Here is a 72,089-nt window from a genome sequence, read left to right on the forward strand (position 1 = left end):
CAACTTCCATAGCATCATTTAAAGGGGAACTGAGAAAATAAAAAAACTTAAATCTGCTTATGGTACTAAATAAATCCATTTTAAAAATATACTTTATTGATATCTTTTGCTTTATGTCACCTAATTTCCCCAATATATCCTTCCCTTTTCCCCTTCCCAGAGAGGACTCTGCTTGAGTACTTCCATTAATGGGAATTCACCTACCTCACACAGAAGCCCCTCTTTTTAAAAAGAGCTTCTGCTTACCCTTAGAGTAGAGATTTTAACATTTAGAATGGGGTTTTATATAAAATAGGAAATGAGATTCTTGGGAAGGTAGCCTTAATTTCACATATTTGTACATTTTGAACTTATTTTAAATTTTAATGGACCAGGGCAGATAGGGGGTGGGTGGCACAGTGGATAAAGCACTGGCCCTGGATTCAAATCCAGCCTCAGATACTTGACACTTACTAGCTGTGTGACCCTGGGGAAGTCACTTAACCTTCATTGCCCTGCAAAAAAAAAAAAGAAATTTAATGGACCAGATTTATGTTGTCAGTATAGGGAAACTCGAGGTGGGGAACTTGACCACTCCTGAGCAGCATATCACTTGGGGACCTGAGAGGCTGAGTGACTTGCCCAGGGTCACATGACCAACGTGTCAGTGGCAGGGCTTAAATTCAGCACCAGCTCCCTGTCCATTGCCCAGTGCTGCCTCTCCACTCTATATCTGCTGTCTTTTTTTTAAAGAAATATTACAGCTTTTATGAAGTTATTATAAAACATTGGGACCCTATACATAAAGTAATCAATGTATATATAAATTGAACATTATCTGTCTATAATTTTACTTCTTAGCTTGACTTTCTAATAAATCTTTAGCTTCATTGATTTTGGCTGCTACATAAGGAAATCCTTCCTTGTCTGGGTGGTTTAAAAGCATGATTTGTGGGTGAGCATCTTTAATTTTCCCCTTATTGGCTGGAGGGCTTACTCCCAATACAAGTGTGGCTTCTCACTTTGTCATTTTGAGTTCAAATCTGCCTCTATAATAGCCACTACTGAAGGCACATTTGGGCAGACTTCGAATAGCTTGCTTCACTTGAGGCTCTCTATGCTTCATTGTTTGGTAAAACAGTATCAGCTGCAGGATTTGCAGCAATCAACAATCCAACTGCTACCATTGTGCTGGCCATGGCTCGACCAGAGCTGCCCAGAGTCTGTGAAGCTGCAGCTCATCCCAACCCAGAGGCTGCACGTTCTGCCTGGCTCCGCCCCAGGCCCGGGCCCTGGCCAGCCCCACAGCCACTGCCTCCCGCAGCCTAGCCATTTTTTTTTTAAAACTTAGTTGATTTCTCTTAAAAGAATGTTGAGTGGTTTACTAACCAGTTTTGCACATTGGAATTAATATATTAACCATCTCAAAAAGTATATGTCTGTATATGTTACGTATTGCATATATATGCATATACATATACATATGTGTAGATAATCCTGAATTTAAGCTGCCTGATGCTGAGGTTCTCTAAGAGACAACTTTTTTTCTTGTGTAAAGGTAAGTATTTACTTATGACAGTGTTGTGGGTCATTTTTCCATTAATAGGGACGGACTCTTCTCTCTATATATACAGACTCATTCCTGTTCTATCCAGCTGTATTTAATGTATTAACTTTGGCAACCCCACTCTTGTATGATGTCTTGCCAGTAAAGTTATTGCAATGGACTGGCCCCTAAAGCCTTTCCAACATCTCAAAAGGCTTTTTTCCTGACCCTATCAAATTTTTATTCCTAGGATTATAAATCTAGAATTAGAAGGGACCTCAGAGGCTTGACCCACTCATTTTACCATAAGGAAACTGAGGCAGAGGGAGGTTAAGTGACTTGCCAAGTACACAGCATCAGCGATGCGATTTGAACCGAGGTCCTTTAATTGCAACCCCACTGTTCTTTCCACTACACTGCAGCTACTAACTATTTTAATTTTCAAAGGTTAATGTGTCATTGATTATTTAGCATCTTAGATTTAATTTTTAGAAGTACCAAAGAACTGTTAGTATTCAACCCATGTTGCTATGGTCCATTACTAGGAACTAGGCAATCTAGTCAATGATAAAAGCTATAGAACCATTTGTTTTGTTCATTTAAGAAAGACCTAGAGGTTTAACCAGAGAACCCCAAGGGACCATAGAAGGGGAGCCAAGAGCCTCAAGGGAAGGAATATCCAGACTCCAAACTAGGGCAGTAACTGACCTCTCCAAAATTAGGACAGACTGTAAACCCTCTTTTCCCCACCCCCACCCCCAACACACACAGACTCCCATTTGGCCTAGTATGGATCCCTCTAAAGCAGAATAAGAGAATGATACAATCAGGGATGTCACCAGGGAGTCTGGGTCACAAGTCACAATGGCCTTAAAGCCATGAAAGGGGGAAGGAGTCCAATTAGTTTTTACAGAGGCTGCTCTCAGGGTTTGGCCCATCATGTGCACTAAGCCAGAAGTCCCCAAACTTTCTGGTTTCATTGTAACAATACTTTTCTCAGAATGCTCTTAGGCCAAAGGAAATGCCTAACAGTTCTGTTTATTAGGTAGTTAGGGCCAAAGAATACATATTTATGTCCTAACAACTTAGTAGCTATTTGCTATTAAATAATACACATAAAATGAAAAAAATGTTTTATTTCATTCTTGACCAAGATTACTTACCAAGGGGCTGTGTGCACCTATTAGGCACTGCACAACTTCTCAAACCTTAGTCAGGACACCATCATCGTCATTTCCTATTCCACAGTGATTTCCACATGGTACCTGCTTTTTATCATAGCAACCCCATTTAACAAAGCTATAACTCCATAAATGAGAACGTTCAAGAAGTTAATGCCTAGGCAGAAATGCAAGGAAACAAAAACATAACAAACACTTGAGAATGTGGAATGTAGCACGATCCAGTACTGCAGCTATGAACTACCGAGAGCTGGTAATTCACATTCAGCTGTCAAGAAAAATTGGAGAACTGAAGCACTAAGCTGTTGCCAGAGGACCTGGGTCCATCTTTACTCCATGCTTCAGGTCAGCTTAGGTATTCTGTAGAGGGGGCATAGGTGAAGCTATTTTCCACAGGCAGGAAGGTGCTAATTAGGCAGGAAACGGGAAGCTCCAGACTGGAAGTTTCCAAGGGTCAGGTCAGAAGGAAGGAGATTCACTTAACCTCTCAGTTTCAGTTTCCTCATCTGTAAAAGGGATAATAATAGCACCTACATTACAGTTATGAAAGACCAAATGAGTTAACATGCAAAGGCTCTTTGCAAACTTTAAAGCACTGTATAAATACTAATTACCATTATCATTATCATGATCACATCATTACTATTACCATTAACAAAACAGGAGGAATAAAAGTGTCTAGGCTGTTTGTTGGAAGAGAAAACTAAGCCTGAAACATGTTTTTCAAGACTGTGACATCAACCTTATAGATAAATGGATCAGACTTTTCATATATTTAGTTGGATTTAGAGACCATGATAGGACCTGCAATAAACTGGGTAACTAGGCATTTTTATAGCACATTTCTACTCAGATCATGTGGGAGGAAAGTATGCTTTGTTATTTGACTCAGCAATCAAAGGAGCACATTTTATGTAGAGCAGTTGCACAGAATCTTCCCCCCCCCCTCAATTCTCAATATCGCTTAGATTATTAGTTTCAAAAGTGCAAGGACCAAATATCTTAATTTATATATGATTTATTTTTATAATATAAAAATATACATTCATAGCTATTATTATTACCCTTGTGGTCAGAAAGGTGATCTCATATTTGCAGTCACTCAACTGGAAAAATTATTAAAGTAACCCCTTCATTGCCAAATTTCTATTATGTGTATTTTATACTTATAGCACATTATATGTATTATATAATAGGAAATATGCTGATCATTCAGTGTTTGTGATAGACATGAATTCTGCAAAAGAATTATTTCAAAAAGATGTAATACCAAAGGGAGAAAGGTGATTTATTGGGTACTCAAGCAAAACTAAGTTGTGAAAATACAATCCTGTTTCAGTAGCAGGGGGGCCGTTTCTGGAATAAATTGGTCAGGGAGTTAGGGAAAGAGGATAGTTTGTCTGACTGAACTTCTCACCTCCTTCTACGCCAGTTTAGAACACTGTCATAGGAACTAACTTTGTCTACCCCTTGTCCTTTTGAGGACCCCAAATAGCATACATAAATTAACAGAGGAGGCAGCATATTTAATTAAAAAGATGTCCTCCAATCAGAGTTTCAAGCTTTGCTTCTGAAGTACACCAATTCGTGACCCTAAGCAAATCACTTTAGCCCTTCAGTGTCCTGGGTAATTTTTCAAGACCTCTAGTAACAGAGCCATTGAGTTCTGATCAGCATATAAAGTCCAGTCCAGTCCACTTATTCATATCTGTAGTCAACAGTATTAGCTTCTGTGGCTCCTGAGTCATAGGATTAGAAGGTTTAGGTTTAAAAAAGATCTTATGGTCCAAACCCTACTCTTGGAATGAGAGACAAAGACCCAGAGAAGATGCAGCTGGAGTCAATGCATAAGAGGATACATTGAAGGAACTAAAAATATTTAGGCAGGTTCCAGGTAGGGTTTGCTACATCCCTACGTCCTTCCCTACCTCTTTCCCTTGTCCCCCTGCCAGCTTCTGCCTTTCCTGTTCTAGGTCAGTGTTCTCTTTCCCTCCTCCACCCCTCTGCTCTTCTGGCACATGACCTCCCAGAAATGTCCAGCAGGTCTAATGATCTCTCCAGGGAAGGAGATATTTTTTCTTGATAATTCATTTCCAACAGATTACTCTCTTCAAACCACCTAAAGTTGCATTTGCATCAATAATTTATCACCCAAATATTAACAGTAATCGATGGCATTTGTCTGGATGTGCTCTAGCACTCATTCCCTTTCAAAAAAATCTTGTCCATCTGTTCTCTATTGTATAGTCCCAATCTAGATGATATTTTAGTGACTGAGATTTCACAGTCCACACAAAAGAAAAATAAAGTACAACAGAATAGCTCAGAAATATACTTAGAAGCATGTAATGCCATCTAAAAAAAATTAGGGGCAACCTGTGCAAATAATGATAGAGGAAGTCTTCTGAAGGAAAAGTCTTGATTTCCATTTGACTTATTTCTAAACCTATACCTTATCTTCATCTGTGCATGTCTTTACCTTATCAGGTGTTAAAACCTTGCTGCTTTCCATACATACTTGGAACAACAAAATAGATGTACTGAACTTCCATTACCACCATGAACTCCCAACAAAATTGGGGTGGGAGAGAAGCCCAATTCTTTTGTCATAACATAGTTGTGAGAATAAAAGCTTTCCTTAATGACTTATTGGCTAACAATGCAAGACCAGGGTGGGTGTTATGTAGTTTGTGGTAATATGGGTAGGAAGAGTTTTAAGTTGAATCATTTCAAAACTCTTAATATGAAAGCAAGATGAATAATGTCAAACTTTCTGCATTCATTTTATTCTAAAAGAACTTAGATCTTAGATAATTGTTTAAACCAACAAAATTTAACTGTATCCTCATATATAAAGTCTACAGTGTTGGGAGAATAGCTAGGTGGCACAGCAGATAGAGCACTGGGCCTGGAGTCAGGAAGACCTGAGTTCAAACCTGACCTTAGACACTAGTTGTGTGACCCCAGGCAAGTTACTTAACTCTGTTTGCCTAGTTTCCCCTTCTTTAAAATAGACTGGAGGGGCAGCTAGATGGCGCAGTGGTTAAAGCACCCGGCCCTGGACTCAGGAGTACCTGAGTTCAAATCCAGCCTCAGACACTTGACAATTACTAGCTGTGTGACCGTGGGCAAGTCACTAACCCCCGTTGCCTAAAAAAAAAACAAAAAATAAATAGACTGGAGAAGGAAATCGCAAACCACTCCAGTATCTTTGCCAAGAAACCCTAAATGGGGTCACGAAGAGTCAGACATGACTAAAAACCAATTGAATAACAGTGATGGCAGGGAGGAGAGGGTTCCAAATTTTCTAAATCAACATCACTCCCAATACTTTTTGGTTTGTATGTGGTTTCTCAATACATAGCTGATAGCTCTTAATATTTCTTTTTTTTTTAACTTCTTACGTCTATCTTGATATGAACAAACTTCATTTGACAGAAATCCTTGAGTATTTTTAAAGACCCAACTGCTCCTCTGGAGTTTGTTCAAGAATTACTAATTGTAGAATAAGTTGAGCCTATTCTTAGTAATAATCAGTTAAGAAATGAACAAAATTAATGTTAACATCTATCATTGGTGAATATTATTTTAGTCCTTCAATCAATTCATTTTAAAGTAGACCTGCAAACATGGGAGGAAATAGTTCTTCTTTTTAGGAAGTGGTGGCTCATCTTTATATTTAAATACTCTTTAGGGTAGTCTATACAAACATCATGGCTGCTGTGAAAATAGTCAAGCAGCATTGTTCTAGAACAGGAATTGAAGTATTTACTCAGTTAAAGCTTTTCTAAAAACCATGGATCTATTCATCTTGATATAGATGAGCTTCAATGACTTCCTTTCCATAAAATTTCAATTCACTCTCCTTTTCAGATGTTATATAGTTTGTAGGTATTATGATTCATGTCTTAGTTATGTGATAGTTCCTTAATACTCAAAAACCTCTTTTCAGTTGGTTCTAAAATTAATTGCTTTGGGTACATAAATCAGGAGAAGGGAGATAAGAGAAAAAAGAGCATAAGTGATGTGCCTTTATTAAGTCTGTAGATGAACAGCAAAGGGATCATGACTCTTTAAAGAGTCTCAGCAAAAAGAAGGAGAGAGGTGGTGGAATGAAGGGCTCAGAACTGGAATCATGAAAGCAAAAGGTCTTAATCTATAGGTGAAATGAAGTCCCATTGAAGAGCATTCGCATAGGGGAAGTCTGCCTCCATTGGGAGAAGGGGATCTTCACGATGTTTTTTAACAGTTGTAGTGAAAAAGGGAAAGATGGTATTCTTTCTCTTCATTTGTAGGAGAAAGTTCAGATACTCAGAAGGTTTTGTGGCAATTTTTAAAAGTTTGTAACTGAGAAGGAAAGTTGGAACTGAGGGAGAATGAAAGCAAAGAGACAGCTGTACAGGAATATTCTGGGGGATAAAGACAGACAGTTTACTGTAAAGCTTCAGAGACTAGGGACTGTTCTTTGTAATCCTTGTGAGGGAATCAAAAAGGTGCAAAAACTTAATTCCTAACTGGTTTGATAATATTAGTGAAGCAATGAACATGATGAATAGAGAAGCATAGAAATATTTACATGAACTGATACAAAATGAAGCAAGCAGAGCCAGGAAAACAGTATAACATGGCAATAATGTAAATGTAAAACACCACAAAAACAATTGAAACTGAATATTGTAAAATTTAAAAGACCAAGCTTGGCCCAAAAGAAGACATACAAGAAGATACCACCTTCCCCCACCCCCTACTCTTTTGCATAAAAAAGGGGTCCATTGGTATAGAATATTTCAATGTGGGGTTTTTTTGTTTTACTGATTTTTTTTAAATCTTTGTTATGCATTTTGATATTGGGGGTTGGTGATACAGGTGGAACTACAGACCATGTAAAAATAAAAGATTCCCCCCAAAAAAGAAAATGTATATTAAAAAAAATAAGAGTGTCAGATTTGATGGCATCTGAGATCCCTTCCAGCTCGAAATCTACAATCCTATATAAGCATCCATCTTTCCTAAGATGTAGGACCAGATGTAAATTTTCATATGCCTGAATAGGATAGAGTGTCATAGGAATATCACTATCCTTCTAGCCTATGCATTCTCTTAATGGAGTTTAGGATTGCATTAGCTTTTTTTGACTGCCACTTTATCTTTAATGATTCATACTGAACTTGTAGTCCACTACCTGAAATGTTTTTCAGATAATGTGCTAGGCATGTTTCCCTCATCTTATATTTATGGGGGGGATTTAACTCATGCAAAACTTTGCATTTTTCCTTATTGTATTTTATCTTATTATTTTAGCCTTATGTTGAGATAATTTTGGATCCTGACTTTTCATCCAATGGATTAGCTATCCCTCCTAGCTTTATGTGACCTGTAAATGTGATAAGCATGTCAACTATGTTTAGCCAAATCATGAATAAAACATTGAAGAGCACAAGACCAACTACACATCCTGAGATTCTACTAGACTTCCTTCCTTCCAAGGTGACATCAAACCATTGATAGTTACTATTTACATCCTGCCAAACAACCAGTTCTCAATTCACTTAATACTATACCTCTCCATGTTCCCAAAAATAGTGTAGCAGATTGTATTAAAATGCTTTGCCAAAACTTGGTAAACTATATTTGGAACATTCCACTGATTACTAGTCTAGTAAGTTTTTAAATGAAAAAGAAAATTTAGTTTGGCATGATCTGTTCTTGATGAAGCCATCTCCTCTCCCCAGTCCTTCAAGGCTTTATGTTTTGGTTGGAATAATCTTCCTAATGAAAAATTACACTGATCCAGCTACTCTGGCCACTCAAAAATTCTCATCACCTGATGAATAAAATATAACTTTTTATGAAGTATAAACTCTTTATCCTGTATGAAAAACAATAAAAGTTCTCCACAATCTGACTACAATCTACCTTTTGTTACCCTCTTCCCCTTCAGGTACTCTGCTTGAACCAAACTCAGCTACCCAGTATTCTCACATTCTTTTCCTGTGTTTCCCCCTTCTCTGTGTCTGTTTATATTGTCTCCCATGCCTGAAAGAGGTTCCCAGTGTCTAATCCCAACCCAGTCTCTGCCTGTTAACAATATCCCGTTTTCTTGTATAGGGCAAAATTCAGGTGCCATAGGGCTTCCTCACAAATCTTCCACTGGTCCGCTCTCCCCATTCTCTAGTTTCTCACAGTACTTTTTCTGCATTTCCTACATGTTACATTACACCTTGTATCAGCTTTGTCTTATCCTCCTCATTGCATAACCCCCTTGAGAACAGGGTCTATATCTTACTTGATTTTGTGCATCCCCAGTTTCTAGCTCAATACCCTGTAAATAAGTACTCGATAGAGATTTGTTGCTTCATATTGTGTTTTTAAAATGACAAACAGGGGGTAGCTAGGTGGCGCAGTGGATAGAGCACCAGCCCTGGAGTCAGGAGTACCTGAGTTCAAATCCAGCCTCAGACACTTAACACTTACTAGCTGTGTGACCCTGGGCAAGTCACTTAACCCCCAATTGCCTCAATTAAAAAAAAAATGACAAACAGTATGTAAAAACTTAGACTGTCTAGAACATTTGGAACTATGCCCCAGAAGCTACTCATCTTTGCATGCCCTTTGCCACTAGTAAGCCTATACCCCCAAAGAGATCTAAGAAAGAGAAAAAGATCCCATATGTACAAAAAGATTAATAGAAGCTTTTTTTGTATAGCAAAGAATGAGAAACTAAGGGGTTTCCAATTAAAGAATGCCTATCAATTGGAAAATGAACAATTAAGTATATGAATGTAAGGGAATACCATTGTGCCATAAGAAATGATAAAGAGGAAAATTTCAGAAAAACCGAGGAAGACTTACTTGTATGACCCAATGCTGAGTGGTGAGAACCAAGGAAATGATTTGTACAATAACAACACTATAAAAACAAATTTGGAAGCCATAAGAACTCCGATGAATAACAATAGCTATCCAGAATTCCAGAAGACCAGTGATGAAACATGCTACTACACATCCTGAGAGGTAATGGGACTAAAGGATAAAAAATTATACATGAATTTTTTGTACATGGTCAATGTAGGAATTTTTTTCTTGACTGTATATGTTACTAGGATTTTTGTTTATTTTGTTTCCTTCTGCCCCCTGCCAGTGGTGGAGTAAGAGAGAAAATCAATTTTTGTTCATTGGGAAAAACATTATTTAAAAAATCATTTTAAAATGTATGTAGCCAGGAAAGTGGGAAGGGGGAAGCAAATCAAAGGGAAATAAATAGAAAACAAACTTACATGTGTAATTCATGCACAATTAGCTCACATCTGAAGGGGAAAGAAACATAGAGACTACTTCCTCTGCAGGGGATTCATGTAAGAAGTTGAATAAAAATTACACCCATGCCTTCCTAATTGGGGCAAAGTCCAAAGTCTTTCCATATGGAAAATTGATTTTTTTAATCTTTCTACATAGTTTTAAGGAAGCCTTCAGTGACAAACAGCCCTATTATACAGATTCACTTAGGGAGGGAAAGGATGGGAGCCAAGAAGATGGTTATAAAACAGTTAAGGATTGTGTTGTATTAAAAAAAAACGCATCAATAAACAAAATTTAACATTAAAAATTCTGATCCTTTTTAATATCCAACTATTTGTACACCAACTCAGAATTATTTTTCACAAAATTATAATGTCTTTACCTTCAGTATCATTTTATTCACATTTATACAAGTAAATACAACATTGGAGAAGCTAAAAACAATACATACTATTCTCTTAGAAAAGTAAAACCTGAAATTCACATTGCCAGAACTTTATTAGTCTAGCCTACACTTCTTAGAATTTAAAGTGAATGCAGTGCTCTGTGTGTGTGTGTGTGTGTGTGTCTGTGTCTGTGTCTGTGTGTCTGTGTGTCTGTGTCTGTGTCTGAATATGGGGCAATTTTCCCCCAACCCTGGTTTTGTTAATTAAAAGACCACATCTAATGCATGGTCTACTGAAACTGAAATGGAAAATGAAGCTCATAAATATCCTTTGAGTGCCCTTAGAATAGCTAAGAGATTTGTCACTATTACCAGTAATAAAATTATCATTCAAAAGGCCTCTTATTTAAGTATGTATAAGCATTTTTTTTCTTTCCTAGAAAGAGTATTGGGACTTAGAATGTTTTCATTCCCTAGACAAGTTCCAAGATGTATAGATTATAGAAAAATAACAATTTGAAATCTAGAACTGCCCACATTCCTCTGCAAGTGTTAAGGGGGACATGGTTGGTCTTAAATCTAGATGGTACTTCCTGTATATGGTTTAATATTGAGCATAGTCATGCACTTAAATGTTCTATCATCCTGTGGCATCTTTAAAACAATAGCAAAGCAATTTTCAAAAGCACAAGTTTGAAGCAAGCATGCTAACTTCTTTTACACAGTTTATCTGATGTCAGAGACAAATTATAACAAGGTCTTTTTACAGCTCATATTAGACTGGCAGTTTGACAACAAGCAACCTAGAAATTTAAGCTATGTAAAAACACTTCTCACTCTCTGTGGTTTTAAATTTAATAAAATGCTAAACTATTTTTACTGGAATATTCAACTAAACAAGATTTTCACTTGACATGTACTTTGTTTCTCTATTTTTGCCCATTAACACTTTGGGTACTTATAAATATGACTATGACTTATAAATATTCCTCCACTAGGAATTTTCATTCCCAGCTCTCCAAGAGTTTGAATTGGTACAGCTTAGAAGTTGGAGGGAAATAATGTAGTAAAACTCATTTTGTAAAGAAGGTTATGCATGATCATTTCCTTTTAGACACTCATAATTTGCAGTAATCATGCCATTTACTTTGAACATTCCTCTTGACATGACTTAGTTACTCAAGACAGGGAAGTGGCCCCAAGCAAGGCACACTACTACAATTTCCTTCCAGTTTTAGCAACTGATTTTGGATCTAACCCAAGCACTTATAATCTAAGCAGATTCAATATAGAGCATCTTGAGTCTGTAATTCTACCTTCAAACAAGTTAAAGACCCCATTTGAGTCTTCTATTAATTAGTATTTTCATTTAAGTTAAGGGCATCAAACTTCCTATATTTCATTAATACATTGGACAAGAAAAATAACAAATAGGAAAAGTAGTACAAAAACATTTCTAGAAAGAGAAGAACCAAATGAGAATTTGTTGCTGTTGTTTTTTAATACCTTACTGGGTTGTTGTTCAAAATAGGTGTTAAGGGACATGGAGAGAAGGAAATAGTCACCTTTATTTACATAAACAGCTGCCATTACTTTCAAAATTCTATCACAACTTTGAAGGTGAAGGAAAAAGGAGCTTAGCAAAAGGAAAGGAGCATACTCTTGGCAAAAGATTCTAACTAATATTAAAGCTAAAATTGGAGATGAAATCTCATAGCCATATTTCATCATGTAAATGCTTTTTCATTCTAGATTTTAAAATATCACATTCTCAGTCTCAAACTTCTTCCATATGAAATAATTTATGCTACCTTATTATCTAATAAGTTATCACAGAGAACTAGTAACAGCATTATGAGAAATTATATTTGCTCATAAGGGGAAAAAATTGAATGATTACAGACAGTACTGTTTCACTGCCTAAGAAGTTTCTTTTCATAGGTTGTAATCTAATGAAAGGGTTGAATCAATGTTCCTCCCACCCCTAAAAAATTGACAAGATTATTACAGGCTTTTAAAGATATTAATGTAAGTTATCAGGACATACCAAAAATGGAATTAAAATCTTATACTTCTGGTTGTTTTTGAACAAAATTATTTTGATCATTTCCAGACTTCAGCTTTCTGTGGGTCTGTCTGGATTTTCAGTAGTAAGCTAGTTAGCTGTAAATCAATTTTGTAAACTAGAAAAAGGCTGGCTTTTTAATGACTATATTGAACTGAAAATGAATTTCCTAAAGCTATTTATGGACATTTAAAACCTACCTTACTTCACAGTATCACTTTCTGATTGTCAGCTGCAACATGAAAAGTTTAAGCTTGATTGCTAAATCCAACCAGGTGAGAATGTTTCAGAACACAGAATTTCATATCCATTTACACAACTACCACTCATTGCCACATTCATTTGGACATCTGGTACTTCCAGCATCTATAGCTTAATAAAATAATAATCACTTTAAAAGATTATCACCAGAAGCACTGGTATGCATTGGTGATTTGGTTTTGGTGATGTTATATGGAATAAAGAGATTTCATTTGACTCATATCATGTGGTTCAGTGACTAGCACAGATAGCAATCAGAACAAAAGAATGAACCTCAAAACCATATAAAGGTCAACAATCACACTTAAGTAGAAAGGCTATTACTATTTAGAAATCAGTTTCCAAAGTTAATATGTTTATAACTAAACAAATGGGTTATATTTAAAGACCAGATGAGGATGGGGAAAAAATAGTATGAAGAATGTATATATACAGTTGTTTGCACTGTTCCACAGACTGAGAATAAAAACTTGGAAATTTTGTCTCACATCTAAAAGCACCTGTTTAACACATAATCATTTTTGTTCATGTGGCTGCTAGAGCTACATATGCAAGATTTTCCTTTTCCCTTTAAGGATCTTTAGCAATGAGATCCAGCAATCAGGTCCCCACCCCAATAGACAGAAAAAGAAACCCTGTTCAGACTTCGGTGGAAACAATATTTTAAGGACATTTTGAAGCCCAAGAGAGATAATTCTCCCTAAATTCTTATGCATATGAAGGGAAACCTACACCCAGTCCCTGAGACTATGTCCTGCCATAAGAATATCAAATAAGGAATGCCACTGCATTAGTAAGTCTGAGGAACACTGCATAAAGCCGTGGTTTGCTTATTGTTAAATTGGTTCTGGAAAGGAAAGTAATGCAAGTGGAAATAAGGTCATACCACTCATGTCCTAACATAATTTCTACAAGATGCCCATTCCTGCTAAGTCCCAGAACCTCGATACTTACAAATTTGAGTTTGAGTACAAATTCTAAAATTTACTGCTCTGAAGCCCATTTATTCTTAAAAGCCAAATGGCACACAAGTTACAAAATACATGATTTAAATAGGGCCACAGGTCAGATCAAGTCTAAGTTACAAGGAGTATGCTCTGAGAAAAAATGTTCTACAGTAGAAAACTGAATTTCTGACAGTCTTTGACTCAAAGAAACTTCAGTCTTACCCTAAAATATTTATTTCACAGGTATCTCTTGATTGGAATGTTTTTGGATTATTAAATAGTAAGTGCCCAGAACAGCAGGGAGAAAAAGTGAAATTCAACCCTAGAAAAATTTGAAATGTTACTGTCCACATGAAATAGTAAATGAACTGGTACAGAAATGGGATAAATTTAACTTTTACCAGAACTCATTGCCCAAGTTTATAGGGATCAGAAGAACAGCTATCAGAAATGACTGCTTTTTTACTAGTCTTCCACTCAGTAAAAGTTCACATAATTAAAAATAGGCTTGTTAGGTACAAAATGGAACCATCTTACTTTCAACAGTGTTTGCAGATGTTCAGGAGAGAAAGAGAATGGGCTCCTATGATTATGAAATACTGATTACTAAGCATCTTCTAAAACTTGCCACTTAAAAATCAGTTGGTGTCATTTTCTCCAAAGATTAAGATGCTTCAAAAACTCAAGCATACTAAAGACTTAGGGAATGATCAACATGAATAACTTCAAATGTCTATGGCTTCAGCTATCTGCCCTACTAGAGAGGCAGGTTACCAGAACACATTGAAAAAAAGCACTCTTTTGGGAACCCCCTAAACAAAACTTTTACATCATATCATTTGGTTTCCTTAACCAATGTCCTGTTGTTTTTAATGAGGTTATTTAAGCACATCTTTCTTTCATCAAGCTCTTGCTGAGTAGCACCTCATGTACTCTGTCATCCATGGATTATCTGCGGAGGAAGGCTTAATCCTTCTGGGTTTCTGCACATCTACAGAATAGGCTCTTTGCCTCTGAATGACCAGTTTCCTTTTTTCCACTTGTCTTCTATTCTTGGCTCGTAATGCTGATTCATGAATCTGTGAAGGTTTAAAAAAATAAGTCTCATAAATCAAATTGTCTTGGTGTTGAGAAGATACTATTTTTTTTCTTGAATCCAGCCTGCTGATTCATGAAATAGAATAAAATCAAATAAAGATTTTAAAGTATTTAACAAATAGGAGATGCAGCAAGAGATAGTAGACAGTCCTGACTTTGAAACACAGGCAGGCTGTGAAACAATGGACAAAGAAGTCACTTAACCTCTTTTCTCAGGGTCACTAGGGAACTCCCTAAGTCTAAACCAAACAAAAAATAGTTAATAAATTAATGAAATTAGGAGGCATTAAAAAAAAAAAAGAGGCTGCCTCAGGAGTCACAAAGCCTTAGGATTCAAGTGTAACCTGTGACATATAATACCAGTGATATAACTTAGGCAAGTGACGTAACCTCAGTTCTCTAAAAAATTCTCTAAGATTTAGTTGCAAAGGAGGTGCCTATCTCCTTTGGTAGATGGAATCCTTCACTGGCAATTACCTATACTCATAAAATTGCATGTCCAGTCAAAAAAAAACCCCCAAAACAAAGAATTTTTACTTTCACAGGCCCAGGTCTGTACAGATGCACTAAAAAACTTGACTTTGATAAACTTATGATAAAACTACTAGCATTTGTCATGCCCATTTGTCTCTCATATGAATTCAGAGAATTTCAAAACTGAAAGGAATCCTAATTCATGCAGAACACAGGGATTTTAACGGCTAGAAGGAATAGAACCAAGATAACACTTTATACAATGACTACAATAATGTGAAGTAATAATAAAAGACATAATTCATATAATAATAATAGTTTAATATTTATATAGTGTCTGCTATGTGCCACACACTGTGCTAAGTGCTTTACAATCATTTCGCTAAATCCTCAGGACCCTGGGAGGTAGATGCTATTATTATCTCCATTTTTCAGATGAGGAAACTGAGGGGGAAGAGGTTAAGGGACTTACCCAAAGTCACACAACTAGTCATTCAAACCTGAGGCCAGTTTGAATTCAAGTCTTCCTGTCTCTAAATCTGGTGTGCTATCCATTGTACCACCTATGGTGTGACCAGTCTTTCATTCCAGAAAACCTAATAATGAAATTACATCTCCGTCCTCCCAGTAGAGATGATGGACTCCAGGTATGGAATCCAGCACATACCCTATAAGATACAGTTGATGTGTTAGTTTGTTTTTCTTACTTGTTTTTCTTTGCAATGAGTGAGGGTTCTACAAGAAGGTTATTAGGAAGTAATGGACTTTTTAAAAAGTATTAGACTAGGGGCAGTTAGGTGGTGTAGTGGATAGAGCACTGGCCTCGGATTCAAATCTGGCCTCAGACACTTGACACTTACTAGCTGTGTGACCCTGGGCAAGTCACTTAACCTCAATTGCCTCACCAAAAAAAAAGTATTAGATTAAACAGAAAGAAAGAAAGAAAGAAAGAAAGAAAGAAAGAAAGAAAGAAAGAAAGAAAGAAAGAAAGAAAGAAAGAAAGAAAGAAAGAAAGAAAGGAAGGAAGGAAGGAAGGAAGGAAGGAAGGAAGGAAGGAAGGAAGGAAGGAAGGAAGGAAGGAAGAAAGATGTTTCATAGATTCTTGTACAGAACAGCCCTGAAACCACCTCAAGAAGACCACCACATCCTAGCCTGTGGTCCTTTAGGATCATATATTTATAGCTAAAAGGGACCAGAGAGGTCATCCAGTCCAACTCCCTCATTTCCAAAAGAAACTGACGTCCTTCCAGGGAGGTCAAGTAACTTGGACAAGGGTACATGATGAGTCAAGTGGCAGAGCCAGGATTTGAAGCCAGGAACTCTGACTCCAAAGCCAGCGCTAATCTTCACTAGAACATGCTGCCCTTCAGGGATGAGTGCTCCATAACTCCATACCTGAGTGGCCATTCACTCTGAGCAAAATAAACAAATAAATAATTAAATAAAGCATGGCACTTCCTGGACCTCTAGGCATTAGAAAACAAGTGTTTTTTCCTTGAATAAATCTTTTATATTGCCAGGCTAAACTTTGAGATATGGTTTTCTTTCTATTTACATCAATTATGTAACTCTTCATCTTTCTTGATCCCTGAAGGAAGTATTCTTCCATGATTTCCCCTGCCCCACACGGCTTAAATTCAACACCAAGCTCATTTATTGAATTCCAGCTGACCTATGTTAAAGGAAGCTGAATTTTAAGCTCTTCTCCCATGTGTTTACATGCAGTTTAGCAGGAATAATATTGAAAATATTCTACAATGACAGTTTATACATCTGCATCAGACTACATGTTAACATAAGTGGCATTACAGTATGTATTAAGATATCTGTACTCTGAATATTCCTCTGACTAGCTTAGTCCCAAGAGAACACTACAAGTCTTAAAGTAAAAATTCCTGAGGTTCAAAGTGGGCTCAAATAACCTGCAAACAAAATCTGACATTTTGACTGGATTATATTCAGAACAGTGCCTACTTGCACTCTTTCCAAGTCAAGTAATATTTATTTTATTTGGGGAAGTCACTTAGCCCTGTTTGCCTCAGTTTCCTCATCTGTAAAATGAGCCGGAGAAGGAAATGGCAAACCACTGAAGTATCTTTGCCAAGAAAACCACAAATGGGTCATGAAGAATTAGAAAATGACCATACAAATGAATTCTTAAGATTATATTCTAATAAATTAGCTAGAAATGTCCAAAATGCTACAGTTAAAATTTTGTTACATTATTAATTCCATGAAGTTTCTGTCCAAATTCTTTACCAAAGTGTACAAATACTGCTTTTAAAAGACCATTACAGGGCAGCTAGGTAGCTCAGTGGATGAAGCACCGGCCCTGGAGTCAGGGGTACCTGAGTTCAAATCCGGCCTCAGACACTTAGCACTTGCTAGCTGTGTGACCCTGGGCAAGTCACTTGGCCCCAATTGCCTCACTAAAAAAAAAAAAAAAAGACCATTACAAGGGGCATCTAGGTGGTGCAGTGGATAAAGCACCAGCCCTGGATTCAGGAGGACCTGAGTTCAAATCTGGCCTCAGACACTTGACCCTTACTACCTATATGACCCTGGGCAAGTCACTTAACCCTCAGTGCCCCACCAAAAAAACCCAAAACAATTGACTGGCAGTAAAAGACCATCATCACAGCTGTCATTTGAAAGCATTTTAGGCCAGGACTTTGTTGTTTTTGCTAATGAAATTTGACCTAAACTAAGAATTTGCCCCTTAATGCTAAAAAGAAAAATATGAGTTTTGTTTTAAGCAATTAATATATTATTAACAATAATATTGTTGCCCAGAAAACTACTTAGAAACCAGGACACTCAGAAATCAGTCCTCATAGCCCACTTAGAAGGTGAATAAGGACTAAAAGTGTAAGGGGAATTTCAAGTTAGGAATGTCTAAAAGGAAGTGTGATTGTAGTATAGAGAAGCTGAAGTTCTTGGAAGTTAAACACATTAGCTATAATAGACAAGGAGAGAATGAGTATGTTATATAATACTGGACATTTGAGCAAAAACTAAAAAGAGTTTCAGTAACTACTGGGATATTAATTTCTCATCATGACACAAAAAATGAACATACAAGACAGCTAACTTAGCAAAGCTGAAAAAGATAATATCCTAGGAGATTCTGTTCCCAGTGTCCACAACAATCGCTGGTTTCATAAGAAACAAAGTGTATGTATACACACAAACACACACACATGCTCACTTTTTCTCTCCCCCCTCACCCTCTCCCTCTCCCTCTCCTTCTCCCTCTCTCTCTCTCTCTCTCTCTCTCACTCCCCCCTTCCTCTCCACCTTCTTGGTCAAAAAAAATGGGCAAAAAGAGATGAAGAAAATCCAGCACTTTGTGACACCAAAGACAGCTTCACAGCAATTACCTACTTGTAACTGAATTCTTACAAAGTATCTCACACCATACTCTGAATAAGGAGCTCCTGGAACCTGTAAAGGTCTCTCTATTCTTGCATACAGACATTTGTTGCCTGCCTCTGGACTATCCACACTCAGCAAGAATAAAATCAGTGAGATTCTCTGCTTTCTCTGATCTAGGGTCAGTATTGCTTTATTATTTATTCATTCCAACTTGCTAACAAGCCATTCTTTTCTATGTTACTGCAGATTCTAATTGGGCCTTCCTAACTGGAATCCATTACCTGTGGGTTTGTTTTTGGTTTTTGGTGGGGTTTTTTCTGAACCCTAGAAAGTCTCTTCTTTCCTGGATTAATGATATTGCCATATCCTTTTACTATACTAACTGCATAGGGAGGAAATAATGTGGTAGAGTAGAAAGAAAATGCACTCCAAATCAAGAGACCTAGGCTTGAACCCCAACTCATTAGCTGTGTTGACTATGGGAAAGTCATCTTATCTCTTGGGAGTCTCAGTTTGCTCACCTCTAAAGTGGGAAAAATTCTTGTTCTACCTAGCTCCACAGAGTTGTTGGAAAGAAACTACAAGTCTTAAAGCACTGCATGACTCTGAATTATTAACTGACTTGTTGACTGTGAGCCTTTGCTGTACAGACCTTATTATACATATATCCTTTGCTGGCCTGCCTTATCCAGTTGCATCCCAGGACCCAGAAGGATTAATATGGGAATGTCCCAGGATGCTGTAGGGAAAGCAGTGCTTTATGGTACCGAATGTTATCAGCCTCTCCTCTCCTCCAGATGAGATGAAAAGTGAGCTCAGCACCCAAGGGAACTTACCTGGTGTGCTGAAGCAGAAGCACATACATTATGTGTTTTCTGACTCCCAGTGTCTGTCTGTTTTTCTCCCCAGCCATAAAGAGCAAATGGATGTTTGATTTCTTTTGTTTTACTTTGTCTTTGAGGACTTTTAGCTGGTTTCTTATCTCCTTTAGCAAGCAAGGCACGTTGGTGAGGATGTTCAGTGGTATCCAATAGTTTATCTTTTACTTCTCTCTGTTGTTCTTTTGCTTCCCTCTGCTGTTTACTTTTTTCTTGTGTATCTTTCACAGGTGTTTCTTAAAAAAGAAAAAAGCCACATATATCACAATTAGGGGTCTAAAGAAAAAACATCACAACAATAATAATGATAGTTAGCATTTGTATAGTGCCTGCTATGTGCCACTTTGCACATTTTATCCCATTTGCTCCTTATAACAATCCTGCAAGGTAGATGTTTTCCAGTTTTACCATTGAAGAAACTGAGGTAAACAAGTTAAGTGACTTGTCAAAGGTCACTCAGCTAGTAAAGTATCTGTGACTGGATTTGAACTTCAGTCTTCCTGACTCCAGACTCAGCACTTTATCCACTGTGCCAAATGACTGCATGTAAATTTATATATCTGGTGAAAAAATATGAACACCTTTGACTTAACAAGTAACTATTTTAGTTAACTTTAGCTAGATTCACACCTTCTCTTAGAAATTTAGTGATGCAGAGTGAAGTGAGAAGAACCAAAAGAGCCATTTATACAATGACATTATAAAGAAAAGTAACTGAAAGATTTTAGAACACTCATTGATGCAAGACAAACCACAATTCTAGAGAACTGAAAATGAAGCACAGTATCCATCTCCTGGCATACAGACAATACAGAATAACGAGGTTTGAATTTTTGGGATATGGCCAATGACGGAATGAGTTTCACTTGACTGAACATATTTGTTATGAGGGTTTTCATTAGAGGAGATTGTAGTAGAGAGAAAATAAATGTGTGTTAATGGGGTGGGGGGGGGAGAGACAGCTATTTAGAATCTAAAATTGTTAACCCTTATGCTTATCTCATTTTTAAAAGAAAAAAAACCTTGAGGAATGCACTAAGATAGAACAGTATGTTCAAATAATATAAATTGGATGTGTTTTGAGTATTAATCTCTCTGCATTAAATGCAGATAACTGGCAAAAATGAAAGCTATATAGGAACTAGACTCCTAATCCTGAAAATGAAATCAACTTCAATGACAAGAACAAGCATTTATTTATTATGCATCATCTATTTATGCTAGAGGGTTTAGGAGAGATACAAAGAAAAAACAACAATCTCTCTCTGTCCTCATAGAGCTCACAATCTAGTAGGGAGTTGTTTACAACACATACACAAATTGCTGGAATACAAAATGATACATAAAGTGTACAAAGAGGTAGAAAACCAAGTTTGAGGTTTAGGGAGAGGAAAAAAGTAGGGATCAGGAAAGACTTCTAGAGAGGAAGCAGTATTTATTCTGTGTCCTAAAAGGACAGGATTTCAACAAACAGAAATGATAGGGAGGACATGACATACTTAGGGGACAGCATAAGCCTAGTTAGGCTGGAGCATACAAGTTGGGGAAGGGGGGGGAATAATCTGAAATAAGGCCAGAAAGGTAGAATAATGTATACCACAAGCATGAAGAGCCTTGAATGCCAGGCTATGGATTTAAGGAAATAAGGAGTCACCAAAGGGTTTTAAGCAGAGGGGACATGATCAAATTTATGTATAAGATGAACCTGGCAGTTGTGTGAAGAATGAACTACAAGTGAGAGAAAGTGGAGGCAATGACCTGTTGAAATACTGAGAACTGAGGGTAATAATGAAGGTCTGAATAAAGGCAGTGGCAGTGAAAATGGATGAGAAAGATATAGTAGAATCAGAAATATGATTAAGGGAGAGGGTTGGTAAGAAGGAGGAGAAAACAAAAAATTATACAACATGTGTTTCTAACATGAAAGACTGGCTGAATGGTGGTGCCCAAGACAGAAACAAGGAAGTCTCAGCCCAGAACATAACAATAACTCACTTGAGTTTACAAAATCATTTTGCATTAAATAAATAAATATATGTTACAGTATCCTAATTGTATAAATGAGGAAAATGGAACTTAGAAAAAGGTTCAGGGACAAATTTCCCATGGTCACAACATGACTGGTAAACATCAAAGCTAGAATTTATGATATGCAGGGTTTCTGACCCCAACTCCAGTTCTCTTTTTATTGAAACAACCCAATTCTACTCCCCATGCAAATACAAACAAAACAAAAACAGAAAGGAATTACTCTTCATGATCAATATTGATATTGCTCAGGGAGAAGCATGTCTTATCTTAGGGCCTTATTTCAGAGAAAACTTTTATACCTATTTAGCATCTTAAAATATTAAAACCAAAATTACTTGCAGTTTCAGTCGTCCTCTTGGAAGGTTACTGAATGAAATTTACATAAGTTTGCTGGCTCCTTAGTTTTACAACTGTCAGATCATAATAATGGATGCATTTCCATGGTTACTACCTTAGCTAACCAGTTGTGAATTCCCAAAATAAAGATATCAGGTTGGAAGTTTTATCCTGTGTTGGAATGCTACTAAACTATACAACAGCATTTTCTAATAGATGGATTATGAGGGATTGGGTTCATGGTCTATCCAAATGAGTATTCAGTCTCTAACACTGGTATAAAGGGACACTCTTTATAGATATCCTTTCCCACTTCGATCACCATAGTTGGGGCCTTAAGCTCTTCTCACCTAGACTCCTGGAATAGTATCCTAACTGACCCTCCTTCCTAAAGTCCATCCTCCATATGTGTAATCTTCCTAATGTACCATTAGGATCTCCTTACTCCTCTACTTAAACACCTTCAGTGACACCCATTATACCTACCATATTTGGTATTAATACCATATTTGGTTTAAACTACTAATCCTGGTAATTCAAAGTCCTCCACAGTATGACTCAGACCTACCTAATGCAGCCTTATTTGAACTACTCTTCATCTCTTATCTACTTTTTGCCTTTGCTCACATTATTTTTTATGTTTGAAACAAGACTTCCCATTGGGGTGTGTGTGTGTGTGTGTGTGTGTGTGTGTGTGTGTGTGTGTGTGTGTGTGTGTGTGTTAAATCCCTCCCTTCTTTCAAGGTCCAACACAGATGCCACTTTCTCTGTGAGATCTTCCAAAACACCTGTATTCAAAATGGAAGCAATTTCTCCCTCTTCCAATTTTAAACGCATTTTTTTCCAATTCTCATTTGTATTCTAACCTGTATTCACAACAACTTGTGTGCATACTTTTCATATTCTGTCCTTAACCTATCCCCCAAGAAACTATTAGTACCTTGAGGACAAAGATTTAATTTTGAAATATTGTATCCCCAACAACTACCTTGACTATAGTAAGCACTTATAAGTATTTGTTAAATTGAACTTAAACTAATCTTAGAAATTTTCCACTTGCAAAATAATGAGACATGCTTATCTATTTTTTTTTGAGGGGCAATGAGGGTTAAATGACTTGCCCAGGGTCACACAGCTAGTAAGTGTCAAGTGTCTGAGTTCAGATTTGAACTTAGATCCTCCTGAATCCAGGGCCAGTGCTTTATCCAATGCACCACCTAGCTGCCCCCATGCCTATCTATATCCCATAGGAACAGGGAATTTTGGAGTGTGCGATTCAGTCACAAGGCCAAAAAAACTAAGAGGGGAGGAGGAAATTCTGCACTCACTTCTGAGCAACCCACTTATTTTCTCCTGGAATGAAAACAGAAAACAGCTAGAGGATTTGTGGAACTGATTGCACAATTGAAGTCTTTTCTCAATATTTAACAATTTTTTAAAGATCAACTCTTTTGTTTCAAAACAAGCCCAGTGAAATTGTTCAATAAAAAAGCAATAATAAAAATTATAATTTTAAAAGAGAAACAAGATTATTCACACAAGTCTTTTAAAAGGCAAGTTTTAGATTCTGCTCTAAACATTAATACGTTGGCATTGTGGCAGACATGGGCAAAGATAAAAGTTGGTAATCCAAACATGAGTATTCCATAGAAAATGATCCTCTCCTTATTCCAAACACTGGAAAGAAAAAGAAAACTCCCTAGATCCCATTGCCCCTGCTAGCTGTCATCCTACATCTCTCCTGTTCCTCAGCTCAACTCCTTTGAAAGTCATTACTTCCTCTAGCTTTACTCTTCTAAACCCTCTGCAATCTCCAAAATTATCAATAATCTCAATTACCCAATCTAATGGCTTCTTCTCAATGATCATCCTTCTTGATTTCTCTGCAGCAGCACCTGATACTATTGAGCACCTGAGTCTCCTCCTGAACAGTCTACTCTCTGTGTTTACCCAGCACTACTCTTCTATTTCTAACAGTAGTAGAAATGGACACCCTTCATAGATAGCCATTCCTTCATTCTCAGATCTCCTTTTTAGGATCACCGTTCATGCCACAGACACTAATTATGGGTGTAGCCCACGGCTATATTCTGGGCCCTCTTCTTCTTCTTTTTTTTAATCTCTGCACTCTCATTTGTTGACCAGATCAGCTTCCACACCTTCAGTGATCATCTCTATGCAAGTGACTCCCAGATCTGGATAACCAAACATTCTTTCTCTTGAGCTCTAGTCTCCCATCATCACCAACTACCTATTGGACATTTTGAACTATTTCCCCCCACAGACATCTCAAGCACTTGTCCAAAGCAAAATTCCCTATTCCCCTGCCCCACAGCCAGCAGAAAACTGCACCATTTCCAAATGTCTCTGTAACTATGTCAAGGACACTACCATCGTTTTAGTCACCCAGGCCCCTAAACCTCAATTGAGTCATTCTCTCCAATCCTCACTCAATCACTCTTACCCATTCAATCAGTTTGCTCTCAAGGAACTTAGCCTCTTAATGAAGAGGAAAGCATACATGCCAACAAACAAGTACAAGATAATTTTATAGGAGAGAGGGCACTAAGAATGGTGGGAATGGGAATCTGGGGAGACTTCCTCGAAGGAATGGTACACAAGCTGACTTGGAAGGAAAGTAAGGATTCCAGCACGATGAGCAAGCCTACTGTACATAGACTTGGAATCCTGGAAATTCGAGTGCGAGAGGTTGAGAAACACCACGGAGACAAGTTTGGCTTAGAATAATATGGTATCAGGGGAGAAAGATCAATTAGAGTCAGGTTGGAGAGGGCTTTTTTGCCAGGCTGAAGACTTTATCTTAGATGGGAAAGTGAATAAACATTTATGTACTGCCAGGCATTGTGCTAAGCACTTTACAAATACTATCTCATTTAATCTTCACAACTCTAGGATGTAAGTGCTACTATGTTCTCCATTTTATAGTTAAGGAAACTGAGGCAACAGGCTAAAGATTCTTGAGTAGGGAAGTCAAGGCATGTGCCCTTTCTAATTATGGTTAATAAAGAGGTATGAGTCTTATCACTGTTTGGTAAGCTCATTCTTACCAAGGTTAGATTGTGAATATATGCTGTGAACTGCCACTCAAAGAATGTAGATGCTTTAATATATTTGGTCTTCAGAATTTAGCACAAAAGCCATCCTGGCCTAACCCCTCTATCTGCCTTCACTACACGTCACTTATTCCATGCCGACTTTTTACCTGCTGCTTTTTTTTTCTTCCTTCTAAGGCCATTTTGTAGCAGATATGCTGTATTTTTTTTAAGTGATGCTATTTGATGGTTTCTTGCATTATATCAACACTGCTTTGAAAAGATTAGACTGTTAAGACTAAAAGTTATAACAGGCCAATGACGTCCAGACTTTTTAAAATAAGTACCTCTATCTGTAAATTGTTTTCCTTCCAGGTGTTCTTGGAATCAGAGGGGGGACAGTGGAATTTTCCCAATGTCACCTATGCAACTACTGCTACTGATGCCCAGGATGGGTGTTAAGTTATAACCTAAGCCTGAGGGGCCACCTCAAACCCATAAGAGAGAAGGGTTGGGAGCTTGCACAGGAGGGAGTAGAGTGGGAGTGAGTTGGGCAGTAATGAGTAAAGGGTAGATGTGGTTGTGTTGCAAGAAAGCCTTTGACTATTGCAGAGAGGATGAGATGTAAACCATCTTCCTACTCTCCAATTAGTTGATCACATACCCCTTTGTTTCAGGCTGGGTACTTGGGAGAACATTAATCTAGGCTAATGCTTTTATTACAGATGAGAAAATTAAGGTCTAAAGAGTTTAACTGACTTGCCCAAGGTCACAGCATAACTTGGAATGGAAACTAGGTCTCATGACATTTAGACTAATGTTCTTTATACTTCACCAAAAGCTGCCTTATATTAGGTATAATTTTGCAAAACTGCATAAAAAATATAACACAAATATAGCATAATAACAAAGTAACTTAAATTCAGATTTCCCAAGTGTGTTTCTCAAGATCAAAAGTGATCTTAAGCTATTCTATATACTTTGGGATTATTAGCAATGAAAACAAATCCCAAAGTACATGGTATTTAATCAACCTTGGAATTGTGACAAGCTTCAAACTCTCTGTCCGGGGATATGGGAGAGAACATCAGTCATTGCCTTGGGTTTAAAATCTGAGGGGCAGCTAGGTGGCACGGTGGATAAAGCACTGGCCCTGGATTCAGGAGGACCTGAGTTCAAATCCAGCCTCAGAACTTGACACTTACCCTCATTGCCCTGCAAAAACAAACAACAAATCTGGTTGAGCTCTTGGTTGAACACAAAGAAATGTCAGGAGACCTAGTTTCTAGTCCAAGTTATGCTAACTCTATGACCTTAGACAAGTCAGTTATATTCTTTTAGACCTTAACATTCTCATCTGTGATTACATAGAAAATTATTAGAGAATAATTCAAAAAATATCATCCAATGCAAAATGGTGTGGGTCAAACTATTAATAAATAAGACAGGAAGGAGAGCAAGCTTTCTTCCTCTCCTCAATTAGGCCTAAAACAAGCAAACAGGCAGAATCAGAAAAGAGAGAAAGTAAAAGACGGAGAGGAGAGGGAGAAAGAAAAAGGAGAGGGAGGAAGTTAGGACGTCAGGGAGGAAAGGAGGGAGGGAGGAAGGGGAAGGAGGGAAAGAGAGGGGGAGAGAGGGGGGAGGGGGAAAGAGAGAGGGAGCGAGCGCTCATACATAAAGATCGCTACTGTAAATTTTAAGTAAAGTTTTTGAGCTAACTCACCGATTTCTGTGGATTGTTACACTTCCATCCAGGTAAACAACATAGTAATCATTTCTGGCTCTTTACTCTCCCTTCCTGCCTTAAATCTAACAAATCACTAGGGTCTTGCAGATTCTTTCTCCACATTTCTCCCGACCATCTTCTTCTCTCTATCCTTCATCATCTGCCATCCAGATTATTTTAATATTCTCCTAACAAGATCTCCCCGGCCTCCAGCCCGTGCCCTTTCTCTCCAAGGTGCCAAATTAATATTGCAAAAATACAGGTCACTCTCTACGAAATAAGCTTCAATGGCTCCCTCTTACCTTTAGGGTAAAAAACAATTTTTGATCAGCACGTAAAGCCCTTCACACAAAATGATAGATGTCCATCTATTGGGGAAGGCTAAACAAATCCGTGGTATATTAATGCAATGGAATGTTACAAGGCCCTTAAGAAACACGAATATGAAGAATTCAGAGAAGCATGGGAAAATATATGAGCTAATGAAAAAACCTAAGCAAAACCATAAAAATATTCACAATGACTATAAAAATGTAAATGTATCGAATAACAGCAAAAAGAAACTAAATTCTGTGTAATTTTATAACAAACCTGAAGAAATAAGACAACGCACCCTCCATCGCCACCATTCCCCCCCTCCCCCAACCACCTTCTTTGCAGAGATCGAGATTTATGGGTGTGGAGCGTTGCATATATTTGGTTTTCATAGTGTGTGGTTTAGTTTTGTTCCCTCTCCTCTCCTCCCGCCCCGCACCCCTCCTTTGTATTTTTTGCCACTGGGAATGAGATGGGGAAGAGAGAGAGGGGACGTATTGGAAATAAGGTGATGTAAAAAAAAACGAGAGAAAGATTTTTTTTTTTCCATATTTAGGCTCCAGAACCATGAACTCTGAGATCAAGGAACAAAATGACTGTTTAAACAAACTTCTTATTGTTCTTTCGGAACATAGCCGCGGGGGAGGTTAGTGGCTGTAGCCAAGCAACAACCAAATTAATTAGACGCCAATGCAAAGCAGCCTTGGGGGAGCTACTGGAGGGAGGACAGCTGATCGCCCTATTTTTATCACCTAGGGTGCACACCTAGTTAACAAGTAGTGTGAGGCGGAGACTGGAGTGTAGGGGCAATCGGTGAATGCGTTGAGTCGTGTGGGGACTGGGCGTAGTAGGAGGGAGAAGGCAGTAAAGGGGGCGGGGCGGAGTCCCTTTCTTACCCTGGGGCCCAGATCTCAGACGACTAGATAAACTAGAGCGCACCCCACCAAACTCCCAAGGGAAGGATCGGCCCACAAGTCCGGCGCGAGCCAACCAGCCACTTACCCGGGAGGCTGGCAGCGTCCTCATCTTCAGAGACCTCAGCCCCCTTCTCTGCTCCCTCTCTGGAGGACCTGGGTGGGGTCGGAGGTGGAGAAGAGACCGAAGCTCGCCTGGGGCGCGGGGGCGTGCAGGCCCCGCAACCCACTGAAGAAGAGGAGTCGTCCGAGTTGCTGGCTGGCCCCCAGCCGTCCCATAACCAGGGGTTATGCGTCTGCTCCAGCAGCCGCCGACTCAGGCGATAGTGCAGCAGCTCCCGGTAGCACGGGCCGCACGTGTCCCACTTGGGATCTTTGTAGCGCTTCATGTACTCGCTCTTCACCTTGCTCCCGGAATGCATGGTCCTGGCCCGACGCGAACCCACGGGGCGGGCCGGCCCCGGGCCACTGCCTGCCTGCCTTCCTTCCTTCCTTCCTTCCCTCCTTCCTTCACCGCCTCCCTCCTCCTCTGGTTTATTCCAAGGTGAGCTCTTTGTGGAGGCTTCTTCCTCGCTCTCTTAATCCACCTGCGACGCACCCCGGCCCCAAGGACCCAAGATGAAGCTCCAGTCACAATTGGGCACAGATCAGCCCCTCCCCCCAAGCAGCGCACCACCATCTCCCGCCGCTACATTTAAAAGTGCGGGGCCCCGCCCCGGAGAGGCGGGGACCGGGGCTGGACTGGGCCGGGGCTGGGGCCTGGGGGAGGAGGACATGGCGGAGTAGGGCTGGGGGAGGAGCCCCGGAGTGGAAGAAGAGGGAGGAAAAGACGTTCGCCACCCGGGGCTGCTGGAAGCTGCCCGGGCCTCCTCTGACCCGGGAGGATGGAGGCAGGGAGGGAGGGAGAAAGGAAGGTCACTGCACTGGCAAAGGACACATCTACGGAAGGGGAGGCAAAGGTCAGGGTGTCTGGCTACGGAGGAGGGAGAAGAAGGGGAGGAGAAGCGGGTGGCTGTCACTTGGACACGAGACGTGGAGGCTGCTTTCGGGAAGGAGCATTCCTTGGGAAAAAAGCTGCCTGGAGGGAAGGTGCAAGAGGGGGGATGCCCAGAAGGAGCTTGGGGGAGGGAAGGGGTGACATAAAACCCGGAGGCGTGAGGAGGTGGCGGGATGGGCGGAACTGGGAGGCGGTGACACTTCTGGGAGACAGGTGTCCGGCGGGGTGCTGAGGGAATGCGTGTCAGAGGCCAGAGGGGGCTTGGATGCAAGAGGAGCATTCCGTAGAGTGGAGGATGTAGGGCTGGTCCTTTGGGCGAGGGTGGGGGGATGGGATTGGGGGGTTGGGTTTTGGTTGGTTGGTTGTTTGGTTTTGGTTTGGGGGGAGGGGGGCATTTTACCTTCTTCGCCCGAACCTTCCTGGATCTTCTACTTTCCTGCGACTCGAGCTCAGCCCCTTACGCCAAGGGCAGAGCGAACTGGATGGTAACAGCGGCGGATTCCCACGGCAACCAATCCTCCAAACCTTTCCACCATAGCAAGATGTCACCGACAAGTGGAGCGGCGGCAGATGTTCTCGAAGCAGATTAGAAGCGAAAGCGCCGCCTAAATCCCTCCCGGAACAAACGCCTCCCTCCGCACGTTTCCCCCCAACCCCCTCCAACCCCCCACCCTTGCCGTCCTCCTTGGGGGTGGCAGTGAATCCATGGCTGGTTTGCTCGTGAAAGATGGAGAGATGGATTTGTTTGTATCGTATTCCAGGGAGCTCCAGCCCTAGGCCACTGACCTCTTCTTCCAGGATACCCCATAAAGAGAGCTCCCAGCTCTCTCCACATCTTTACTAGAACCCCTTCTCTCAGTCACCCTGATGATGCCGGCTCAGTGAATGACAAGATAAGGAGGGTCTCCTTCCCTGAGCTCCCCCAATGCAGGTACTCAAAAGCACTTTGTGTTCCTCATTTGAATCAGATAAGCGCCTTAAACTAGGACCAGGGTGATGCCAGCCAGTGTTTCTATTCCATGTCGATTTACAGTACAGAGCCTAGTGAAAGAGGACTGGGAGTGAGGGATTCTGTATCCCAGGCTTAGCTTTGCCACTTAACCTGCTGTGGGAACTTGAACAGGTCACTGACTTGAGGTCTCTGAGTTTTCTTAGCTATAAAATAACACACACTTCATAGGAGATGGAAAGGGACCTTAGAGGTCCATCCATCATTGTACTAGATTCTAATTCAGCTTCCCCATTTTGAGGAAACTAGGGCCCAGGGAAGTTGTGTTCTGGCCCATAGTGACACTACATGCTTCACCTAGGTTAAATCAACACTGATTGGAGATCCATTCTAGAACTCAGGTCTCTCTTATCCATCCCATTCATGCCACCTGGTATATACTGAACCTGCTCTCTTCAAAGTTACTATTTATCTCTTCATTGACAAATCTAATGGACTTTTCCCAACTTTCATCCTTCTTGACCCCTCCACATCCTGTGACACTGTGAACTACCCTCTTCTCTCTAGGATTTCAATGATACTGATCCCTGCTGGTCCTCCTCCTTCCTCTGACCACTTCCTTCTCAGTCTACTTTGCTAGATCTTCATCCAGGCCATGGAGGCTAAACAAGGGCTCTGTCCTGAGCTCACTTCTCTTCTCCCTCTATATTATTTGACTAGGTGATCTCAGTACCCATGGATTCCATGATCATCTCTATGTAAATGGTTCTCTATTTGTTGATCCCCAAATTCTCTCCTTACATTTAGTCTCACAGTTCCAACTGCCTACAAGACCTCTCTAACTGAATATCCTCTGCACATCTTAAACGCAATGTGTCCAATATGGAATGAATTCTTTTCCCAAAAAACCCTCCCCTCTTCTTAACTTCTCTATTACTGTGGATGGCACCTCTATTCTCCCAAGCACCCAGGCTTACCACCAAGGTGTCACCCTCATCTCCTCATACTCCCTCATCCCACATATCTAATTTGTTCTGTCAATTCTACCTTCTTAACATCTATCATGTACATCACCCTTATGCCTGGGCTATTGCAATAGCCTGCTGGTGGGTCTCTGCCTCAAGGCTCTGCCCCCTCCAATCTATCCTCCATTCAGCTATCAAAATCATCTCCCCAAAGTTCTAACCACATCACCCACCATGCTGTATTCAATGTCTTCCTAATAATTCCAAGATAAATATCTAAATATAAAATCCTTTCTTTGGCTTTTAAGTCTGGCCCCCTCCAGCCTTTCCAGTCTTCATACACTTTACCCAAATACTCTATGATCCAATGACATTGCCTTCCTTGATGTTCTTAGCACGTTTTGCTTCATTTCCCAACTTTGGACCTTTTCATTGACAATCCCCTTACCTGGATTTCTTTGCCTTCTCCTCCCCCCCCCCTCTTTTTTTCAGAGTAATGGGGTTAAGTGACTTGCCCAGGGTCACACAGCTAGTAAGTGTTAAGTGTCTGAGGCTGGATTTGAACTCAGGTCCTCCTGAATCCAGGGCCAGTGCTTTATCCACTGCACCACCTAGCTGCCCCTCTGTCCCTTCTCTTGTTCACCTCTTGCCTACCCTTTCTTCCTTCAAGTCTCAGCTAAAATCTCACCTTCTGCAAAAAGTTCCTCTTGATCAGCATAAATGCTAGTGCCTTCTTTTTGAGAATATCTTTATCTTATATAAGTCTTGTTTTCCTGTTGTTTCCTACCCTCCCCCTCCACCCCCCAGCCATTGGAATGTCAACACTCCTTGAGGGACTGTTTTTGCCTTTCTTTTATCCCCAACACTTAGCACAGTACCTGGCACATAGTAGGCAATTAATAAAATACCAGTTGACTAAGACAATTAGTCTTTTTTGGTTTGTTTCAGGACTACATTACACAAACTACTTGTTCTCCCAAGTCAGTGGCATGATCATTACCATTTTATTTAGGAATTCAAAGATCAGTAAAGCTGTAATACTGGGCCATCTCAGCCAGTTGAAACCCCACTTTTCATAACACTGCACTCCTTAAGTATTCAGTGTTATATAGTTTCAAAAGTTACATAAAAGTATACAAGGTTACTTTATTTATCTTAACAGTTTCCAATCTAAAGGCTGACTTTTTTTTTTAGGTAACTGGAAACAGTATGCAAACAACTGTTACAAAGAAAGGAAACTATAAAAGATTTCCATATGATGTTACAGTCACTTCATTATAGTTTCCCTTTTTCTAAGATAGTGATAGTTATCCTAACCCCCTACCCTATATGGACCATAAAATTTATTATTTATTTATTTATTTTTATTTGGGGGGGAAATGAGGGTTAAGTGAGGACCATAAAATTTAAAACTCAAAATAAAACAAGAATTCTGCTCTTTTTCCTTAGAAGTGATACAGTTCGGGGCAGCTAGGTGGCGCAGTGGATAGAACACTGGCCCTGGAGTCAGGAGTACCTGAGTTCAAATCCGGCCTCAAACACTTAATACTTACTAGCTGTGTGACCCTGGGCAAGTCACTTAACCCCAATTGCCTCAATTAAAAAAAAAAAAGAAGAAGTGATACAGTTCTATCCTTTTATTTAATGGATGAGGAAACTAAAGCACTGAGAGGGTCAAGTAACCTAGAATGACACAGGGAAAAAGTAGCAGAGCCTGTATTAGAATCCAGATCCAGTAACTGGAAATTTCACATTCCTTCCACTACCTCCTCACTGAGTTGTTGGGAGGTTCCATTGTTCGATGCTTTAATTCTGTGTACAGCTGTTATTGATTATAAATGTCTTTTTTTTGACTCTGTTATTATATACAATTGTCTGTGCCGACACCACCACCATTTGAGTAAAAGCTCTAAGACAGTAGTGACTAGATGATCTTCAAGTTCTTTTGTACCTAGTATTCTGCATGGTACCCAGAGTAGGTGCTCAAGAAAAAAAAAATGTGGTTTTTAGGGTCCTTTAGAATACTAAGCAGGGATGCTCCCTTCCTCCCTCCCAGTAAATGGAACAGCTAACTTACGCTTCTACCTAGGTCTTTAACTTCTAGATCCGTCTCTTTCTTACATGTTATTTTTATTGCATCATGATCTGAAAAGGATGCATTTACTATTTCTGCCTTTCTACATTTGACTATGATGTTTTTGTGCCCTAATACATGGTCAATTTTTGAAAATTCTAGATCCGTCTCAATCACCTGAGCTACTGTTACAAAAATTCTTCTATAGGCACTTAATAAATGTTTATTGATTGATTAAAACTAGGCTGGAGGGGCAGCTAGGTGGCGAAGTGGATAGAGCACCAGCCCTGGATTCAGGAGGACCTCAGTTCAAATCCAGCCTCAGACACTTAACACTTACTAGCTGTGTGACCCTGGGCAAGTCACTTAACCCCAATTGCCTCACTTAAAAAAAAACTAGGCTGGAAATGGGTAGATACTCCCTTTTAAAAAAAAACATTTTATTCTATGAAGTACAGTAAAGATTGTAAACTAGAAATATAAGTAAATTTGTCATTGACCAATAGGAAAATTCTAGGATATATTATTTATGAACATTTAGAACAGGTTGTGGTAAGAATGAAAACATAAATCCACTAAAACCAAGTCATGTCAGGCTGATTTAATGTTTGTTTGTTTTTTAATAGGGTTACTGGTGTATCTGCTCCTCCTCCAAATTGTACTAGTATAAAAGATTTCCTGGGGAAAGATTCCCTTGTGGGTCTATATTCTCAAAGCTCAGGAACCCCCACACTAGTGTGCGGACCTTTTAATAATCAGTCAGGAGACACAATTATTTCAAAACAAAAGTATAGTAAGAACAGTAACTATATAACATTGCACCCATAAACAATTTCATTCTCCTACAAATATATGCAATGTCATTAAGAAGAGTGGGCACAGGGGGCAGCTAGGTGGCACAATGGATAAAGCACCGGCCCTGGAGTCAGGAGTACCTGAGTTCAAATCCGGCCTCAGACACTTGACACTTACTAGCTGTGTGACCCTGGGCAAGTCACTTAACCCCCATTGTCCCACTTTAAAAAAAAAAAGAGTGGGCACAAACTTAGAGTGTATCAGTAGTGAGACACACAAGGAATTCATGTGACAAAGGCAATTAATTCATACCTCCATAACTGCAAGTACCACCCCAATGTCCTTTCTCTTCTTATGGTATTATTGTCGTGCTAACCCCTACCTGGCAGCTTCACTGTATTTGCTGGATTGCTCAGCTGGGTACTCTCTCTGGGCCTTCTCCTTTCTGTGACTCAACTCTCAACACCCAGAGCTAATTCTCCCTTGAATGCATAGTTGACTCTCATCTTTGTTGCCAGGGTTTATTTTTCATGGAGCTGTTTCCATTGGCTCAACTGTCTTCTCTTTATGCCAAATAATATGTCTCTTAGTGGGTGAGTTCTGCTGCCATAGCCAATGGGGGATGGAGAGAGAAAGTCCCCTCACACCTGCTGCTACCTGATAGAGGAACAGTCTTTCTGCAAAACTGTCTCTATTCTCAAATGGTTCTCAGAGTTGGCAAGCTTGCTTTCTGAAGGTGGCCAAGAGCATGGCCAATCTTCAGCCAGTGGCAAGTTCCCTATCTAATCCCACTGGATAAACTTCTCATTTTATAAAGGGATAACTGGTCATAGACAAGCCTTTGTATTTTGTTTAACAGATTAACAATTGATCTTTTGATTACCTTCCTTCCTTTTTTATTTGGGCAATTGGGATGGGGGGGGGCATGAAAATCAATCAACTTGGGACCAGCTCTCCCTATAGTAATACATACACTAAGATACATGCATTAAATATTGTAAGATGAAATATCTTGAATTTGGTTTTATTAATGACTTGAATAAAGAAATAGAAGTCTTACCAAACCTATGAATGTCACCAAGTTGGTAGACATAGCTAATACTATAGATGACAAAATGGAAATTCGAAATGACTTTGGCAAACTGGAATGCAAGACTTAAAACAAGATGATGAAGTTTAACATAAATTAATGTAAATTCATACTTTTAAGCTCAAAATTAAATTGAAGAAATACAAAAGAGGGAGGCCTCAATTGACAAAAATTTATAGGATCACGGATTTAGAGATGGAATGGCCATTCTAAGTCACCTAATCCAGCTTCTTCAATTTACAGTTGAGGAAACAGAGACCCAGAGAGGCTAAATGACATGTCCAAGGTCACACATAATGTTGAAAGAGCCATGATTTGCACCAAGGTCCTCTGATTTCAAATCCAGCACTGTATACATTGGACCATAAGATTATATTTAACCACAAGGAACTAAAACACATTTTTTAAAGAGCCCTAAAGTTGGGTCCAGGAGATAAGATTCAAATCTTAGCTTCCAAGCTTACTAGCTGTGGTCAAGTTATTTAATGTCTGAGACTCATCTGAACAATGTGGATAATAATTACACAATCTACCTGGTAGGGTTATTACCTTAAACACATATAAATGTTATGTTAGCTACAAATATATGACATGCAAGCTCAACTGGTCCCTTGTGGCTTGCTTACTCAACAGTTTTTCTACTCTTCCTCATTGACTCCCCATCTCATTCCCTACAAGGACTATTCCAATTTTTCCCTCCACCTTGTCACTCTGAAATCTACTTGCAGCAGATGAAAGCCTATTTCACTAGAATAATATGAAAAGAGCAAATTAATTTTTAAAATAGTAATAATAACTGACCTTTCTATGTTTTATATACATTATTCTCATTTGATAATAGAAAAATCATCCAGTATGAATTATCTTAGCTCCTTTCCTCCATTCCTCAAAACATCTCTGCATTTTCTTTTTTCCTTTTTTTTTTTTTTGCAGGGCAATAAGGAATAAGTGACTTGCCCAGGATCACACAGCTAGTAAGTGTCAAGTGTCTGAGGCTGGATTTGAACTCAGGTCCTCCTGAATCCAGGGCCTTTGCTTTATCCACTGCACCACGTAGCTGCTCCCTCATCTCTATATTTTCACTCACTTTCTCCTTTCTGAATATTATTATCTCTCAAAGAATAAGAGGTTTCCCTGTTTCTCACTAAAATGAATCCCTATACTACACCTTCTTTCCCAAACATCCTATATAATGCCTGGAAAGAGTCAGTAGGAAATGGGATCAATGAGTCTAATGATTTACCCAGAAGGTATTCCCTACTCCCCTACTACCCACTCTTTCCTCAGTCTCCTAAAATCTGGCTTCTACTCACCCCCATCCACCTACTCTACTTCCTATATTCCATTATAACTACACTATTATTAATGACCTCCTAATCAGGAAATTCAATATCTTTTTTGCAGTCCTCATTTCTATTGTAGCATTTGACATTGCTGATTACCCCCCCACACACACACACACACACTTGCTGGATACTATTTCCTCCCTTAGCTTCCTAGGTAAGGAAGCATCACTTTTTCCTTTGCTGGATCCTTGACCTCTTGGTACTTCACTACCAACCCAAATACAACATACTAAATCCTACCTTTCCCCTTAAACTTGTTCCTCCTAATTTCATTATTTCTATCATTGGCACCACAATTTGACATCATAATTATAGAATTTCAAGGTTGGAAGGGGCCTCAATGGCTGTCTACTCCAAGCAATTCCTGGAAAGGAATTCTCTCTATAACATACATAAGTAATTCATTTAACCTCTGCTGGAAGACCACCAGGGAGGGAAAATCACTACCTCCAAAAGCAACCAATTCTACGTTGGGATAGCTCTAATTGTTAGGAAACTTGCAAACAAGCATAAACTTACCTAATTATAACTGCCACCCATTAGTCTTAGTTCTTTCTGCCTTCTGAAACAACTTGGTATTATCTATAACAATTCTCTCCCCTCTACCTTTCATACTATGACCATTTTCATACTATGACCAATTCCTGGCAATTCTCCCTTTGCAATATCTCTTGCATTAGAGTCCTTTCACTTCTCACTAGCCTCATACATTACCCTAACACCCAGAGAGACTATTTCAATAATTTCCTAACAGGTCTTCCCTCCTCCATAGTCTCTCAGCTTCAATCCATCTTCCATACTGTTGCCAATAAAAATGGGACAATAACAGCAATGAATGCAATACAAGATCTGCAACAGAGAGGGATTTTTATGAATTTCTCTTGTTTTGGACTTCTCATTTTATGGGCTTCCCCATAATTCAGAGGTTGTTTGGGCATTATCTATACTTCATATCCATCTAGTGATGATATCCAAGTACTAAGTAACTCATGTAAAAACTCACATCATTTCCTTTTTTTGATAGTCATTAGACTACTATATGAGGGAAATGCCATAACTAGTAATATTTAGAATCCAGCAAGGCATTTGACAAAAGTCTCCCGTGATTTTTTTTGGGGGGGTGGGGCAATGAGGGTTAAGTGACTTGCCAAGGGTCACACAGCTAGTAAGTGTCAAATGTCTGAGGCCAGATTTGAACTCAGGTCCTCCTGAATTCAGGGCCAGTGCTTGATCCACTGTGCCACCTAGCTGCTCCTCCCACAATTTCTTGATGGACAAGATGTGGTGATGAGAGCTGGATGATAATTTTTTGTTGTTCAATCATTTCAGCCATGCCCAATTCTTTGTGACCCAAATTTGGGTTTTTCTTGGCAAAGATACTGGACTGAGCTGCCATTTCCTTCTCTATCCCATTTGACAGATGAAGAAATTGAGGTAAACAAGGTTAAGTGACTTCCCCAGGGTCACACAGCTAGTAAGTGTCTGAAACTAAATTTGAATTCAGTTCCTCCTGACTCCAGGCCCAGTGTTCTATCCACTGAACCACCTAGCTGCCTCCTTATTCTTTTGGACATTGCTCCCTACCTATCCTTTCTTTGATTTACTGAGTAACATCCCATAAGATTTCAACAAATTGGAAGAGTGCACTGAAGCCATAAGAAGATATTTACTTACATCGATACATACCTAAAGTCCTATGAACTCATCAGTGTGGGCTCTCCCTCTATTTTAACAGATCATGGAAATTACATGTGGGGCTTTCTATAAATACCCTATAGTGGTTCACCCAACAGCCTGGAGGCCTTTCTCTGGTTTTTGAAAGCTCTTCAGGGAGGGATACCAGTACAGCTCTGCCCATCCATTTGTTATCTCTCAGTCTCACTATTTGACTATATACCTTCTTCATGTACACTTTCTTCTCCAAGTATACATGGCCTGGTTGATGTTTGCAGGCTCACTTCTTGCACAGAAGTTGTGGTAGGCTCAAAAACCTCTGGTTTGGGGGGCTTCTCTGATGCCTATAAAATTCATAAATGATATGCCTGCTCCTCTGCCTAGCTCCCCCCACTGCCCCTTTTCTGAAATCTTCCCTGCTGGAACTATTCAAACTATCATCCTCCATACTGGAAATTTCTAGACCCATGCTATATATTTCATGAGGTCTCCCTAGGGAGGCTGTGTTCCTGTCACCTTTTTCCACTTGTGACATCAGAAATAGGTAACCAATGGACATGCCTAAGTGAAAAACTGCCCCTCCCTCTATAAAACCCATGGCCCTCAGCCATGTAACTGTCCTTAATGGTTAATCTTCAAATTCTCTTAGATTCCTTCCAACTGTGAAATTCTGTTATTCTATGATTTATATTTACAAAATTCAGTGCCTTCTGTTCTTTTTTTAAAAATGTATTTATTTTTCCCATTAAATGTAAAGATAGTTCTCAACTTTTGTTTATACAAGCTTTCCAATTTCAGATTTTTCTCCCTCCCCTAGACAGCAGGTAATCTGATATAGGTTTCATATATATATACACACACATAATAACATTAATCCTATTTCTGCATTAGTCATGTTATAAGAGAAGAATCAGAGTAATGATGAAAAACCTCAAAATAGAAAAGACAGCACCAAAAACAAAAGAAATAGTATGGTTCATTCAGCATCTATACTCCAACAGTTCTTTTTTTTTCCCCTTGGATTTGGAGATCCTCTTCTATCATGAGTTCCCTGGAACTCTTCTGTACCATTGCGTTGGTGAGAAGAATATAGTCCATCACAGTAGATCAACACTCAATGTTGATGATACTGTGTACAATGTTCTTCTGGTTCTGCTCATCTCACTCATCATCAGCCCACGCAAGACCCTCCAGGTTTCTCTGAACTCCTCCTGCTCATCGTTTCTTACAGCACAATAGTATTCCATTGTATTTATATACCACAACTTGTCCAGCCATTCCCCAATTGATGGGCATCCCCTCAACTTCCAATTCCTTGCCACCACGTAAAGAGCAGCTATAAATATTTTTGTACATGTGGGTCCCTTTCCCCTTTCCATGATTTCTTTGGGCAAAAGACCCAAAAGTGGTATTGCTGGGTCAAAGGGTATGGACAGCTTTATCGCCCTTTGGGCATAATTCCAAATTGCTCTCCAGAATGGTTGGATCAGTTCACAGCTCCACCAACAATGAATTAGTGTTCCAATTTTCCCACAGCTTCTCCAACATTTATTATTTTCCTTTTTTGTCATTTTAGCCAATCTGATAGGTGTCAGGTGGTACCTCAGAGTTGTTTTAATTTGCATCTCTCTAATCATTAGAGATTTAGAGCATTTTTTCATATGGGAATAGATAGCTTTGGTTTCTTCATCAGAAAACTGCCTGTTCATATCTTTTGACCATTTCTCAATTGGGGAATGACTTGGATTCTTATAAATTTGATTTAGTTCCCTATATATTTTAGAGATGAAGCCTTTATCAGAAGTACTGGCCACAAAAATTGTTTCCCAGCTTTCTGCCTCCCTTCTAATTTTGGATGCATTGCTTCTGTTTGTACAAAAATATTTTAATTTAATGTAATCAAAATCATCCATTTTGCATTTTATAATATACTCTATCTCTTGTTTGGTCATAAACTGTTTTCCTTTCCAAAGATCTGATAGGTAGACTATTCCTTTCTCTCCTAATTTACCTATGGTATCACCTCTTATGTCTAAATTGTGTATCCATTTTGACCACCTTCTGTTCTTAAGGGGGATGGGGGGAGAGGGATCTGATCTGACATCCAAGAGGTCCCATCCAAATATTCACAGAGAAAATTCAGTAGTACTCCTTAATAGCATAATATCATTGCACAGTGGAAAGTGTGTTGAACTTGGAGTAATGCAAACCTAGGTTCAAATCCCTTCTGTAATACTTATTCCATTCACAACCTTTCTGAACCTGTTTGGTCACTTATAAAATAGGGGAAATGATACTACTGACTGTTCAGGGTTGTTGAAAGGCCAAAATGAGATAATATGTGTAGAGCACTTTTCAAACCTTAAAGTGAGCCCTATATAAATGTCAGTTATTTTCATTAACCCAGGAAGACCTATATTCAAGTAGATGGCTGGCTCTGTGAATATGGGCAAGTACCTGAACCTCTTAATCCTCTATCCTCAAATCATCATGGGACATTCTCCTTACTGGTGGAGCTAAAGGTCCTGCCCTATGACAGGCAATGTTGAGAGGCAAGAGCTAGTCTCAGCTAGTCTCACTTTGGGGGACTCTTTGTGGCAAGTTCCTCTTTCGGGACTGGTGAAGCTTCAAGTTTTCCTTGAGTATTAAGTTGATCGTCAGCTTTGAGAGAGATGATGGAAAAGTTCAAACCTACTACAGGTTACCAAAGGAATTCTGGGAAGATATGAGAGAAGTAGGCAGACTTCATCATGACTCTTTGTGGCAAGTTCCTCTTTCGGGACTGGTGAAGCTTCAAGTTTTTCTTGAGTATTAAGTTGATTGTCAGCTTTGAGAGAGATGATGGAAAAGTTCAAACCTACTACAGGTTACCAAAGGAATTCTGGGAAGATATGAGAGAATTAGGCAGACTTCATCATGACTCTAGTCCCAGTTTGTTACACTAGAGACTTTGGAGAGTTTACCTTGGGTGAGACCCAGGACCTTCTCTCTTAGTTGAGCTATCTTGCTCCCAAAGGGAAAGTTCTTTCACTCTATGTTGTCTGGTATATATTCTCTTATGTATTAGTTGTTGTTGTTCAATCATTACAATCATGTCTAACTCTTCATGACCCCATTTGGGTTTCTTTTGGCAAAGATACTGGCATGATTTGCCATTTCCTTCTCCAGCTCAGTTACAGATGAGGTAACTGAGGCAAACAGGGTTTAGTGACTTGCCCAGGGTCACACAGTTAGCTAGTAAATGACCTGAAGCTGGATCTGAACTCATGAAGATGAGTCTCCCTGACTGTAGGCCTGGCACTCAATTCATTGTACCACCTAGCTGCCCATTCTCCTATGTATACCTTCTCTGATTTCCGTTTTACTATGATTTGAATAGATTTCTTTGCTATTCTCTACATGTGTTCACTGTGGAATTGGTAGTAGGTGGAGAAGGAACCAAACTTTGGATATAGAGCTTGGGGTTCCCCTTCTGCACAAAATGATAAAGTGTTGGAAAGTTAGATAGGACCTGGTTATATATTCCTTAGACAAACAAAACTTAAGGGAGCAGATAGATGTGCTTCTATCCTAGTATCTTCTCTCTCTGTGCCTCTAGCCCCAACTTCCTGCTTCCCCTCCTGATTGGAATAATAGTATCCCTGGAAGAAGGGTTGGGGAAGAGGTTAAAGATATCTATCTATTCTGCTTCCTTTGGAGCTACACACACAAGGAAAGCATCTCTCACCACAGGTGGGCCTCACTATATACCTATGTAGAGCCCTCCACTCTCTCTCTCTCTTGTTCCTACACATGCATGTGTTATATATGTATGTGTGTATATACATGGCTCTCTACATATGTGCATGTATGTGTATGTATGTTTCTCTGAAATGTATGAGTTTCAGAGAAAATACTGACCTGTGTGAATAAAAGGAGTTTTCTCACCCAGGAGTTCCCTGTACCAATGAGCCAATGAAATCACAGGGGAAGGGGTTAAGTCCTCAAATATATCACCATCACCTGAGCAATAGAAAGATGGGCCAGCAAAACAATTTGATTGAAATGGTGCTTATACCAAATAGAGAAATGTTGAAACGGTGGCACATATGCAACTCTGAGGACTGGTGATGATGGATCATGAAAACTGGACAAACACAGTCTTTTATTTTCCACAATCTTATGTTGCAGAGCTCTGTTGTTCCACAGGAATATCTGCTTCTATGTAATCTCTCTGCAGGAGAAGAGAGAATGAGGATTAAATGACCAGTTGGAACAAATACAATATAATAGAATCTCATTTTAGAACTGGTGTGGGAAAGGGGAAATGTGGTTAAATGCAATTCAGTACTGATATATTAAGCACTGAGTGTGATGCTTAACACTGAGATAACATTCGTCTTATGAACTTTTTGTATTATAATGAAAGATGAATCCTGTTGAACAAAGTGCCCAAGGGCACACTATTTGAAGCTTTCAATATAAACAACCCTTTTAAAAAGTGAAGCCATTTATAAGGCTTTAGGTTAACTGTTTGTAAGGGGCAGGATAGGTCAGGTGAGATCAGCTTGATGAGATTATGCATATAAACTTTTGAAGGAGTTTCTTGCGGTCTATATAAAGTCAAATGGGGCTCACACTTGGTCAGGACTGCTCTTCACCTTTCCCTTTGCACTTTCTTCTGGACTACAGGGGTAGGGAGGAACAGTTAATGACAACAAAGTGGCCAAATAAGAGTTTCTGGACCTCAACTTCCTGGGCTACCTTCTGCTGAAACTTCCCTGTTTAAACATAGTTCAGAGCCTCTAGATTGTTGAGAATGGACTTCCCCTGCCCAAGAAATGGCAGCAGAGTATTGATAGGGTTCCTATTACAATTAAGTCCCCAACAAGAATTTATTAAACACTTTCTATGTGCTAGACATTGTGCTAAGCAATAGGGATACATGGAAAAAGCAAAATAATCCCTTCCTTCAAGGACCTAAGATGATTTTAATTGAGGAGACAACACACATGCATACATGCACATATACATGCACATACACATACACACACTATACATATACATGCATGTATTATATATGTATTTTATTGTTCATAAATGATACATATAGCAGCTAGAGTGGACAGGAAAGACTCCCTGCAAAAGGCGACCTTTGATATAGGTCATGTAGCAAGCCAAGAATTCTAATATGTGAAAGTAAGGGGGAAGAGCATCATATATGTAGGGAACAGACAATGTAAAGACATAGAGATGGGAGATGGAGCTTCATTTGAGAGGAACAGCAAATAGGGCAATATGGCTAGATCAGAGAGTGCCTATATGGGGATAAGCATAAGCATGGAAAGGGTGTAAGGAAATTTAAGTGCCGAACAATGGAGTTTATAGTTGATCATATAGCTAATAAAGTATGGGGCCGTGATAGTAAAATCACTTTGGAAGCTGAATAGATGATCAATTATAGTGGGGGGAAATGAAGTGGGGAGACTTATCACAAGGCTTTTGCAATAGCGTAGGAGAAAACCTATGGACTAAACTAGGGCCGTGGCTGTGTCAGTGAACGGGTCGTATGTAAAAGATATTGTGAAAGTAGAACTGACAAGATGTAAGATGTAAAATGTAAGATCTGCAACAGAGAGGGATTTTTATGAATTTCTCTTGTTTTGGACTTCTCATTTTATGGGCTTCCCCATAATTCAGAGGTTGATGATGTGGGACTGGAACTCAAGAGAGTTTCTTGGGCTTGATGTACAAATCTAAAAACAATAAGCATGTAGAATTCATGAGAGCTGACGAGATCCTCAAGTGAGATAGTGTAAAGTAGTGGCATCAAATTAAAATAAAAATGGGTGTTGCTAAACTGTACATAAGAATCCTTGTAGTGGGCAGCTAGGTGGCACAGTGGATAAAGCACCGGCCCTAGATTCAGGAGGACATGAGTTCAAATCTGGCCTCAGACACTTGACACTTACTAGCTCTGTGACCCTGGGCAAGTCACTTAACCCTTATTGCCCTGGGGGGGAAAAGGGTCCTTGTGATTTTGTTGTATTTTAATTCATTTTGTAAAATATTTCCCAATTACATTTTAATTTCATTTGGACCATACTCATGAGTATTGCAGGAAGTGTATTAGAGCATCTGGTGTAGAAGGAAAATAATAAGTACACAGACAAGTTGTATGTGGTCTGAGAGACAAGATCCCAAGAATTTACTTTTCCAGACTTGGGGAAACCAGATGACTGTAGATAGACGAGGATTACCAACTGGAGGATGCATTGTCTCCACTTCTGAACAGAACTGAGGATGGCTTTCAAGTCAGAGAAATTCATACCAAAACATCACATTAATTACTTGCTACATATGGATGACATCAGGTTATAGACAACACTGAAAATCACATTCAACAGTTACTTCATCTCATGGCAACTTTCTCCAAGAATATCAAAATATCATTTGGATTCCTTCTTGCAGCTGGAAAACTGGAGCCATGCCATGAGCAGAGGGCTGAACCTTACCACCCTTCCCCACTATTTCAGTGAGCTGTTCAAACTTGGCAGTACCAATGGGAAGGGAATTGCTTATTTAGTAATGTTCCTGAAGTATGTTTACTTTCTATTTGGGTGCCTTACATTTTTCTGTACCTATTCGTTGGGTTCCTATGAATCTTCTACATCTTGTACATTTTCTGTTGTAGAGAAATAAAAGCTGTTCCATACCGAATATGCATTTATTACCTGGAGTGACTCGCAGGAGTTGGGGACATTGTAACTCCCATTTGGAGAAACCTACACACAAGATATACTGTGCACATAATTAAAAGCAATCCTAAATTGTGAGCAATGAACAAGAGAGAGAAAATGGCTCTTATGTGTCAGTTTCCAGGATCAGATCTGGTCCATGTGAACCAAGGGCATTTGGGGAATCTTGGGCCTCAGGTTACACCTTTCATATTTTCTATTCCTCTTTTAAAGGCATTTGTAATCTTTTAAACCTCAAGGACAAATTTTCAAATTCAAATAGATCATGCTCTTTTATAAAATCAAAGCAATAAGTCTTGTTCTTTTCCTTTATGTGCCCTGGGGATCAGAGCTTCTGGCACACAAGTATATGACAAAGCCCTGAAGTATTTTATGTCCATGTAGAAAAACTGTTTTCTGCTTAAAACATGTTACCAATATAATATTGCCATGATCAAATGATGAAATGTGGTATTATCCAAGGAGATGACTTAAGCCTAAGCTTGCTATGCTGCTGCTATGCTACTCAAATTCAGGATCTCCAGTTCTGAACAGAACTAAAGATGGCTTTCAAGTCAAAGAACATATCGCAGTAATCATTTGATATATATGAATAACATCAGGTAATAGGCTTCACTAAAAAAAATCACATTAAACAGCTACTTCATCTCATGAAAACTTTCTCCAACAATATCAAAATGTCATTTAAACTCCATAAGTATAAAATTCCGAATGGCCACTCTAAGAGTATAGAGGTTGAATGCACTGAGCTTGAATACTGAGGTCATACTGAATGAATGAATGAAGATGACAAAAATGTCTTGGTCAACTTCAGAAAAAAGGCACGAACATGTGGAAGTTGGCAGGAAGCAAGTTGAGGCTGCATTTAAGAGATTAACTGAGGCCCAAGCACAACAGAAAGAACACAATTAAAGCAATTTACACCTGCCCAATTTCAGAAATGATGTATGCTTTTAGTATAGCAAAATGAAAAAAAAATGGGGAAAATTCCCTTACGGTGTTAATGAAACACAGGACTCATTGTCCCATAGTAACTAAGGAAAGATTAACATGTTTGTTCCTTGCCAAAAAAAAAAGGGGGGGGGAGGATTGGTAGATATTCTTAGGCCATATATCCAACAGGTGAAAAATTTCTAGAAATACCTTTGCAATAAACAGACCTCACTTCACAAATACAACAGGCATATGCCATAGGATTTGTTGAATGAAACCAAACATGGTTCATCTCTGCATGGAGTCTGTGAAACAGCTGAAATCCAGGAGTAGAAAGGGTACTTCATGGTCATTATTTATGTGAACTCAAAGAATGATATATTGACAAAGTAGTAACAAACAAGTGACTGAATTGTTCAAATTTGTTTCTAGAAATGGAAGGATTTGTGAAAACTATTCAAGATCCTTGCTGCCAGAAATTACAGAAAGATTACCTTTAACAGTCCTGGACTTATTGATTAATGAAGATTATGTAATGAACTGGCAGAAACTGTGCGACATATCTCTAGTCATTGCAAAAATTTAGCAGCTACTGAATACCTAGAAAGTCATATCCACTTGACCAGAATTATGTACCAGAAACTCACTATACTTTCTAAACTTTGTTTTTCAGTTGTTTCAATGGTATCCTACTCTTCATGACCCCATTCATTGTTTTCTTGGCAAAGATGCTGGAATGGTTTGCCATTTTCTTCTCCAGCTCATTTTACAGATGAGTAAACTGAGGCAAACAGTTAAGTAACTTGCCCAGGGTCACACAGCTAGTAAGTGTCAAGTGTCTGAGGCTGGATTTGAACTCAGGTACTCCTGAATCCAGAGCCAGTGCTTTATCCACTGTGCCATCTAGCTAGCTGCCCCACCTGCTCTAGATTCTTTTTTTTTTCTCTTTTAGTGAGGCAATTGGGGTTAAGTGACTTGCCCAGGGTCACACAGCTAGTTAAGTGTTAAGTGTCTGAGGCCGGATTTGAACTCAGGTACTCCTGATTCCAGGGCCGGTGCTCTATCCACTGCGCCATCTAGCTGCCCCCCCTGCTCTAGATTCTTGACCTCACCTTGCTCCACCCCCAAGGGAAGGTAGACTAGACTAGGCAATTCAAGAGCTACTACTCAGTTTATGGGAATAACATTCTGAAATTGCCTCTGATGGGGACCTTGGATAATCTCATCAAATATGGGCCATACCAATGTAGCAAAAGATGTATCCACTGCCATAACAGCAATAATGAATGACCAAGGATTTTTTGTCTCTATTGAAGAAGGTTGGGGAACAAAAGACCAGATATATCAATAACCATCCACATGGTATCATGATAGAAAACATCTCCCTAACTTCAACTTAGCTTCATTCTTTCCAGCATCTTTCTCTTGGAGATCTTCACAAAACAATCCCAAAATTCCCAGTTCCAAAAAATCATGAGTTGGTAGGTTCTGGGGTGGCATCTGCTGACACATCTCATCTCCTTGACAATGTAAGTAAGAAATAGATGTTGTCATTCTGAATATCCAAAATCTTCAAAATGCATGAAATGAAAAGCTTTTAAAGTATACAGACCTAGCAAAAGAAATACTTTCAAAATGTCTCATTTAGTTAGCCATCTTTCATTCTTTCATGATTTAAGAACTCATTGTTGCTGTTAAGTTGCTTCAGTCATGTCTGACTCTCCAGAACCCCATTTGGGGTTTTCTTAGCAAAGATGCTGGAATGGTTTGCCATTTCCTATAAGTCCTTTTACATTTTACTCTCCTCTGTGTCTCCAATGATCCAGGTGCACTTGTTCTTCCTCGCACACAAAACTCCATATCCCATCTCCCACCTCTGTACCTTTGCACTGGCTATCCCCAAGCCTGGAATGCTCCACCCTCTCAACTCTGCCTCCTTAGCTTCCCTGGCTGCCTTCAAGACTTAGCTCAAAACTTGCCTTCTGCAGTAGGCCTTTCCCCCACTCCCACTGTTAGTTAGTAATCCCTCTGAAATACCCTCCAAATATCCTGCATAAATCCTGTATGGGTCTAGTTATTTACATATCTCCCTTTGTATCTCCAGCACTTAGCCCTTAGCACAGTACTTGGTAAATGTTTGGTGACTGACTATATAGAATATATTGTTCCAACAAAGAAATGACAAAGATGAAGAATTCAAATAAATATGAAAAGGCATCTGAAGTTGGGCAGAGTGAAAAAAGCATATACAAAAATACATAGATGAATATATTAACATAAATCAAGAAAACTTAATGACAACAAAATTCAAGTTTAATACAATGAATAGCTTTGGTGAAGTGAATACACACAGCCTTTCTTTTAGAAAAAGAAAAATTAAAGAAGTATGTGGGTTTGATCAGTCAGAATCACTTTTTCAGATTGTTTATCCTAATAGCTCTTGAGAGAATATACTTTGTTTTTGATTTCTCGGTTTGTTTATATTTGTCTGCTCTATTAAAACAAAATGTGTCTGGGGGCAGCTAGGTGGCACAGTGGATAGAGCACCGGCCCTGGATTCAGGAGGTCCTGAGTTCAAATCCGGCCTCAGACACTTGACGCTTACTAGCTGTGTGACCCTGGGCAAGTCACTTAACCCTCAGTGCCCTGCAAAAAAAAACAAAAACAAAATGTGTCAATAAAAATAACAGTAGCAACTTCAACCGATACAACTGTCAAATTCAACCTATATATAAAAGATTATTCTGAATCACCAACAATAAACAAAATGGAAATCAAAACATCTCTGAGGTTTAGTCTCACACCCTGCATATTGACAAAGAGAACAAAAGATAGGAGCAGGCATTGTGGAAAGACAAGCATTCTAATAGACTAAGCTAGGAATTACTCTCAGAATAGGACCCCCTCTAGAAAGCAATTTAGAATAATGCTAAGAAAAAGACAAAAAGTTCTATACCCTTTGACCTGGAAATCCCATGTTAGGCATATACCCTAAGGATGTCAATAATAGAAAGTTCCCAGGTACACTAAAATGTTTATAGCCACATTTTGCAGAGGAGTGAAGAACTTGGAAAAAAGGAGATGCTTATCAAGAGAAGAATGACTAAATGAATTATGACTGTGATAAAGGCAGCTATGTGCCCCAGGGGATAGAGCGACATGCCTAGAATCAAGGAGACTTAACTTCGTGAGTTCAAATCTGGACTCAGTTCACTTACAAGCTGTGTGACCCTGGGCAAGTCACTAAACCCTGTTTGCCTCAGTTCCCTCATCTGTAAAATGAGCTGGAGAAGGAAATGGCAAACCACTTCAGCATCTTTGCCAAGAAAACCCCAAATGGGGTCATGAAGAGTCAGACAAGACAAATGCAGCAGAATATTATGGTAAGAAACAATAAATATGTAGAATTCAGAGAAGTGATAGGACTTATTTCAAATGATTCGGAGTAAAGTAAACATAACCATGAACACAAAATGCACGAATGACTACAATAATAGAAATGGAAAGAACAATAATAAATGAAACCAAAATTTAATGCCATGTAATTATAATAAACATGCTTGGCACCAAAGAAAAGCTAGGAAAATGTACTTCTGCCTGTTCTTTCTTAGAGATAGGGGACCATAACTGTGGAACACAGGAGAAACTGACAGATTTGGTTGATATTTTTGTTAGTTTTACTGAAATGCTTTTTTTCTCTCTGTTTTTATTTTTCATTACAAGAGATGATTTCTTGGGAGTGGAAGAGAGGATTGATGTATTGGCAAATGAAAGTGATATAAGAACAATATACAGGCAGCTAGATGGCGCAGTGGATAGAGCACTGGCCCTGGAGTCAGGAGTACCTGAGTTCAAATCCGGCCTCAGACACTTAACACTTACTAGCTGTGTGACCCTGGGCAAGTCACTTAACCCCAATTGCCTCACTAAAAAAAAAAAAGAACAATATACATCAGAAAACTTTTTTTTAAAGTTCATAGCACAACTTGAAACATGAATAGTAATCTTCCAAAAGCAGGCATCAGTCTCACAAATCCTGCTTTTCAATACAACAGAGTGTGTCCATATTCCTCTATAAGTCACAAAGTGACTTCTGTCTATCTTCTCATACCAGATAGATTTAAAAAATTGATTTTTTTACAATAACTCCCACATTAACTGAAAGAACATTGAATGCATAATTAATACAATTGTTGCAAATGTGTGGCTGGTCCCTGCTAATATTCTGCTAGTTATTCAACATTTTCCAAAAGAGATTTGGTTTGAATCATTGAAGTTCATATTCAAGTTATCAGATAAGAGGCAGACAAGTCTGAGGCATCTAAATGAATAGAAAGCACACTCTGTTAATTGGTTACTTTTCTCACCTGGCAGGACACCAAGTTCAAGAATCTGACCATTAGCTCCATGAAAATATCTGAATGAAGATAGAAGTAACTTTTTAAATTAAAAAAAAATTTTTTTTGTAGTTAAAAGAAACAATCCTTCTGGCCAGACACCACATTTCATCCATTTCCTGGGGCAAAATCTTTTGAACCTCTAAAGCAGGAACACTTCAAAATGGTTTTTATTTTTATTTGTGCTAATGAAAATTTTATTTCAAATCAGATAGAAATTAGCTCTGAGATATAATTTAAAGATCTGGAATTGGGATTGTCCTTGACAACTTTGACAACTTCTTCTGCTGCAAACTCCATTTCAACAGAATAAATTTTTATAAGAAAAGTCTTTACTGAAACACTAGAAACTTCAGACCTGAGATCTGAGATTTCTTTGGTTGAATATGTGAAGTGATATCAGATTGACCACCATAAATAGCATTTACCTTACTTCATTGCATGTAAAATCTTGCTTGTAGATTGTTGCATTTCTTTCTTCTTCCCCTTTTAAAAAAGTCATTTCCTTGATATGGTTAATTCCCACCATTGAGGCAGATAACAACTAGTCTTATTAGAGCTAGAGAGATTTGGCTTTGTTACAAAGAGGTTAAATAATTTGCTGATGGGCACATGGCTAATAAATATCAGAGACAAGCCTTGAACTCTGATCTTCCTTATTCTCAAGCTGGTTCACTATTCGTTGTACCACGCTATATCTCTTCTTTTAAACAAAAAAGTACATTTTTTTTTTGGTGAGGCAATTGGGGTTAAGTGACTTGCCCAGGGTCACACAGCTAGTTAAGTGTTAAGTGTCTGAGGCTGGCTTTGAACTCAGGTCCTCCTGAATCCAGGGCCAGTGCTCTATCCACTGCACCACCTAGCTGCCCCAAAAGTACATTTTTTTAAAGTAGTAGAATGAAAAAGAAATAGCCTTTCTGATCTATGCATAGTGGTAGAGTTCATGAGGAAGCAGCTTGGCAGTTCAGTGGGTAGAGCACTGGTCCTGGAGTTAGGAAAACCTGAATTCAAATCTGGTCTCAGACACCTACTAGCCGTGTGACCCTGGGCAAGTCATTTAACCTTTGCCACTGGAGAAGAAAATGGCAAACCACTCCAGTATCTTTGCCAAGAAAATCCCATGGACAGTATGACCTAAGGGGTCACAAAGAGTAAAACACAACTGAACAAAAGAGTTCATGAGAAAACAAAGCATAGAGACAATTTTGATTATATAAAATTTAAAAGGTTTTGCACAAACAGAACTAATACTGTTAAAATTAAAAGGGAAATGGGTAACTGGGGGAAAATTCTTTGTATCATTTTTTTGGTAAAAGTCATATCCAAGGTACATGCAACAGTCATTCAAGTTTATAAGAACAAGAACCATTCCCCATTAGATAAATGGTCAAAGAATATGAACAATTGATTCTTTTTTTTTTTTAATTTTAGTGAGGCAACTGGGGTTAAGTGACTTGCCCAGGGTCACACAGCTAGTAAGTGTTAAGTGTCTGAGGCCGGATTTGAACTCAGGTACTCCTGACTCCAGGGCCAGTGCTTTAACCACTGCGCCATCTAGCTACCCCTACAATTGATTCTTAAAAGAAGAAATCCAAGCTATCAATGACCACATTAAAAATGCTCCAAATCACTAATAATTAGGGAAATGCTGATTAAAGCAACTCTGAAGTTCCATCTTACAGCCATAATATTGGAAAGATGACCCATAAAAGGGAAATGGCATCACCTATAGCAGGGACACAAAAGATGATATAAGATCAGAGTGTGGGGCAGCTAGGTGGCATAGTGGATAAAGCACCAGCCCTGGATTCAGGAGGACCTGAGTTCAAATCCAGCCTCAGACACTTGACACTTACTAGCTGCATGACCCTGGGCAACTCACTTAACCCCCATTGCCCTGCAAAAAAAAACCCCAAAACAAAAAACAACCAAAAAAACAAACAGAAGATCAGAGTATATATGGACGTCTGGACTTTGAACTAAAGTAGAAAGCCAAGAATCCAAGAGGCTTTGGACTACAGCTTTCTAAAGAGTATTGGAGGGCTAGGTTTAGTTTTGAGTTTATGTAGTTGTTGCTACAGATTGCTGCCTGGTGCACAGTAGGTACCAAATATTTATTGACTGAAAAAGAGAAAAATAGCATTCATCTGCTCAGTAGGCTTTTTCTAGTTTGTGCATGTGCCTCAAGACATCTCAGGAGCATGTGCTATTTTTCAACATCATATGGAGAAGGGAGTTGGCAATATGAACCACATGGAAGTCTTATTATACCTGGAAGATGTAATCACCTTTGGAAAGATAACAGATTAAAACAAGGAAATAGGTATAAAGGTGATAGGCCAGTTAAAAGAAGCTTTTCTGTTGCTGTCGAATGGCAGATGCGAGTTTTGGAGTTTTGCAAAACCTCTTTGAAGTCTGTGAACCACATAGTATTCCAGCAAGGAGTAAATAAGCACCAATTCAGAGAAGATCCAAGCACTCCTTTGCTGGCCATGTTGAAAGCACCCAGAGGAGTTAAGGAATTTTCTAGGACTGAGCAGTTACCACCACAAATAAAGTCAGCTTCACTTAAACCCATTAAATCTCTCTGGAGATGATTGTGATGGGAAATGGGAAAAAGCTTTTGAAGATCTGACCAACTGTCTCACACACACACACACACACACACACACACACACACACACACACACACACACACACACACACGGTGGTGTTGGCTAATGAAGACTTGAGCCAACTTTTTATGGTGCTAACTTAGAAATCTTGAGAGCAGTTTGGTACCAAGGGAATGATAGTCATCAACAATCTTTTGCATTTGCATGTGGAGGACTTACTGCCAGTGAGTCTCAGTATCCCATACATAAACTGGAGTTACATACCATATCTGAGAGATAATTAAGATTGTCTAGGGGCGGGGCAGCTAGGTGGCTCAGTGGATAAAGCACCAGCCCTGGATTCAGGAGGACCTGAGTTCAAATGTAGACTCAGACACTTGACACTTACCAGCTGTGTGACCCTGGGCAAGTCACTTAACCCTCATTGCCCTGCAAAAAAAAAATAATAATAAAAGAAAAAGAAAAAAGATTGTCTAGTTTAATTTCCTCATTTTACAGTTAATGAAACAAAGGTCAAGAAAGGCTGTGACTTGCTTGAGGTTTCATAGTCAGTAAGTGAGTGACAAAACTTAACCAAGCAGCAGATCTATCCTTTCCCTGTTTTTCCTTTTTGTGCGGAACCTAGCTCTTTAAAAAAAAACAAAACAAAAACAAACAAACAAAAAAGCCCTCTTTTATTAAGATCTCATGACCAGAAGAGTCTTTCTCTGACTGGAGAGTGGAGTGGTCCTCTATCTTGTTTCCTTAGTCTCTCAGTTATCCCAAAAGTTTACAATGACTATAAGAAGGTAAAATCTATTTTACCACTATTTTCCAAAATAAAACACATAGTTTTCTTTGGGGAGGAAATATAATATGCAAAGAAAACAAGATAGAAGTCTCTCTCTCTCTCTCTCTCTCTCTCTCTCTCTCTCTCTCTCTCTCCCTCCCTCTCCCTCTCCCTCTCCCTCTCCTTCTCCCTCTTTTTACATTAATATGCCACTACAAAGCCAGGTGTTTCCAAATTCACCCAGCTGGGGTCCTCAGGGACCTAATTTTCCTACTCACACCATGACTGTTCCCATTTTGCTTCAGAAGGAAGGAATACTTTGGGCTGTTGGCCCACTGGGATTATAGTGTAAATGATACCTCCACTGGGCAGTAGGATCAGGACTGGGTATCTATTTCCTCTTCACCAAATTTATAGTAGTGTATTATCTACCTAGCAAAGCCATCAGGACATCATTTATCATGTTTATAAATAGATTAAACATCTGTGTATGCCAGGCATTCTTCAGAGTGGAAAATGCAATCATGAAAGAAGGGAGAGAGGTATTTGTATTTGTCCTTTTCAGGTACTTGGTTTACATAACATGAAAATGAATTTTCAAATGCACTTTGGGGTTTCATGATGTTGATTTCTCTAAGGAATCCATCAGTACCAAATGGCAGCATCTGAATCATTTGACTAGACCATATATCAAGAGGTTTTCAATACTAGAGGGTGGAGGGAAAGATTTGACATTAACTTTAGAGGAGTATAGACAGTTTTGGGGGGAAGTACAAGCAGCCCCAAAAACAAATTATTTTTGTTCTTCTCTTCCCAGTGATAACTACTTTACTCTTCAGTAACATTCAACTTCAGCAGTGGGGAGGAAGGATGTCAAAATCTTAAGAGCCAAAATGTAAAACATTTTTTTGGGGGAAAATTAAAGCACAATCCATAAAAACATTAAAATGTATGTACTGCATTAAAGTATACTAAGGACCATTCTCAAAAAGAAAAGCAATCAAAAGAGAGGAACAGTTGGGGTTTTTTCGGGGGGGGAGGAGAATAACAAACTATCAACAATGATATTTTAAAATAAATTGGGGGGCAGCTAGGTGGCACAGTGGATAAAGCACTAGCCCTGGATTCAGGAGGACCTGAGTTCAAATACAGCCTCAAACACTTGACACTTACTAGCTGTGTGACCCTGGGCAAGTCACTTAACCCTCATTGCTCCACAAAAAAAATTAAAATAAATCACTAATATTAAAAAGAATGTAAATCAAAACAACTCTAAGGTTTCACCTTATATCTGGGAAATTGGCAAAGATAATGATGATGAAAGTTTGAAATAGTCAGCAGTAGAGGGTCTATGAGAAGGCATACTAATACAAGGCTCATGAAGCTGTGAATTTTAAATTGTATGAAAAGGGTGGCTAAATTTGTTCATGCCCTTTGACCCAGTGATTGTGCTGGGTGTATGCCTCCAAGGTGGTCAACAACATAAATAAATGTCTCAAAAATGCCAAAATGTCATAGCAGCAACTTTCTGTAGGAGTAAAGAACTAAAAACAAAGTGATTGCTAAATAAATGGATAATTGGCTCAACAAAGTATGGCATAGGAATACAACAGAATATTATCATGTAGCAAAAAATGATTAAATATGAAGAATTCAAAGAAATTATGAAAGTCTTAGATGTACTAATGCATGTACTGTGATGCTGTAGTTGTTTTCCTGTCTGCTTAAAAGAAAAGCATTTTAATTGTCTGTAAGCACCAGAATTGAGTGTGTGTGCAAAAGCCTCCAACAGAGGAATTCAACTTCTCTCCCTTTCCAGAGTGTGAGTAAGATAATAACTGCTGTAAGCCTCTGGGTGGGGATACCCTCAGTGACATACCCTCCATACCCAGGCTGACCTGGGGCCTTAAAGGCATGGTCCTGCTGTTTCTTTTGTTCTTTTGTGTTTCTCCTTTCCTGCTCTTAGGTAAGTCAGATTTTGGAGATGGAACATACTACTCTATGATCCTTTGAGCTTCAAAAGGTCAGAAGAGGCAATGGAAGTCCAGGAGTCAAGCCCATGGATGAGCTAGCCTTGAGGAGCAATGACAGCTGAGCAGTATATCCACCCAGCAGCCAAGACATCCACCATGTCCTAGAAGCAAGAAAGTAATTCCTCTATCAGCTAATCCACATCCAGAAGTGAACTTGGTGGTAGAAATGTTTTGCAGTCACTTCTTCAAAAGTTTGGATCTACTTTCCCCAAACTTTAAAAGTTTGGATCTACTTTAAGGGGTGTGTAAATGGAAGAAGTTGCTCCTGGTTGCAAAAGTGGTCTTATTTTGGTTCTTACTATATCTTTTTAGTGCATGTATGTATCCCTTTTTAAAAGCTAATTGATGGGGTCAGCTAGATGGCTCAGTAGATAAGGTGCCAGCCCTGGATTCAGGAGGACCTGAGTTCAAATCCAGCCTCAAATACTTGACACTTAATAGCTATGTGACCCTGGGCAAATCACTTAACCCTCTTTCCACCCTCTCCCCCTCCAAAGCTAAATGATGTTAATTAGTTATCAATGATGTGTAGGGGATATTAACAAGTTAAATGATATTGAGGCATTGATAGCTGGTGATGATATTGAGAATACACTGGATGAGGGAGAAGGAAGAGGGTGGACACTGAAGAGTTCTTCCCAGATTCTCTGTTTAAGGAAGGCATCCAGAGCATCCCTCTCATCATTTCTCATGGCTATACTCCTCTGGACTTCATCATGTCCCTGTACCAGGGCACCTCCTCCTTCCCAGCTTTTCAGCTTCTTTTTATGTGTTGTTTTATTTACCCCTCCCCTGCTTAGACTGTGAGCTCTTTGAAAGTAGGGACTGTCTATCTTTCTCCATATCCCTAGGTATATAGGAGACACTTAATAAATATTTATTGACTGGCTGAAAACAGCCCTGAGAAATGTGCTGAGCATTATTACCACCAGTCTTATGGATGTGGAAACAGAGGCAAACAGGGTTGAGTGACTTCCCCAGGGTCACACAGCTATTAAGTGTCTGAGGCAAGATTTGAAGTCAGGAAGATTAGTCTTCCTGACTTTAGGCCTGGCATTCTAGCCATTGCACAACCTAGCTGCCTGGAGTCAGGCAGACCTGAGTTCAAATCTTACCACAGACAAACACTAGTTGTGTGACCCCGGGAAAGTCATTTAACCTTTCTCAGCTTCAGTTTTCTCATCTGTATAATGGGTAAATAATAATAGCACCTACCTCATAGGGTACCTCATTTGGGGGTTTGGGGTTTGGGTTTTTTTTGGTGAGGCAACTGGGGTTAAGTGACTTGCCCAGGATCACACAGCTAGTAAGTGTCAAGTGTCTGAGTCTGGATTTGAACTCAGGTCCTCCTGACTCCAGGGCCAGTGCTCTACTGTGCCACCTAGCTGCCCCCTCATAGGGTTTTTGTAATCATAAGTGTTAGCTATCAACATCATCATCATGATGAAAGATGAAATAGGTTCTGTTTGAAAGCAAGGATCTCATAACACATCTAAATATGCTCATAAAATCATATTTGCTATAATTTGCATATACAAACATATACTATGTGTAAGGAGGTTATCTTTCTTCCACTCAGGGTCCTTATGCTACTCTCGGGTTCAGTGTGGGGGGAAAGGAAATATATTCTGCTCATTCCCTTATCTAATTCAGCTCCTTTCAATTGAGACAAATCACCAGAAATCAAGCATATAATTGAAGAGTACTAACAAACCATGATTAACAAGGAAACACGTCATAAAATATGTCTTAATCGTCCATAAACCAGTGGAAAATAATACTGGTTTTTCCCTACACACTTTTGCTAATAGACCAAAAGAACAAAGCATTTTTACTAGATTCCTCCTTTGATCCTATCAAATTTCCTTTTATAGTCCTGTATTATAGTTCTTTTCAGAAATGTTAAGTCCCTTTAATAATCACCTTCTTCTCCTTGATACTCTCTCCTCTCCGAGGCTTTTGGTACACTATGCTCCTGGTTTTCTTCCTACCTATTTGACCACTCCTCAATCTCTTTTCCTGGATTTTCATCCTGGTCATGCCTATTAATTATGGGTTGTCCCGCAGGGCTCTGTCAGCATAGAGGTTTGGGTTGGATAATAGATTTGAGAATCACCAGCATAGAGATGAATCCTGAGCTGATGAGAGGGCCCTCTTCTCTTAAGGCTCTATATTAGTTTCCTTGATGATCTCATCAGCTCAGGATTCATCTCTATGCTGGTGATTCTTAAATCTATTATCCAACCCAAACCTCTATGCTGACCTCCAGTCTCACATCTCCAAATGCCTATTAGATATCTCAGACTGGATGTCCTTAATATGTACATATCTTAAATGTAACATCTCCAAAACTGAACTCATTATTTTTCTCCCTAAAATATCCCTGCTTTCAAACTCCCCAATTACTGTCCAGGGCACCACCATCCTCCCAGTCCCCCAGGTTTTACAACCTAAGGGTCATCCTCAATGCTGATTAACTCTTACTCCCCATATCCAAACTGTTTACAAGGACTGTTGATTTCACCTTTGCAATATCTCTGTAATGCAGGCCCTTAGTTCCTCACACCTGGACTATGTAATCACCTACTGGCTGGCCTGCCTACCACAAGTCTCCCCTGACCTCAGTGCATCCTGCATTCAGCCATCAATCATTTACCTAAAGTGTAGGTCTGACCACATTCTCTCTCTTTCTCTCTCTCTCTCTCTCTCTCTCTCACACACACACACAAACACACACACACACACACCACTCAGTAAACTCTAGTGGCTCCCTAGCACTTACAGAATCAAACATAAGATCCCCTGTTATCTATCTAGCTATCTATTTGTCTATTTATTCCTTCCTTCCTTCCTTCCTTTATTTATTTTGTGGGTCAATGGGGGTTAAGTGACTTGCCCAGGGTCACACAGCTAGTAAGTGTCAAGTGTCTGAGGCCGGATTTGAACTTGGGTCCTCCTGAATCCAAGACAGATGTTTTATCCACTGTACCACCTAGCTGCCCCGCAGATCTTATTTAAAGCCCTAGTCCCATCGCTACCTTACCATTCTTGTAACACATTACCTACCACCATGTACTTTGCCATCCAGTGACACTGGCCACTTTGGTGTTCCCCAGACAAGACACTCTGGACACTGGGCATTTCCCTTGGCTATTTCCTATGCATGGGATACTCTTCCTCTCCGACTGTACCTCCTGTCTTCCTTCAAGTCCCAGATAAAATCCCACCTTCTTCAAGAAGCCTGTCTGAATCCCTCTTCATGCTCGCGTCTTCCCTCTGTTGAATGTTTCCTCTTTATCCTGTTCATAGCTCACTTATTGATACATAGTTATTTGCCTATCGTCTCCACTATCAGAGTATGAGCTCCTCATAGGCTGAAACTGCTCTTTGCCTTTTCTATTTTTTGTATCTCTACCACTTAGCACAGTGACTGGCACATATAGACACTTGCTAAATGTGCTGTTTAATTGAATTGTTTGTCATGCTAGAAGTTCTTGGGGGGAGGTTACTGACAGGTGCTTGTGTGGACTGTCAAATCCCCATTGTGAAACTCCTCTAGAGATACTGACGGGATGGCTACTTTGGGCTGCTACTTCCTCACACACCTCCAGGCAGATCAGAGGAAGGGATACTTTGAGACAGTGCCGGAAGGCTCTCTGGAAAGCTCCTTGCCTCCTCAACTATTGTTTGGGTGAAAAGGACCTACGTGACAGAGGACTAGCTTTGCTCATCCCAGCTTTCAGCAGCTCCCATTCTCTATTACCTTCAATCACAGCTAGTTCTATAGCCACAATCACAGACCATTCTTGAAACTGCCTCTGCTATCAGTCACTGATGCTCTGCCTCCATTCTTGGTCCCAAGGCCACTAATGCCACAAGTTTCTCTGCATGTCCTCTTTGCATTTTTTTGCTCTAGATCAAAGCTTCTTAAACTGTGGGTGGCAACCCCAAATAGGGTCAGGCGACAATGTGGGGGTCGTGAAAAATTGGGGAACAGTATGTTTGCCTATTTTATATACCTCGGGTGTATATACATTTTATATTTCTCTGGTGAAAAGGGATCTGAGCAGAAAAAATTTAAGAAGCCCTGCCTTAGATGAGTGCTCTTATTGCTTGAGGCCTCCCATGCCAGCGTTTTTCAATGTGGTCCATGAAACTCTGGGAGTCCGCAAAACCTTTTCAGGGGGTCCATGAAATCAAAACTATTTTTGTAATAATAATGAAGATGCTCTAATTTCCAATATGGCAAATATTGATAAATCTAATCCACATAAACAAAAGCTCTTTGGGTGGTCTCCAATCATTTTTGAGAGTATCAAGGGGTTCTGAGACCAAAAAGTTTGTAAATCTGTTGCTGTTCCTCATTATGCACTGGCAGAGGGGGCTAAGAGGTGGCAGGAGCTCTTTTAGAATGTTCTTTCATAGTCAGCCTGGACCCAGGGGATGGTGGGAAATGTTTTAACAATGAAGTGTCCCCCAAAAATGTATGTATGACACATTTTTAAATTCATTATTAACAATGTTTCCATCACTCTCTTAACTCCAAAGCAGAGGTGTCAAACACAGTGACCAAAACAAAACAAAACAACAGGATAAAATGTAACTGGGAAATATTTAACAAAATAAATAAAAATAGAATAAAGCATAGATATCATTAATATGTGAGTTTTCTGCAATAATCCTTGCGTAGGATTTAGTGGCCTCTGTTTCTTTTTGAGTTTGACATCACAGGTCTAGACAATAAACACAACAATAAATCAAGCCTTGATTTATATAGCCTTTGCTGATTCCCAAGGTGTAAATGCTCACACTGGAAATTTAACAACTGGCTCTTCCAAGCTGGTCAGAGCTGGCACCAGTACACCCTTCCTAGTCACATTCAATTCAATGAAATCTAACTCAAACATTTATTGAGCACCTAGCACAAGGCACTAATGCTAGGTGTTTGGGGTAAGGGACGTTATAAAGACACAATGAAAAATAGCTCCTGCCTTAAGGAAGCCTACATTCTACTGAGAAGATGTAACATATTCATAAATGAGGATTATATTTACTAGCTACTTTAAGGATCAAGGAATGTTTCACAGGGGAAGCCAGTCAGTCAGTCAAAACAAGCCTTTATTAAGCATTTACTGTGTGTATTAAGTGCTGGGCTGACAAAGAATGGCAAATGCACAGTCCCTGCTCTCATGGAGCTCACATTCTAATCGGGGAGACAATCCTAAATAACTAAGGAAGTAGTCAAAGACAAATACAGTGTAAATGGGAGGTAATCTGAGAGCAGAAGGCATTAGCAGCTGGAGAGACCAGGAAAGGCCTCCTGAAGAAGATGTAACTTGAACTGAGTCCTGAAGGAAGCCAGGAAAAGTAAGGGGCAGAGATGAGGGGACAGTCAGTGCAAAGGCACTGAGATGGAAGATGGCATGTGCATTCGAGGAACAAGAAGTTGGCCAGTGTAGACAGGTCCTAGATTGCATGAAGGAGAGCATAGCGTAAGAAAAGTGGAAAGATAGAAAGGGAACAGTTACAAAGAGTTTTGCTTGCCAAACAGAGATGTTTATATTCGATCCTGGTGGTAATAGGGAGCCACTGCAACTCACTGAGCAGGGGTGTGACGTGGCCAGACTTGAACTTTTAGAAAGATCATCTTTGGCTGGTAAGTGGAGGATGGATTGGAGCAGGGAGAGTCTCGAAGGGGTTGGTTAAAAAGCTATTGAAATAGTATCCCCAGGGCTTAGCATTGGGCTTAGCATTGTGCCTAGAACACAGTAGGCCCTTAATAAATGCTTATTGATAATCCAGGTAAGGAGTGATGAGGACTGAATTAAGGTTGTGGTTTCATGAGTACAGAGAAGGGGAAGGATATGAGGGATAGGTGAAAGAAGACATTCAATTGATGCAATTAAAATGTCTCAAAAGTCTGTGATTAGATTAACTGAGGCAGAAAGGGAGTACCCTCCCTTACATTCATTTATTCAACTTTCAACAAATGTTAAGGAGAGCCTACCATGGCCATCCACTGTGGTAGGTACAGAGGAAGATAGAAAAAGTAAGTTCCACCTTGTTTCTGCTCACAATGAGCTTTTGATTTAATTGAGGATATAAGATTTACAGAGTGCTGCAGCATTGCATGGTGGAGAGTGTCAGACTATGAGTCAGGAAGACCTAGGTTCAAATCCTGACTGACACTCCTGGCTGTGACCACCAAAAGTCACTTCACCTTTCAGTATTCCAGGCAACTCCTAAGATTATTCATTGCAGGATTGTTACAGGATTTCCTCACTGGGGATTCCCTATAATGAAGTCATAGATCTGAATTTTTTTAGAAGTATACTAATCAATTTAATAGAAAGTAGAATGTGATAGGTGCGTTTGTGTGGTAAAACAGTCCTATCTATGAGAGAACTGAAGAGGAAACCAGGCACAATATTAGGGTAAATCTTGATTGTTTGAGAATTTACTGCTCTCAGTGTTTGCTAAGAATGGAAGGGTCTCAACTAAACTCTAATGATGAAAGAAACCCACCCGAATGAATTATAGTCCAATCTGAAATGTGAATGGTGGGCTATAAAAGAATTGGAGGTGAAGAGGAGCTTAAGAGTTTCGGAACTCTTTCAGATGGAGGGGTGGAGTACTGAGTGATTAGAATTGGAGGAGGAAAAGCAAAGATAGCCTGACCAAACTTGACCTTATCAACCCACAAAGAACAATGCTAAGCAAACATTTTGGGGCATTTAACTCTGGGCTCTGAATGTTTGCATGGGTGCAAGCTAGAGAAGGTAAGGTGGTTTGGGTTTTGGTTGTTCCCCCTCCCCCCCTTTTAAATTAATGGCAAAATTGCTTTCTTGCTGATAGAACTGATAAGACAACTAACCGGGCTATTAACTAACCAGGCTATTCTGCTGATGAGGCAGGGGCTTATGTAATAATGAGAAGCAAACTGGACATTCGTGTAAGGTTTCATTTAGGGGCTGCCTTCTTTACTTCCCTCACCCTTGTTGTTATCATTTGAAGCATAAGTTACTACTTAACTGTGACCTTGGTAGACCCGATGCAATGACCCCCTCCCCCACCTTTACCTCCAGTGGCTCTGGTTACTAACTGGAGTTCTGTAACGAGATCCCTCAAACCCTGTGGCAACCAAAGTGACTTCCCCCCCCCCCCCCCCCCCCCCCCCCGGCAGCACGCTGAAAAGGGATAATGATCCTAGTTCTTAAACAACTGCCCACAGCTCTCAGTCCTTTGACAGGCTTGTTGAAATCTGGGCCACTGAAGTACTTTATCTCCAAATGTAAATATTGCCAAGAGGGTAACTAATTTAGCCTGGGGCTCCTTGCTCAGTACCTAGCCTGGGGAAGTTGCTTCAAGTTGACCTGCCTTCTTTTCACCAGAGTATGAACTAGTTTAATCAACCCACTTTCCTCTGTGACAGCTAGCTGCCTGAAGTCAGGAGAAGAAAGGAGGTAATCATTTGGGAGCTAGGTTAACCTCCTGAGTATGATAGGTGTGGGTGTCATCCTTGAGTGGGAGCCTTTAGGTAGTCAGATGTTCACAGGAAGTTCCAGATGGTCTCAGTTAGAGAATGTTGTTGTTGTCGTTTTTAAGTCATATCCAACTTTTTTTGTGACCATATTGGAGGTTTTCTTGGCAAAGGTACTGGAGTGATTTGCATTTCCTTCCCCGGCTCATTTTACAGGTGAGGAAACTGAGGCAAACAGGGTGAAGTGACTTTTCCACAGTCACAAAGCTATTAAGTGTCCGAGGCCAGATTTGAACTCAGGAAGATGAGTCTTCCAGACTCCAAGCCTGGCATTTTATCCACCTCACCACCTACAGACTGAGTTTGAGGGTAGGGGGAATGCAAAAGGTGGAAGTGGGATACAGAAAGAGGAGATGGAAGGGCTTCAACTAGGAACTGATTTCAGTGACTTGATTTTACTTGGGTCTGTTTCCTCAGAGAGGAGGAATCATGTCTCCCCGCCCTCCCAGAGTGGAGCTCTGTCATCTCCGATCAGTACTTAGTGAAGAAATAGACCCACATCACAGAAGCCTCTCATCACCTCCCATGCTGAGGCTGCACCCACCTGTCACACCATCTGGCTCACCAACCACATGTCATAAAGTCACCCATCCATGTTCCTGTACAGGAGAGACCTTTGTTCTGCTATTCTGTGCTTGGCATTTCCCCTTTTCTTCTAAGAGCTCTTTCAAGAACTGTGAAAGTTTTTTGTGTGTGTGGTATAAGTTGGATGAGACTGTTATTATAAACTAAGTGAAGGGAGGACTTCCCTCCCCCACCCCCCACACACATCCTGTTCCCGTTCTTTTAGGAGAAAGGTAAAAGGGGACCCTCAATCAATCAACTATTTTTAATTAAGTGCCTAATATGGATTGGGCATATATATATATATATATATATATATATATATATATAAACATGGGTGTTTGGTGTAAGGGATACAGACATTAAAAAATCAAGCAATCATTACCCTCAGGGAGTTTATTGGAGGAGACAACAGAATAAATACAAATGTGAGGTTCTAATAGGACTCAGATGTTTTGTTCAGATGTTCTTTGAAGGGAGACTTTGTAAGGAGGTACCCAGAATATTCTGCACTTTGGTGGGAAGGGGGAGTTCTACATTTGTGATTTCACTTATCTAGGGAGCTCCCAATGAGGGAGGGAACTACCTTCACTAGTGGGAATCAGAATATTCCCTGCAACTTAAAAGAGTTGGCTAGGGTGCTGAGAGGTCAAAAACTTTGCTCCTGGGTAAGGGAGAGATGAAATTTGAACTCATGTCTTCGTGACTCTAACTTTCTCTCCACCGAATGAGACTGACTTTCAGAAACCCAGTGTGCCAAATGTGAGAATATATCTTCTAATTTGAGCAATGAATCAATCAATCAACAAGGATTTCTTCAGTAATTACCATGTGCCCAACACCATGGGAAATGAAAGGAAAGAATAAGACATCATCTCTGCTCTCAAGGTGCTTACAGTTTAACAGATAAAACAGAAACACCATACACAGAACAATTATAGAGCAATCCAATGCAGTGTATTATTATACACTAAGAGGGAAATGAGCAGCTGGGTGGCACAGTGGGTAGAGCACTGGCCCTAGACTCAGGAAAACCTGAGTTCAAATTTGGTATCAGACACTTTACTACCTGTGTGACCCTGGGCAAGTCACTTAACTGTGTTTGCCTCAGTTTTCTCATCCATAAAATGAGCTGGAGAAGGAAATGGCAAAGTATTTTTGCCAAGAAAACCCCAAATGGGGTCATGGAAAGTTGGACACAACTGAAACAATTCAATAATAATGAAATAGGGAAAGATTCCTTTCATTATTCTGCCCCCATTCTTTTCTTTATTTCTTTCTCCTCATGATCCTTTTTTTAAAAAAATTTTTGTGGGGTAATGAGGTTTAAGTGACTTGCCCAAGGTCACACCGCTAGTAAGTGTCAAGTGTCTGAGGCCATATTTGAACTCAAGTCCTCCTGAATCCAGGGCTGGTGCTTTATCCACTTTGCCACCTAACTGCCCCCTCATGACCCTTTCACCACATATAACCCAGGTCCACTCTACCCAACTAGTGACTCCACATTTGAAAATTCTCCCTAATCTAAACTGCTGTTCCTTCAGTGCCTTTATCTCAACAGCTAGTAGTCAAAGAAAACTAAGTTTAGATATTGATTCATACAAATTCATGAATGGCTTCCAATGGCATTTCTCTCTTCCTCCAGGGGCATTTGCATTTTAAAAGAAGATACTTACAAGTCCAAAGGAATAAAATCTCTTTTGGTAGAATGTTGTGATGACTGGATTAGAGAAAATATTTGGTAGTAATGGTGGTGGAGGTGAAGTAGTAGAAGAGATACTCCTTTGATGATCTTCAAATCACAGGAAGTAGGTGCCATATAAATGGCAGCTATTGAATACTGCTTCTGATACTACCTGTGTAACCTTGAAAAAAGTCACTTACCAGTTTCCTCCACTGTAAAATGGAGGGAATGGACTGGACATCCTACACTTTGCGTGTGCCCTCCATGGAACTGTTACAGAAGGACATAGAGAAAAACTGCACAGAATCATAGAAGATTTAGAATCTGCTGATGAGATCATTCACTGTAGATTTAGAGACAGAAGGAATACTTTAGGTGAGAGGTTCTTGACTTTGGGTTCATAGACCTCCAAAGGCACTTCATGAATTTGGATTAGAAAAAAAATTACACTTTTATTTCCACTAACCTCTAAATGAAAACTAGCATTTCACACCTATGAAGGAAACATAGTAAAAGCCCTTCCAAAAGACCTCATCCTTTAACTTCATCAGATTGACTGGGATCTCTAGCCTCACTCTCTAAAAATACTGTTATTCCTATTGCAGAGAAGTGGCACAGAAGGCACATCAAGATCATTTAATTATGAATATAGAAAAACAAAGAAGTATGAGCAGCATCTGTGATTGTGTCACCAATAGTAATCATAGATATTTCCTTCTCCATGTTTTTGCCTTAATGCATTTTAGTTTATTTTTTATTCTGAAAATATATACCAAAAAAGAGCATTTTCATACACAAAGCAGAACACAAAAAGGATTGTATATGAAACTGTGAGTCTCCATGTTATGCTTTTAAATTTTTTTTAAAGTGTATAATAGGGGGCAGCTAGGTGGCACAGTGGATAAAGCACTGGCCCTGGATTCAGGAGGACTTGAGTTCAAAGCCAACCTCAGACACCTAACACTTACTAGCTGTGTGACCCTGGGCAAGTCACTTAACCCCCATTACCTCTCCAAAAAAAAAAGTGTGTGATAAATTCTACATTACTTTCAACACTGTACTGCTTGTCTGTGTGTTCTTCTTTTAAATTCAATATTTCTTGTTAACCATAAATATTTTCATATCATATTGCAGCTTCTGAAAGTATCACAAAACATCACTTGCACTCACTACTACATAAAATCACCAATTATTGGACCTGCCAGTAGCTATATTTCTATATTTTAAATTTGTCTTTTCAATATTTTAATATAATTATATTTCAACATAGTTGGTTTCCTTTGTAATACTATTTATTTTATGCATTTAAAATATTCTAAGATGGAACCATAGGTTTTACCAGACTGTCAAAGGGGTGCCTGACAGAGAAAAAGGTAAGAACCCCTGATCTGATTCATATCATTCCTTTCATGATTGAGGAAACTGTGACCCAAAGAGATTTAAGTGACTTGCCCAAGGTAGCAAATGGCCAAGTCAAGATTCAAATTCAGTGCCTCTCACTCCAGATCCAGGCCTCTTTCCATCATATAATAAATACTTCCTAAATATCATTATTATTTTTATAATTTTTGTCAGTTCCATCAAAGGTTTAGGTCAGAATTAATCTGTAGAGAGTCTCACCACACATTTAGACAAAACCTTAATGAAAGGTAAAAAAATCGAAGTCATTCTGAGAGGGTAGAATTTCTCATTTGTCAGGAGAAAAAGTGCTTTATTTTCTAATTAAACCACTTTCTAGGGTTTCCATAACCACCATGTGTGAGTATCAGGGGAACTAGACCATCTGCTCAATAATTCACTGGGGGGGGGGGGGCGGGGAGGTTCTACCTGGAAGATCACTTGTCATTTCATTTTCTAGCACACATTATTAAACATGTACAGGATTATTCTCACAGCTGAATGTCACACTGAATGCTAGGACACGAGAGCTATATTCTATATTTAACCTTAGTTCCCTGCAGATCGAAAAGCTGTGGATGCAGAGAGGTGGTGGCAATCAGAAATGACTGAAATTAACCTGGAAAAGTTATGAAATACATAACTGATACCTACAGAGATTTATCCTTTGGCCTACCTGACTGTTTTTTCATAGGATGAGGTTCCAAGGTTCCCATCCTCAGTCCTAGTATCACCACACATTGCATTCTCCATCTGCTTTCTCCCAGGTGGGGTTGTTATTATTCACCTGATGCGGTGAATGGATTGTATGCTTTCTGAAAGAAAGCAAGGTTATGCTAAATTACTTGATTTCTCCCCAAAGAATTTGCTAATTATGATTCACCTCCAAATGTTCCCCTAGGCTCTTTTTCATTGTCAATGGTCGTTAAAAGGGACCCTTTAACAAGATTTGATGTTAGGTATGGTGGCATATGCCTATAATCCCTGCTTCCCAGAATGCTAAAGTTGGCAGATCTTTTGAGTTCTAGCATTCTGAATTGCAGTGGTCTAAGCTGATTGAGTATCTGAACTAAGACCAGCATAAATATGGTAAGCTCCCAGAGACAGGGATCTATCAGGTTGCCCAAGGAGGGGTAAATCAGCCACGTAGAAAACAGGTCAGGTCAAATAGGCTCCTGATCAGTAATGGTATCTGGATGAGATAGGGAGATCCAATCTCTAAACAACACAAAACTCTTCGTTTGGGGACAGCTAGGTGGAGCAGTGGATAAAGCACCAGCCCTGGATTCAGGAGGACCTGAGTTCAAATCAGACCTCAGACACTTGACACTTACTAGCTGTGTGACCCTGGGCAAGTCACTTAACCCTCATTGCCCCATAGGGGAAAAAAAGAAGAAAAAAAGAAAGAAAGAAAAAAGAAAAGAAGAAGAAGAGGCTTGGAGTTTCAAAGATTAGATTATTCAGTTTCTAGATTCTAAGTTTACCAAATTAAAGAGATGAGGAGTAGCTTCAATGTCCTGTAACATCTTGGACATGGAGACTAATTTCCAGACATTGGCACACAAAGACACACCAAAGCCCATGGATCTTGACATATGTCAAGCTCTCAAGAAGGAACATCAAAATATTTCTGTTTGATCTCACCTTTCATAATTTACAAATCAGTTTACTTTTTATATATCCTTTATTATATTATCACTATAGAAAATGCAGTGAAATGAAATAGGATGCCCTCAGGATGACATAAGACTATCATTTTCCCTTTCAGAAAAATTTTCAATTGTCTGTGGCTGTAGTGAAAACATTTCATTTCCAGTTGAAGTAATGATGATGTTTCTATTGTGCCTATAGGTGCCCATCTTCCCATAAAGTGAGAGGCAAAGGATGAAAAAGGAAACTAATTATATTGAAATAGAGTTGTGGAAATATTTATATATTTTTAAATTTCCCAGAGCACACTCCTTTATTCTGTCATTGTTTCTACTTTAAAATCTATGTACCTGAAATTTATCTGTGGACCCCTGTGTTGTCTGTGTACAACAGGTGTTGACAGCAGGCCAAGGACCTCTGCTCTAAAGGAAATTGCCTTTTATAAAGCATCCTACATCATCCACACAGTTCCCTGCATGAAGGTAACATAGTGGAGCTGCCTTTTGATGTTCGTTGGAGCCATTATCATACATGGACCAAGAGCTTAGTCTGAATGCTCTTCTACACATTGCCCAGGGACTCTTTTTTTTTTTTTTGGTTGGGCAATGAGGGTTAAGTGACTTGCCCAAGGTCACACAGCTAGTAAGTGTCAAGTGTCTGAGACCAGATTTGAGCTCAGGTTTTCCTGATTCCAGGGCCAGTGCTCTATCCACTGTGCTACCTAGCTGCCCTGCCCCCCCCCTCGACTCTTTTGCATGGTCTGGGAATACTTCTACTTGGTCCAGAAGCTCCTCTGTTTGGTCTCCTTCTGATGCCAATTTTTAAATGCATTTGGTTCCTTGAAGAAATCACATGAATATTCACACCACTTCCCCCCCCCCCCCCCGCCCAAGAAATTGAGTCTGAATCTGTTTATATTCTCTCTCTATTTGCTGTCTTCTGTGTTCTCAGCTTTCTAGGCTCTAGCCTTTGTGGGTAATTCTCTGTGCCCATTTTTAAAGACCAAGCCCAAAGGTAAAGTAACTGGCTGTGAGTCCATCACCAAGCATCAAACAATCCTTATAAATTTGGAATCAGTAGAATAAAAAGTACCCAGGATAAGTCAAGGCAATATACCTCATCAAAGAGACATCATCAATACCAGAAAAACATCTTTATTAGTGTAATAAGGACTTCACACTTTGGTGGGGTAGTTTCATTAATGGCAGAACCAAGCAGACAACAAGAATCAAGGACAATGCTTGAGTATACCTACTCAGCAGTATACCTTCCCCTTAGGAAGTCAGCAGTGATTCATGGAAATAGCATTGGATAGTAGTCATGAGACTTGGGTTCGAGTTTCAGCCCTGCCACTTACTAATTGTGAAGTCTTGACATTTTCTAGGTGTGTGACTTATGGACAAATCATTGCACCTTTTTGGGACTCAGTTTCCCAATAAGTAAAATGAGGGGGTTGGGCTGGGTGTCCATGATCTCTTCCAGCTCTGAACTTTTTGGATTATACTGTGCAGATGCCTTGTTCTGCGTCAGATCAAATGTACATTTCACTTCCAAACCCTTCCCCTCATCCACCAGAATTTCTGAGAACAGTGTAAATAAGAAAGTTGGTAACATTTATTGAACAGCTGTATGCCTAGTACTATTATGATTGTGAGCCTGGTCAGATTTGTTCATTAAATAGAGATTTTTCCCTCTGGTTCCACTCAGGAGGAGATGGTAGGAGGGTAGCCTTTCTCACAGTATGGGACCATTTTGCAGGAGTGGGGCTCTTTCAGCCATCCTTCTACTACTACCCACCTTGCAGACTTGTGAGTAAAATGATTTGTAAAATATAAAGCATTGTGAAAATGTGAATCATCAGCATGCTTATTATTGTCATCATTATTAGGCCAGGAACCATTTCTTCCCAGTTGAGTGCTTCTTGTTCAGTAATACATCATGCAAAAGCAATCTCCTGCTCTCCTCACCCAGGAATCCCATGAGGTTTCTGAAAACTAGGACTAATTGTTCCTGAAATTTCTAAGTGTTGTAGACTACAGATCTACAACTCTGCTCTTGCAATCCTTAATTATAGAAACAGCCGATGATTGTTCCCCTAGATGAATAGCTTTTAGTGGCTGTCATCTCCCTGGGACAGCTTTATGCAGATAATTAGAGCTCCCATTTCCCCTGGAATTCTTGAGGAAAATACTAAGATTCTGTTTTCTCAACCAAAGAGAAGCAGGGGGTGTTGGGGGGTGGGGGGGTGGAGATTGGCAAAATTTCAAGACCCTGTCTTGATTGACGGTCTGTTGTGCTGGGATGTCTGTGAAAAGAGCCAACTCTAGGAATGGAGAAGTCAAGCTGGAAAGAGACATCCCCTTCTTCATTTCTGGCTTCAGAGCAAAGAGCTGTTTTTAGTCAATAACCAGGGAGAGAGCATCTGTTTTCCCCTCCCCCACCCTCATGGACTACTCAATAGAGAGATACAGCATAGATGCATTACCAGGTGGCTATTTATAACAATTGTGAGAGGAGCTAAACTGAACTTCTAAAGTGTTCAGGTTCTATATTCACAAAAGGTAAATGCTTAGGAGACAGAATGGGAGTGGGCTGACATTGGACAAGTTATACTATGAAAGACACCATATATGAGTGTGCATATGCATGTGTTGGAGTATATGGGGCAAGCCCTGCTAGGAAGTGAGGTAGGCAGCCACTTTTATGCTTCCATTTGAGTGGTAGTAGGAGGCTCTGCCTGCATAAAAGCAATTTTCCCACTGGCTTATCATTGTTCCACCTCCCCCACCTAACTCATCTAAAATCCTCTCCACAGGAGACCTTTCACTGGGTTAGGCAACATAGGAGGGAGCCTGCAACATGAGCATGTTCTTTCAGAAGGGAGGGTGTATCTCTAGGATTTGAGAGTGGGGGAAGGGGAGACTACTCCAACCCATTTCCATTAGCAGAGATTAATTTACCAAACCACCATTAGCCCTCGCTGGAAGCAGGGAGGGGGCAGTACAAGAACATTCAGACACAATGGACAGGCTTTAGGCAGTGGGATGCATCTGGGATGGGGGCCAGAATAGCCAGGATGGAAGTAGAGCACACCAATGAGGTCAATGCCACCAATTCCAAATTAGGCAGAGCTTTCTTTGCCTCAGCTTGTGCTCATAAATGTATTGGTAGAAAAATGGGACTGTCCTTCAGGGATTAAAGAATGAAATAGAAGATCAGTTATATGCCTCTGAAGGCATAGAATTGCCATATGACTTGTGTCTTTGAGAACAGGAATTACGTTGCCTACGGAGTCTTTACAGACTCCCTGGTATGCTTGGAATTTAGAAAGAACAAGAAAGGCTTCAACTGATCTCCAAATACCCACATAGAGATCCAGATCTCGGATTGAAATTTTCATGGTTCCAATCAGAGTTCCAATATTGAAAAACTCTAAAACAAGCCCAGCCTCTGTCTCATTCAGTGCCTTGAAGTCATAAATAAACAAATATATTGCCTGTAGACTGTGTCTCACCTACAACTGTATTATTGGGGTTTTTAACATATATATGTACCATTATGATGAATATAATAAAAATTCATTTAAAAGCATTACTGAATTCACAGTAGATTTTAGCACCATCTCAATCAAGAGATGCTAATAGTGCAACTACTACCATGAGAATTCTCAGAATCAAAAAATTTAGTAACCACTGGCCAAGGCAATTGAGCTTGTGAGTGGAGAAGTGACCGTTCATTAATGGGGAATAGGAGTGGTGGGTGTTGGTGAAGAGGATTCTCTATTGCTGTCCTATTTGAGAGTTCAGCCTAGTTCAAGAAACACTACTAGAGATATTTAGAGAATCTGATACTGTAAAATGGAGATATACAGGGTAGATATGAAAAGATTGTAAAATATTTCCAACCAAGTTTTACCAATTAAGCCACTAGTCACTGCTAGGGAGTCCCATATTCAGCCTACTAATTTGTGCTGCCCCACTGAGAAAGATATACTAAGTAAGAGCTATCATCTGTGT

The 72,089-nt window shown here is 39.6% G+C and overlaps 1 protein-coding gene and 1 pseudogene across 1 annotated transcript; both read right to left on the reverse strand.

The window, feature by feature from the left end:
- Positions 1 to 693: 693 nt before the first annotated feature.
- LOC122754477 lies at positions 694 to 5,668 on the reverse strand (annotated as a pseudogene).
- A 4,033-nt stretch (positions 5,669 to 9,701) lies between these two features.
- Positions 9,702 to 29,394, reverse strand: LOC122755893 (centriole, cilia and spindle associated protein). The gene is made up of 4 exons (XM_044004821.1): positions 29,261 to 29,394; positions 27,952 to 28,450; positions 19,447 to 19,724; positions 9,702 to 14,742 (listed from the first exon to the last, which is right to left on the reverse strand). Exons 2-4 carry the CDS (start codon positions 28,283 to 28,285, stop codon positions 14,566 to 14,568), a joined length of 789 nt encoding a protein of 262 aa, XP_043860756.1. The 5' UTR covers positions 28,286 to 28,450; positions 29,261 to 29,394; the 3' UTR covers positions 9,702 to 14,565.
- Between the last annotated feature and the right edge of the window lie 42,695 nt (positions 29,395 to 72,089).

The sequence above is a fragment of the Dromiciops gliroides genome, chromosome 4, assembly GCF_019393635.1.
Source record: "Dromiciops gliroides isolate mDroGli1 chromosome 4, mDroGli1.pri, whole genome shotgun sequence".
Classification (NCBI taxonomy): Eukaryota; Metazoa; Chordata; class Mammalia; order Microbiotheria; family Microbiotheriidae; genus Dromiciops; species Dromiciops gliroides.

Bases quoted from the DNA above. Each gene is read 5' to 3' on its own strand.
- LOC122755893 (XM_044004821.1), bottom strand. From the start codon at position 28,285: ATGCATTCCGGGAGCAAGGTGAAGAGCGAGTACATGAAGCGCTACAAA. The intron at 19,725-27,951 runs GTAAGTGGCTGG...TTCTTTTTTAAG, and splicing joins GGACGCTGCCAGCCTCCCGG to AAACACCTGTGAAAGATACA. The intron at 14,743-19,446 runs GTAAGTTCCCTT...AAACCTTCACAG, and splicing joins CTTCTGCTTCAGCACACCAG to ATTCATGAATCAGCATTACG.